This window comes from Meleagris gallopavo, chromosome 2 (genome assembly GCF_905368555.1).
Source record: "Meleagris gallopavo chromosome 2, MGAL_WU_HG_1.1, whole genome shotgun sequence".
In the NCBI taxonomy this organism is placed as follows: domain Eukaryota; kingdom Metazoa; phylum Chordata; class Aves; order Galliformes; family Phasianidae; genus Meleagris; species Meleagris gallopavo.
The window spans coordinates 76,175,973-76,248,061 of record NC_139405.1 but is presented as its reverse complement, the minus strand read 5'-3'; the positions used below and the strand labels follow the sequence as shown (position 1 = coordinate 76,248,061).

The 72,089-nt window shown below is 39.7% G+C and overlaps 1 protein-coding gene across 1 annotated transcript; it reads left to right on the top strand.

Annotated features, from left to right (window-relative positions):
- Positions 1-23,201: 23,201 nt before the first annotated feature.
- On the top strand, positions 23,202-45,430 carry LOC100544071 (hormonally up-regulated neu tumor-associated kinase-like). Its single transcript, XM_085217681.1, has 9 exons — positions 23,202-23,576; positions 24,499-24,791; positions 29,121-29,176; positions 30,818-30,956; positions 34,340-34,467; positions 36,683-36,818; positions 38,100-38,277; positions 42,937-43,057; positions 44,029-45,430. The coding sequence occupies exons 1-9, from the start codon at positions 23,325-23,327 to the stop codon at positions 44,778-44,780; spliced, it is 2,055 nt and encodes a 684-aa protein (XP_085073807.1). The 5' UTR covers positions 23,202-23,324; the 3' UTR covers positions 44,781-45,430.
- Positions 45,431-72,089: the final 26,659 nt, after the last annotated feature.

The following is a 72,089-nucleotide window of genomic DNA, read 5'->3' as shown; positions in this document are numbered from 1 at the left end:
TCTAGTTTTTCCAGTGTTTTCACCAAACGTGGGCCAAAAGAATCAATTTTTGATTCCAAATTCCAAAAACCTGTCTCAGGAGATGGTTCCATAAACTCTTCTCTTGTGTTATTTTTAACCTTGGGAAAATGGATCTGTGGCAGCAGCCAAAGCTTCGTTTCCTGGGGTAAGTCTCTTCCCTCAGCGGATCCCTTCCCTTGCATAGAACTTTTAGTTACTATCCTGCATTATGAAGATGATAGCTACCAACTTGACTGTGTCTTCCTAAGTCCAAAGCATAATTCTATCCTCACATGAATATGTATAATCATTTGCCTGATGTTGTTGCCAATATCTCTTACAAGAGCAGAAAAAAATGTCATAAAGAGTTTGCAAGAGCTGTTTGTTTGGGACTATCAACCTCATTTATCTCCCTCCCCTTCTTTTGATTATGCTAAGATTCCGTATGAAAACACAAAACCATCAAAACTAAGAACATGCATTTTCAGGCCTTAAAATTGCTATTTTGGGGTCTATGGCCTTAACTACAGTGAGGTTTCATATCTTTTCTGCTTGCAGCAAAACAGTTCATATCACTGACTTGTTAGACTTCAAGGCGAATTTTAGTAGGAAAATTCCAACAATGAGTTAACAACGTTAACTCAAATCTAACCTTGCAGCTACACAAACTTTGGATGCTAAAGAGGATTAATTCAATACAGCACAATATCATAATAAAAATTATTGCTTGCCTGTGTGACCTACTGTAAGGAACCTGCTTTAGCAGGGAGATTGGACTTGATAATCTCATGAGGTCACCTCCAACCCTTGCAATTCTGTGATTCTGTGTGGCCAGTGTATAACTGTGTGTTAATTCCCTTATTCAACAGGACAGTTTTGTGTCCTACATAATGGACCAGCCATTCCTTTCTCTATAGTGCTTATAAAAGGTCAAGGACTTGTTTTTCTAATGTAGAGATAGACATGAACTTTTTTCCCAGAAACTGTCATGTTATGAAAGAATCATACTTTCAATGTAAAACCTGTTATTGAACCAATGGATTTTCACTGAATTTTACCAACAGTCACAAATGTGTACTTGTCTATGAAATCCAGCTCTTTTCTCAGCCCTGTAGATGTGTTACCTTCTTTCAGGCTGACCAAAGCATTAAGACTTGCACAGCGCCAGATTTTGTACTCCTGCTTATGTATTTTTTCCTGTTTGGCTAAAATGTGGTGACCCAAGAGCTAGTCAGCATATAACTATTATAGGCCTTATATACACCAAGAGTCCAATATCACATTTTCAGATTTCATTGGTTTCAGTGGTAGCTAAGGAAACTCACAGCTATGCAAGAATAGGTGCTAAATCTATTTTGCCTACAGAAATAGTATTTTGCTCTGGAAAAGCCCCAGCTGAATTTTGAAGAGACTTTGCAAGTTCACAGGCTGCACCTGTAGGTCTAATGTCTTCAGTGCTCTGCAGAGAAGTCTGTTTCTTGTGAATTCCCTGCAAATGCAATCTCATCTCCTGTCGTGCCGCTTAAGCACTGGCTATTAGCTATTACAAGCAAAGTAGTAGCTACAGCTGCACCTCATCCCCACTGTACTTCATGTTGGCTCACCACACCTAGGGGAACCCTCCAAAGCTTTTACACAAAACACTTGGGTAAACAAACATTGATTACTTATAAATGTTCTCATGTTGTTATGCCAGAGCCAAAATGAAGAACAGACATTAGCTGGTCTGCTGACCAGAGCTTTGTTTGGCTGGCTTAATGCAAATAAATCTGCAGTGCTACTGCTGATATGTTGCACCTTTGATTACAGCTCTGACTACCTCTTCGGTATGCAAGGTGTTCATAAATGCACCTGAGGGTGTCATCTTCAAAGAGCTGTGCAGATGTTAACGATCCTTTTCAACATCCTTTCCATCTGGGGAAAGCCATTCCAGTATAACCAGTGACATTTCAGAGGTGGCAGAAGACACTCAGTCAGGGATATTCAAACATTTATTTCAAATGCATCTGTCTGAACCTGAAGAGCAAACACACCATCAGAATGTTAAACAGCCTCATATAGGAATGGCCAAATATTCGGGTGTCTGTATCTTCCCCAGTTTCAGCAAACAGATGAATCATGTCAAAGAGATGAAGGAAAAGTCTCTGCACCTTCAATTTGCTGTAAGTAATAAAAATACATGCGTGGGAGTATTAAAAATGATCAGAAATGGTTCACTCCTCTTTCTAAATAAATAATAATAAAAATAAGTATATATTTTAAAAGAAACACAAATGTTTCAATTAAAAAAAAAAATCCAGAAAATTGTTTAATCTCTGGGATAAAAATTCTAGGTGGGAAATCTAGCTTTGTATAGCTAAGATCCTCATCTCACCTAGTGCATGGGGCATGCCAGGTTAAGTTCCTCATCCGAACCATTGCCCTAACCTACTAGACTAGAAGGCTTTCTTTAATCTGCCTGTTTTCTACTTTTTCCTCCATCCCTTCAAAAGGAAAAAAAAAGGAAGAAAGAGCTCATATTCTTTCTGCACTGGAATGAAAACAAATTTTGAAACCACAACATTCTTTATAAAACAGAATTCTTGTTCTTCATCCAGCTCTATTACTTATTATTATCAACCTTTCAGAGACTCCAATTTGAAATTTTTAGCTAAGTTTCAGCAGGATTGAGAGCCAAAGTTGCTGTCAGTTCTCCAAAATCCCCGACTACCCGTTCTACTAGCTCTTTCACACCAAAGATGCCTCTCCTACCCTGAAACAGCCCTGAATGAAAAACCACAAATGATCTTCATCTTTGCAGAAAAAGCCGTCTTTGTGTTTGTGCAACAACAACTTCTGTCCCTTCCCGTCACAACCTGCTCAGATATTTTTTAAACAGCTGTTAACCGATGTCGTCCTCAATAAAGTACATGGAAGAGAGGAAAAACATGCACTGCACCAGATTCAACAGTCAGACACCTAAAAGAGACACGGTTCATGCCCCAAGGGATGCAGCGTCAGCACTTTACTGCTTGAAACTCCTCTTTTCAACCATGGTTGGAAAGTGTCATGTTTTTGACACCTTTCCCGCAGAAATGCTTCCCTGCAGCAGATACTGCTGTGAATAACATACTGCAGTGAATAACATTAGGGAGCTCAGGGTGACTGTGACATCACCATGATGTCACTCCTTCTGCCCCCAGTGTACCTGGGAATCAAAACTTCCAACACAGCACAGCACCCATGACCACCTTCCTAGGCATGTTTTAGGGCAGCAAAGCATTTAAAACCTGTCTTCTGCCTCTCACATCACTGAGCTTGGCGTGCACACCTCGTCCAGATTTACACTCCTTGTTTTACTAGCACATCAGGCCTGGGACATACCCTCTGGCAGAGACATATGGAATGTAAGTAAGTGACTGTGTTACTTGGCAAAAGACAGCTTCTCTGAGAAGCTAAAGATCTGAGAGCTTTTACATAAAGCACTTTTTTTTTTTTTTTTTTTTTCCCCCTATGGAAAGGTCAAAACTGAAATTTTGGAATTGTCTGACATGTTTCCCAGACCAGTCTCACATGCAATCTTGTTCCCATCTTGCTAACCACCAGTCCTCCTCAACCTTTTCCTTTGCTGGAAGTGTAAGAACATCTTGTGTGTGTGTATATATATAGCTAGATAGATGCTGAAGCCTTCAAAATGCTCTGTTGGCTTGGAAGAGGATAGGGGAGCCAGAGTTTTTTTCTTGCATCCTCTCAGTAATGAGCATTTGATTAAAATGTTCTTGGCACCTCCCTTTTATTCCATCCGGCAAATAAAGTCTCTTTGAAAATGTCTAGCTTTCCTGTATCAAGACTCAGCATCTTTGAAAAAAACCCTTATTTATTCCACCAAAATGAGTTGGGATGGTGAAGAAGCACACTAAAGATTTAATAACCATTTCTGGATGGGTCTCCTCCTGTACTGTTTATTACAGAAATTAGGGGTTAGGCCCAGTCATGCTGCAATGCAGTTGCCTGTAACAACAGCCAAGGGCTGAATTTAACCTCTTTCAAACACACAGGAGTAGAGCACTCCAGCAGAGAGGCACAGTAAACTTCTAGCCTGTCAGTTCAAAGCAGAAATTGAGTATGAGCTTGTACTTTCTACATATATTTAAGCATCTGTTGAAATTATCTGTACTGGCCATTGGACTATGCAAGGAGTATGGATCCTTATGGTTTTTATACACCAGTAGTGAAAGAAGTATTTTGCAAACAAGAAAACCACTGAGACAACCTTCCTGCAGGCACTTTCAAGGGAACTGTATCCTGGACATCCAGAACCAAATTCAGATCGTGTGTATCTGCTCAAAGCTCCACTGTCACCAGTCATTTACATTTGCACCGACCATGGCTCTCCAGGCTAATTGCACCTACGTGTGGGGCAGAAAGATCTGGGTGGCTTTACAGAAGATATATGCTACTTTCGTACACTAGACATGATCAGAAAGAGAGATTTCTTCTTTTTAACACAGTGGGGGACATGTCAAATATCTACCTTTATTGTGCCACATGTTTTAGCCAACTCAGAGAAGACACTACTCTTGTCTGTTTTATATTTGGTATGTACTCATGGAAGAAAGGCAATTCCCTGTGATTCACTGTAGCTATTAAGAAAAGTCAGACCACTTCAGTGAGTAATGGCCTATGAAAAAGAGTGATCTGCTGGAGAGTAACTCCTCCACAAAGAGGAGATAGCCACTGGAGAGAAGTGGGAGGAGAGGTGCTGAACTTTGTCGTAGGTTGAAAGTAAGCAGCGGGCCATAAATCATGGCCATGTCCTTGGCTGTGCTTAAAACAACTCCCAGGAAGGGGTTCTAGATGCCTGTTTTTCCAGAGTCCTTATCTTGATGAATGGATGATGCCACTCCAGTGGATATTGTATTAACAGTTCTGCACTTTTACTGCTTAATTGGCTGCAGGGTGAAGACAAATTGTCTCCTTTCCCCTCTGAACAGTGTCAAGATTAAACAGTGAAAGGACATGGAAAGAATAATTGCTCAAGGCTCTGGCGTGATGTTTTCTCCTGTACAAACATACAATTAGGCTGTCTTAACCTCCCAGTGTAGCAATAAACACCACTTCACAAACTAATTTACAGGCAAATGTCAGAGACAGGGCTGGAGCTCCGCTCCAGAAGGCGAGGGCCCTGTCATTCAGCCAAAGGGGCAGATCCACTAATTTAAGCCAGCAAAAATCCTTGTATGCTTTCCTCCAACTCAAAAGAGATTGAAATAAAGTCTATACATTTGAATCATTGAGCAAACTAGCTCATAAAAACTGCATTTGTGACTGGTCATAAAAAAAGAATGTAATTGGTCATACTCAAGAAACTACTCCAAACAGGGAAGCGAGGGGAACAAGGTCTTAATAATATTGACTTTTCTAACACTTTGACAGTTTTCTGCCTCCAAAACTGTCTGTCAGTCAGTAACACCTACGGGCTAGGATTGCCAGCGGACATGTCCTCAGTGGAGCTGACGGCAGGGCCAGATTTGCACTGGAGATCGCTTCAGACACTGGAGATCGTTCATGCTCTGCCCCTACATTGCCCTTCTCCCACTGCGGAGTTCCACAGACAGAATTTAGTGCTAGCTTTATAAAGACAGCACAAGCTTTTATTTTCTAAATCCAGACATACAATCCATAGCACAAACCACAAGGCATTACCAGTTTTATGGACCATATCAGCGGAGGTCATGGGGGAAAGCAACCTTGGGCTATGGGGATCCTCCTTCTACCACTGTGTCCCATTTAGCATCTCCTGTGGCCCTGGCACCACCCACACTGACTGGCCATATAATGTGCATCTCCAAGGAGAAGGACCCCATGAAGATCCTGAGAGCTTTCTGGACTTTAATGTTGGTTGTTCCTGTTTACCTGCATGAGGTGAAAGCAGACCAAAAAATGGGGCATCCCATGGGACCTGCTCCAAGCTTCAGCATAATCTTGAAGATGAAGCACAGCCACAGCCTTAAACCCAACTCATCTTATTCTCACCAAGAATTCAGATCAAAAGAGCAAAACTTTGATTATGTAACAGGAGTTAGGAATGTACATTTTTGGCAGTGTCTAGCTGAGCTGGACCAAGAAATCCACAGCACAAACTTCCAGAATTGTGGTGACGTAAATAATCCCACGTCATTACTGTCACCCCTGTTACACAGATGCTGAATGAACCTGACTGGAATCAAGATTGGTAACATCAAGAGGCAACCAGTTAACCCAGTCCTTTGGACTCAGGTGGCTTCTAGCTCCAATTTTCGGTCTCTGTCCCAGAAAGTGGATAGATTCCCAGTCCCTCTGAAATAATTGCTAACATTGAAAAGCCCCAGAAAAAAAGCAGAGTAATTCCTCCCAACTTTGATACATGCTTCCCCTTGAGTGCACCTCCCTTAGGCTCCTGCAGAGACCTACAGTTATGTTGGTTTGGATTTTGGATCTCTGTTGCGATCAAAGCCATGTTTGAATTCAGCAACTTGCCCTGTCCCACATGGAGCTTGTGCTCTTCTCCAACTGCCTCTGTAGTTGTCCCAGAACAACTACATCTGGCCTCTGAAATTCATTGTCCAAGGATCCCTTGGGCTAGGGAGAAAAGCACATAGCTGCCTGTGAAGATAGGTAAGTGGCTGGACTGCACTTTGGGTCTTAGGTTCCGGCATCTCAGCTTAGGAGAAGTAAATCTCACAATATATAAAGAGGCAACATAAAAATATTCCCTCCCCCATGTGAATCCCCTTCGTGGCTTAGATGATGTGCACCATGAGTTATAGTCTACATTCATCACTGGCTATTCACTGCAGTAAGTATAACCAATTTTTTTTCCGTATCTTTGGCATATACAAGAGGTGTTTGTACTTTCTGTGACAAGCCAGGACAATCAATATTTTCACCGTTTGCAAAGCTGTAACGTACTGACCTTTGTCAGCTGTCTTCATGTCAGCTTCACAAAAGTGTAGTAGATTTTATTTCTTTCATTTGCTCCCATAATCTGTCAGCATGGCTCATTGTCCATTGTTTTCCCTAATGTGTCCCTTAAGGGTAAACACAGCTCTGCATGACAATAACAGTTTGTTGAAGTTCCTAACTAGCCCTTACTGTAAGGCTGGGCCTGGTTTTGTCAAAAGCAGTAGAACTTTCTTCAATAAAATATCTCTGAGCAGCAACAGCACCTCTGTTTTTAGGAGGGTGAGCCAGCTCTCACTGCGCTCCTGAGACATTGCAATCTTTCCACTCCTCCACAGCCTCCAACAGGATAGCAAATAAGGTTACCAGAGGGTATGCAGCTTAGTGTGTAAAAAAAAAAACCTAATCAGATATCTTTATTTCCCATAAACACTTACAGCTGCAGCTTCTCTGCCAAAAAAAAAAAAAAAAAAAAAAAAAAAGAGTTGTTTTTCCAATGGGGCTGCTAAATTCAGAATCTCACTTAGAAACATCAGTGAAGGGAAGGGCAAGAGAGCTTCTATGTCCTTTCAACTAATGAAGGCAAATTCTTGGAGGAGTGAAATGCGTACCTTAAAGTAAAAGCTACCTGTGCTCCTCCAGGTTGGGGTTTTAGAGCACGATATCCACCATGAAATAAGCAAACACAATGCCAGTAGTACCATAACAATAAAGATGCTTCCAAGAATTTTAAAACTGATTAGGATATATTTCCCTTTGAAATTTGAGTAAAGACTGATATGATATAGATGACGACTGTGGATGATGTCAGACTTTGAGAGTGGATCAGACTAATCCTACAGAGAAAATGTTAAAAATCTTTTTGAGAGGATCTGTGTGGGCAAACTGGGTATTTTCCAGCAGAAGAGAAGGTGCTCCTGTTTGGGACTCACCCACATCTTACACATTGAGACAGGGTGCTGGCACCTCCCCAAAGTCCCATTTTTGTGAATCCCTTCTCTAGAAATACATCTCAAACCTACCTCTCTGAATTAACCCTGAAAAATGCAATGCATGATAACTAGGATGAGCTCCACCTATATGCACTCAGCCATGAGGTTCCCTTCATCATCAAAGGTTGTAGGAAAAATGTGAACTGCCCCATGCATCCCAGACAGTCCTGGGAACAGGGGTACTGCCAAGGACAAGATCCCAAAAGCAAATCACAGAAGGTTTGTCTGGGTCATTACAGGCCTTACGAGACCATGAGACATCTCTTTTTTAAAAGCAGCTGACCTTCAGTTATTGCTCTTCACCACCAGGTTTTGGGGTCTGTGTGGTTCACATAATGGTGCTTATCAGAAGTTTCAAGCTTTCATCTCTACCTGCAATAATCAGATGTGTACTTTCTGCTTGTCCTGACAGCAAAAGCCTCCTGATGAAGTCATGATGAAAGGCCACTATTACAGCCTGCGAGTGAGTTCTGCTAGGGTGCAGGCAGTCAGAGAGAGCTGAGAGCTGGAGTTATCCAGTCTCCCAGTTATCTTTGGTGCAAGCTCTGGACACAGAACCCTTTGCATGAACAGAGCAAATCCCAAAGAGAAAACTACAAAAGAATCAACCCCTCCTTGGATGCCTCTCACATGCTCACATCCAACCCAGACATCAGCAGTCTAAGTGAAGGCAGTTGCTCCTATAAGATCCATGGCTTGGAGAGCCAACTTTCTATTCAAGGTTGTATGCTGAGCTGGCAAGTGAGGTCCAGTTCCTCATCTCCCCCCTGCCTTCCCGGCTTTGGGTTTTGGGGGGATTATGTACATAGCAGGTTTCCAGGAACCACATCCGACTATGGGAACCAGCTTTGCCTGGAAGCATGTGCCTTCAATCTCAGCAGGGCTAGCAGGCTGCTCACAACACACATTTCAAACAGCACATGGGCCAAAAGTCAATAAGACTTTTTTTTTCCTGAGCAACAAGGCTGGGTTATCCAACATCAACACGCAGCTATTTCTGCAAATGTGTGACAACATGCCACAAACCTACAGAACAGTCTTCCCAAGAAATGCCACCAATGCATTAGGCTTTCTGCCATGATATTCTGGGCGTACGAACAGCAGCAAGGCAGCCTGGGATCGACTCAGGAGCTGAAGCAACAGCTCAGATTCGCCTGTGACCAGCATTCTTCTCTAAATTAAAACCCAGATATTTTATACAGTGGAAGTCAGTCTTGGAAAAAAGGGGGGATTCGTCAAGGTAAGGAACAATTTAGTAGTTTAATTATGAGCCCTTTAATGTCTTTTCATAATCAGTTAATAAATACCTTAACAATAAAATTGAATTTAAGCTTTTAATAGGCTGTGTTGGATTGAACCTAAACAAAAGAATTAGCAGCTCCAGGCATTGTGCAATAACTTCTCACTGCTTGGTGCCAGGAGAAACAAAGCATTTCAAGTACATTTTTTGTACCTCACTATAATAAACGCTTGTAATATTCCCCAATTTCTGGAGTGTAAGATGCAGATCTTATTTATCACAGTATGTGACACATCTGGCACATGGATCAGGAAACAACTGTTTTACTTCATTTCTGTCATCACCTTCCAACAGATTTCTTTCACATTCCAATTTGGACGAGAGAACTCGGACTTTCTCTCCATAAGTTCTCCATTAACAGTTTCACAGCAACGAGCACTATTGGTTCTTTCTCCTTCCACAGCAATTAGTTACACCAAGCTGCATATTTTGACTTTTATTGCAAGAGAACATGCAGCATTGTTGGTGTTCACTGCTATCTGCTCCCCACACTCCATTGCGGGCAGAATGCAGGGATGCTCGGCGGCTGTCATTGCCCCACTCAGAGCCACCTCTAGGCAGCGTTGCTGGATGCACACCACTGGCTCCAGCTGCCTCCCGCCACTGTTGTTAGCACATGTTTTATTTGCAGGAGGGCTTTGGTTGTGTCGCAGCATTTGTTTCACTGCCAAAGAGAGCACCCTGCCTTCTGCTGCAGCGTATCGGGCTGGCGGGATGGGAGCTCTGCAAGCTGCCTGAGCTGCTACGCACTAATAAAGCTTGAAAAGCTTGAATTACACTGTAGCCCACAAAAATTTTCAAATTAAAAAGCCATATTTAGAGGCCCACTGTGGACCGTGATTTTATTTAGTTTAATCCCCCCTCAAGGCCAATTACGTAGACACCCTTCTGCACATGCACACACCAGGACAAATATATATATATATACACAAGAATAGTTAAAAATGAGGGGTTGCGTATCACTCATCCATTCACAGACCGAAATTATTTTCCCTTCTGTTGTCCCTGAAAATACCACGGCTGTCAGAGATCAATAAAAGTAGGCGCAAATATCACTTATTTTTCTGGGCTGCACTTTCACTTTCCCCTGTTTCTTTCCACAACATCCAGTAAATTTTCACTGTCATGTACAATTTTGCTGAGCTCCTGATAGGCACGGAAGCCGTGGTGCTGCTGGCAGGGGTGGGCCGGATGCCTCCTTTCTCAGCCTGCCAAGTAAAGAGGTGCTGTGACAATAAATCCCTCATTTGATCAGTAGAGATTTGCCACGTCTGTGTAAGATGCGTGCAGGCCTGAGATAAAGCTGCATCCCACTCCTCAAGCTGAATCCCACTAAATGCAATAGGCACATCCCAGCTGTGCACTCAGAGAGTCAGCTCTGTGTGCACAGATTTAATGCACCCCTGCCCGGAACAGGGCTTTTGCATAAACTGCTGGCAAGGGGCCATGTTCCTCACTGCTGTTCTTCGCATCAAAAGTGCGAACTTGGCCTCCTTTCTACCAAGTGGCAGACACCACATGTCCCGTATGAAAAAGGAGTTAATAAAACACACGCTGGAAATATAAAAGGAGGTCAGAGGTGATGCTTTGGTAATGAGGGCTTCTCCGAGTGGGGAAAACAAAAGATCAAAGTCTTTGTAACTCTGACAGCTGTCTAAGGCAACGGGCAAATAACAAATAGACCGTGCTGCACACCTCTTGCTTCCACTGCCAGGATGGGTTGGGGTCCAAAATCATATGTTCTTAAAGCGTTTTCAGGTATTTAGAGGCAAAAGCAGCTTTCTCTAAGGCCACAACAGCACTTGTGTTTAGGGCAAGCACAAAATATCAGTAGGAGCTCGGGATTGTATGCGCACAGCAAGCCCACAGGCTGCAGACAGAAAAGTGAGTGGTAAAATTCTGCACCTCTGCTGGATTTTCAGAGCAAGCATCTTGCTTATCTGAGGCATGGCACTGCACTCAGATCCACCAGCTTACATCTCAGAGAACCGTGTAATGAAAACAAGGGCTGGGGTAATGTGCCTGAAATAAATTTGTAATTTTATGGCACTTTGAAACAGATTAGGGCAAAAAGTCTATTTCATTTTAGATGGGCTCCTGTGCTGCGCTAAGTGCAGTGGTGTTTGTGCTGTTCGTTCTCTCCTCTGCCACACAGGGGCAATGGCTCTGCAGGCACTGCTGGGAGGCTGCTCCAGAACGGCGGCTGCGCATTGAAGCATGGCGGGGCACTGTGCTGGGGTTTGTGCTTGAGAAGTTAGGGAAAGTTTAGTCAGAAACAATCCCACTAAAAGAATTCAGCAGCTGCAATGCAAAAAACTCCAGCAGAGTGAAAGCACCTGCCTGTGTATCCCTGCCGGTTGCTCTCCCCTCCTGCCAGAGCTTCTTGTTCATTCCTGATGGCAACTCCTTCAGGTTCCCCCTGCCATGAAGCTGCAAGCAGCGGAACTAAAATCCAACAGGTTTGCAAAACCAAAGTGGCATGGGAGATCCTTTGTTTGGGTCATAGATCAGGTAAAAAGTCACTTGACACAATGAGAATAACCCTCTCAAATAACCAATGTTGTCAGAGATTTGTAGATACTAAAAAACATACTTGCATATAGACAGTTTATAGGCTCGTCTCTGGTTCAAGATCTGGGAAAAGACTTTCTTTAGACTCAAACTGAGATTTGGCAATCAAAGGAAGAAATTTTGCTCCAAAAAGTGAACTCAGTCATCGCAATGTACTCTAAATTTATTTTAGTCTGCTTTGCAAATCACAGGATCACAGAATCATTAAGGTTGGAAAAGACCTCTAAGATTACCTAGTCCAACCATCAGCCCACCCCCACAGTGCTCACTAACTGTGTTCTTCAGTGCCACATGGACGTAGTTCTTGAATACCTACAAAGGTGGTCACTCCATCACCTCCCTGGGCAGCCTGTGCCACTGCCTCATCACTCCGTCTAAGAAAAAACTTTTCCTAATACCAACCTGGACCTCCCCCGGTGCAACTTAAGGCCCTTACCTCTTGTCCTATCACTAGCAACCTGGTGAAATGCAAGAGGAAGGAGAAGTGGAAAAGATCTGGACTCCCGACCAGCCAGGAGGGAAAACAATGGACCTGCTTGTTAAAGCTGGGGGCCAGAATTCATCCTCCATCTGATGGCTTCATATGCATGGATCGGGGTTGGAGGTGACCCCAGTTCTGTTCCTGGGCTTGTGCAGTTTGCTGCTGTGGTGGTGATGGCTCTCTGCCCTATGTGCTTCTGCTCTTCAGCTGCTTCAGACAAGTGGGTTTCTTAAAAAGCTTAACAGAAATTGTGCACTCTTCTCTTTGTATATTTATGTGTATACACAAAATGTGTAACAGAGGGAGCTGTACAACCATCCTGCAGAATTTCATAGCAGAGGAACCCACTGATGAGTGGTATGTAAAGAAAGCTGCAAAAACGGTATCTACAGAACAGTTAAGATGTTCCTGACTCTTTGGGTATCCCAGCATCTGTAAATTAGAGAGGTGGCTATCTTATTATTTTTTGTCCTATTGAGAAATTAAGCCCCAAATCCTTCCCCATCCCCCTGCCATGCAGAAATGAGCAGGAAACAGCACGCTGAAATTCACTGAGTTTCCTTTACCCTACATGTGTTATTCCTCTGCAGGGGAGAATGGGGCCTTTTATACCTCCATAGCTCTGGGCTCTTTGAGTAATGAAGGGAATGCATTTATTGGTACAAGGCTTGGTGTTTATTGATGCTACCCATTTTTCACCAGGTTTAGCACTCTGTGGGGAAGGCACGCGGACTTTCCAAAACACATTTTATAATCAAGCCATTTCAAGGTTTATGCAGCATAATATGTTTAACTGCGGAACGATAAATAAAAGTCACTGCCCAATGCTGAGCCTCCTTCAAGATGTTATAGCCAGCTACATCTCTAATTATCTGATTTACAAGCAGCTCACCAGTATTGCTGTCTAGCTGGCGGGCTCCAGGCAGATGTGGCATGGAAAGTCACCCTACTGGAAGAGGCTGTGGGCTTAACCCATCCTGCCTCATCCCTGGCTTGGTAAAAAGGGGAAGGACTTCTTTCTCCCTGTAAAACAAACCATCCTCCTGCTTCATGCTCTTCCCATACAGAGCTCTGCTTTCTAACACAAGCACAGAGCACCTTGCCTAGAACCCTAGGCCGAGAAAAAGGTATTTCCCATCCTGTTCTGTTGTGTAAATCATCATGGAATCATGGTGCTGAGGATGAGAAATGCCATGTTTGGGTTAACAGAACAAGGCTGCTCTTTCTGCAGGCCATACGCAGGGCCCCATTTGATGAGACGCAAGGAGCGTCAGCTATTTCCACAATCCTACATCCGGCTCTGGTTTAACAGTGTCTGGCCCCAGCAAACAACGCCGTGCAGAGCAGGCTTCCAGGGGAGCGCTGTGCCCTCATGTGCCTTTGGACTATTGTGTAGCAGCTGCTCAAAAGGCAGTCCCTAAAGACTCCACAACTATTTCCTTCTCAGACTGTTATTCTTCCCCTAAAAGCCAACACTTTAACAAAGCAGTAGATGTATAAAAGCACCTCAGGATCTCTGGAACAGGTATCCCAACAGTTTTGGTCAGTAAATCAAAAGCCTCAAGGATGATGAAGTGGGTCTTATCTTTTATGACAGCACACCTAGATCAAACACTTCTCGTGCCAAGAGAGAAACCCAAAGTGGAGAGCAGAGATTGGTTTGCTCTCTGGTATTGATGTGTTACTTAATTTATTGGGCCATAGGGGAATGAGAATCCAAAGGTAACACAAACTGCATTCTGCATAGCTTCATAGAGGGAAAAAAATGTATTTCTCTCTTCTTCCCTTTTGTAACTGCTTATTATTGAAATTGGCCACCTCTGTGGTGGTCTTGGTGAATTGTCATGGTACATCAAACTCCAGGTTGTTTAAATCTGGCAGCTTGAGGCCTGTACTCCAGCTCCTTTCTGTTGCTTGGTTTGTAGGTACAAATTATACAGCTGTCATTTTAAATAAAGGAAAAAAAATAACTTGCATGGAAACATGCTTTTTAATTCTAATTCTTCTTTTCAAATTCAAAAATTACCATTTTAATGGAAAGTTGGCAAGGACACAGCCAAAATAAGACACTTAGAGAACATGTTAATATTTTCCCATTTCTTTTTTGCCATTTTTAATGCTGTTCTGCAATTTCAAATCCAATCATATGAAAGTTCCAGTACGTTACAAGGGATCGTGTAAAGAAGATGTACCAGAACAGGCTGAAGTATAGAGGCCTCCACTAAGGCTGTCTTCTACCAGTTAGGATGGAAGGAAGGGCAGCACAGCGTGACTTAGCCATAATGCAACTGGTACCCTTTCCCTTGCCTCTAACCGTGTGTCCCTTCCAATTCCACTGCATTTCTTAGGTGTTTGCAGAATTGCTTTTCTGGAAGGCACATCATCATAGGATGGCCTGCTCTTCTCTGAATCCTAGGGAGTTAGAAAATAGTAAAAAAATGTCATTTTTCCACTGAGCAGCAGATTCCTAAGAAATCACCTTCTCCAGGTGGAGTCAATGGGAATCTTATGTCTGACTTCGGAGGAGTAAGACCCGGCCAGTATTGGGCTCAAACTTGTCAGAACTGAGTTAAGAAATGCTTTTCTCACGTTATAAGACTTTCAGGACAGAAAATTAAACAAAATAAGAATATTACATTTGGCATTAGAATGACACCAAATCACTGCATTTCTATCCACAAAGAGAACAGAGTGCAAAGAGACCACCACAGTAACCACCAGCTGTTCTAGGACAAGAGAAACTGAGGTGCAAATCCTTCTGTTTCCAGCTGCTTTTGTAACTAAGACAATGCTTTAGCCCATGAGCCAGTAATCCAGTCTTGCCTCTTCTGGCTTAATAAACCTTCCTTCACTCACAGAACTGAGGCAATCCCTTATAATTCCTGTTAAAGCATTTCTCTGTGCCAGAAAACTTAAGAGCAGGGATTCAGAGGCATGTGTCTCCCACAGTCCATACAAAAGCTTTAGCATTAATAAACTATTATTTACTTGGTCCTGCAGTATTTATCATACTTGGATCAAATTCCACCCTGGAGCTGAGAAATCATTTTCATCAGAATTGTTTTGTTCCCATAAAAAACGGTTTTATATATGCCTAACAAAAGTTTCCTTCACTGACGAAACCCCAGCCTGTTCCAGTCTCACAAAGAGCAGTAAATGGTGGCTGCTCAAGTTGGTATCTTTAGTGCTAACTGCAGCTAGTCTGGTGAAATCTCACATAATAGTAAAAATCTTTGATGGAATTTCACAGCCTTGGGCATGTTCCTCCTGATGCATTAAGCCTGACTATATTTGTGTTCTTCTCAATGACCAAATCAGTTCTTGGCGCAGAAGGACCAGGTTTAGAGTTTTATTTGGGAGGCACACAGTGCTCTCAGCCCATGATCTGCCATGCAGGGTTGCTTCGTGCTGAAGATCTCTTTGCTCTGTGACTCCTATTTCACCCTCCTTAATTTCACCAACTGTGCCTATAGAAATATGTGCTGTAAGACAGTGGGATGCCATCAGCACTATCCTGCAAGAAACTTCTTTCCTCAGTTCAAAGTCTTCTAACTGGGGCTCCATTTACTATTTGATCATAGATTTACAGCTTTCACATTGTGTAGATATCCTGTGTATATCCTTGACTTAGCAGCTGCTGATAAATTATGTAGGCTGAATAAGTTATGCAAAACATTTGCTCTTCTGACAGGTCTAGAACTTCTAAACACACTACTGATCAAAAACTTGAACACTTCATTAATAAATACACTGGTTAACTTGTTAAAAAGTGGAAATACTTCTTAAGTGCTGCTATTCAAAAAAAGAGATTCATTTTTTTTGTTTGTCTTATTTCCTCACAAAGAATTTTTTCTCTCAGATTCATCACAACAAATTTTTGATTGCCCAAAGAAGCTACACAAGCAAAAATACAAAATCGCCCAAATGAGGAAGCAATAGGATGTGTTTCATAAATATGTCTTCTAGAGCTTTGTCTCAACTCTTCAGCTTATTATTATTAGTGTAACAGTTTACTTGCTTGCATAATATTTTGCCAAACAGAAGATGCAAACTGATACAGAACTATGTTATTTCAGCTGGTAGATAGACAATCAAGAACCTGGATACTGTATTATAAAGTAATGATTTGGATTTTCAACATCACAAAAACACAATTGGCCTTGTAAAATTTGTGATCTCTCATGTCCAGTATGTCAGTGATCTTGGGCAGTGCCTCTCCTACATGGTACTGCATACTCAGAAACAGTGGGTGATTGAGGACTGAAACAGAGAGAAGGAAAGTAGTGAGAAGTCTTACAGTCGTACATACTAAAGGCGTCTATTTGGTTCTTTGCTGCCAGCTGTATAGTGTATATGTAAGTCTTTGGATATGAGTAAAACATTCGAGAAACTGTTTTTTGTAATTATCCAACCTTCTTTTGGTTGATTATTGTTAATTCAAGATCCAATTTATGCTTACATTAAAGTTCATTAGGAAATTGTATGGTCTCCACCTACCTCCAGTGGGATTTCAAGTCTATTTATGGGCATGATAATGCTCCCATATCAGCAAGAGGTAGTTTTTCATCGACTTGAGGAAGGATGGAGTTAGGTCTATATTGAGAGTTTTAAGAGAGAATGAAACTGCCTCTTTACAATTGGCTCCAGACAGTAACACTATCACTTTCTTATGTTTAAAGCAGTAAAGCAAATATAAAACAAAGAAAAATGATAAAAAGTAAGTTCATTCTAAGTTCAATCTAATAAAAATTACAGTTTGATATTGTTGTTTTCCCCTGAGTTTGATAAAGAGAAACAGACAAAAAAAATGAATGTCTCTCCCTTTTCGAAAGGTATTAATGAAGAAAGGTAATAATGAGATCTGACCTTATCTCATTAATGAATTGCCCCAGCAATACAACTTTGTCTTCTGAAGTCATCAGGCTGCTGAGAATTACAGCATTATGTGTAATATTTTATGATGCCGCAGTGATAAAAGTAATTTTTAAACTAACATGTTATCAATGGCACAGTCTTATCTTCACACATGTGCTCTGCATACTGAGGATTGGATTCTGCCTGAGATCAAAACTCCCATATGGCAGTTTCTACACTCTGGTGTCTGTGGGCAAGACAAGAGTCAAAGCTCCCACTGTTCTTCGTGGAGATCCTAGTGTAACTGGGGAAGCTTTGGCAATGATTCATCTCATCATTAGGTTGTCACTGAGAGCTTTGTTCAGTTAACTATGTGGAGATATCTAATGTCATTTTTAATGCCCTGTTGCTTCCAAGGTAGACTTAGGGGATGGAAAATCTGACATGGATCCCCAGGGATCCATGCCCACATTTAGCAGAAGCTGAGAGCTGGCAGGATATTTGCAAGCAATTCATGCAGCACTTGGTACCCAAATTTAGGCAAGTGAACCCCTTTGCTAGACCTCGTAGTGTTGTATTCTTGAATTTAATTCAATCAATGACAATTGAAGATACCCAAGCTCAAAAAGTGAATATTTACCCCTAGCGATGTCTCTTTTTATGAACATAACAATTTGGCTTTTCATCAGGTTATACGTAAACAAGTAAAACAATCCAGACTGAAGAGTTTGCAGTCACTTTGGTGAATACATTCTCCCAGTCATATAAATAAATGAATAAACAAACAAACAAACAAATAAATGCAGATGGATAGGTACATTAGAGAGAGAGAGAGAGAGAGAGAGAGAGAGAGAGAGGGAGAGAGAGAGAGAGTGGGCAAAGTAGTTAATTCTAAGATCTAAGCACATTACTACCTAGGAGGGCATTAGCAGCCTGCTTCCCTTCTTTCTCTTTGGGCACCCCAAATCAATCTGGGGCTGAATACCTTTAATCTGAACACATTTTCCCTGTGTGACTTTTGGTGTAGTATGTTGTTTATTTGTGGCTATCTGTTCTTTAAAACTTTCAGTATGCCACTAGCCAGCTCATTAATTTCCTTGCTATTTTGAGCAATGATGTTACATGCAGCTACTCTATTTTGTTATATCCTGAAATAACTTTTTCTGTCTCCTGCATATTTGTAATTTCTCCTGATTGTTGTTGCTTTCCTTCAAACATGTGGCAACAAATCAGTCTTGTTGTGACAATGCACACTAAGATAATTACAGATTTGCTTCCTGGTCTTTGTTTTCTTAAAGTGCAAAATATTTTGAGAAATGTTTAAATGAAAAAGAATATACTGATACAACAGCAAAAACAATGATGACAACAACAATAAAAGAACTCCATTTTCAGCAAAATGCTTTGAAACTTCACTTTTATCAGTTTTTAAACTCCATCTTATGCCTCTGACCATAAATCCTGAATGCCTTCGTGAAGTGAAAAGAAAGTTTCAGTACAGTTTCCAAAAGATAGCTGTAGGTGTCGTCTATGGGCATGTTTGGTGATAGATGTGGTTTGAACTGGGAAATGGCTGTTGCTTCTCCTATCACTATTTCTTTCAAGCCAAATCGAAACTAGGTTATTGAGATACTTCTGCCACTCCTCTACCTGGTCCAGATATGTGGAAGATGATTTCTTCTAATTATAGCAAAGCATTTCAGAATGTGTTGGCTTTAAAGACAAAATCTATGGGCACCCATAGGGTTTGAAAGACATTACTGTAAATACTGTACATTTATTGAATCCACAGAATTCACCTTTGTCTTATGAAGCCATTGAGAGACAAGTGGTTGGAGGTAGCTGTATTACCAGAACTTATCATAGAGGCTTCTCCTAACTTGCTTGACTCTAGGTATCTGGTTTTGGCCACTGAAAGACTGGACGCTAACTAGGCAGACTTTCAGTCTGACCCAGCATACATGCTTTTCAGTATTGATGGTCTTGTATACATTCAAGAACCAGACATGACACTGCGATGTTAAAGAAACTACACAGTCTACCTCAAAGAGCAGAGTAAGTGGTAACAGACCAAAGACGCCAATACGTATGCGGAATAAAGACCCTCATTTAAATGAAATACATCTAAATCAATACTCACAGATGGTTAATACAAGATGCAAGATTTTTTTTTCAAGAAATGGAAACCGATCTGAAAATGAATATCCATACACAAGAAAAACTTCTGCAAATCTTGTAAGTACCTATTGCTTGGCAGAAAGACAAAGTTTCTCTGGAAAGTAAACTTATTCTTTTAATTTACAGCTAGCCTAAGGAATCAGTACAAAATCAGACAGACCCACGCAGATATGGATTGTGTAATGGATTCTGTGAGTAAAATGTTCAATGAGTGACATCTTGGAAACACGCTTACATGAAATAATATTTAATATGTTATGGACAACAAAGTATTCAGCACTTTTACAGCCTGATCCAACTTCTTATGAAGACAAAAGAAATATTCCCATTTACTTGTGTGAGTGCTGGACCAGATCAATGCTGAGAAAATAACCCGTATGTTTCCAATTCCATGGACCTCATGATGGCAAAGAGCAGCCACAATTTGCCTAAGGAAGTACTAAGGCTCTCACAAGACAGCGATTGCATTGCCTGCTCTGATAAGCCCTGATTTGCACCATTCTGGAAGCAGAGTCTGGCCCACCCTTGAGTCCATGCCTTCTTAACCCCTTAGCACATGGCAGTATGTAAATCCTGCAGGAAAGCTGCTGACCTTGCACATGCAGTAACTTCTAAAGTAAACTCTACAGCTGCCAAAAACCATATGAGAAGTCAGAAATAACTTACAATATGGCAGGTGTTACAGTGCAATAAGGGCACATCTTAGATATGTTATAAAACATAGGCTGAAGTGTTCCAGGATCCATTGAATTATTACAATACAGGCCGTGAGGTTGCTATTTAGTTGAAATTCCTCCTTTTATTTCTACAAAAAAAATTTCCCTCTTATTCACTCCATTTAAATGCCATTATCTTGGATTTCTTTCTCTGAAAAGGAAATCCCCACTCCTAAGTGTGAAACTTGAAAAGCTTTCAGTCTTAAAAGGAGTTACTGAGCCTATGTCCTACACCTAGGTAGCTTAAGCCATGTAGAAACATGAGCTATTCACAACATTAAGCCCTCCAAAGCAGGCCAAGCCCAGTAACAGCCAGCACCTTCAGCACCTCCAGCAGCAGTGGTTAGTGGGAAAGATACAGCAAGTCAAGGGACTGGGGAGATTTATCAGTGCCCAAGAATATATATACACTGAAGTACATGCTTGGAGAAGAGATTTTTGCATTGGTCAATACATTGTCGTGACAATGACCATCAAGGAGGAGATGCTGACTTTTGTCTCAAGGGTTGGACACTGCATCCCAACTAACGAGCCTTGTGTCTCAGAGCAGCTCCCACACAGGGATGATGCTTGCAGCCTCCACCGCATTGGCATGCATTTTTTGCCCTTCAAAAGCATGCCCTCAGGTATAGCACATCTTTTAGTACACATTCTGCAGTCACGAAAGGTCAGACTCAGGAAAGTCCAGAAAAATCAGTGGGACTTTGCAGCTCTAGGAATCTGACTTTTTGGCCTTTTTGAAAAATCTCACACTAGATCGTTCATAAGTAGCAATATTCACAAGGGTATAAATTAGGACTTTAAAAAAAACTACTCTAACAAGTAAAAATCAACCTTTCATTAAACCAAGGTCTCATTCTGCAAAAACGACTGGTAAAAAGCAGAAATCATGCTGCCTCATCTCTAACCTGAGACAAGAAAAGATTTGGGTACACCTAGATGCAGTGTTTTGCTTTGCAACAGGAAATCCAGGATGGTGGCTACAAAGGTACAGATTCCTCATCATATTGTATTATCTCTGCTGAACATAATTAGGTTATTAAACTATCTTGGCCTTTGCATAACGTAACCGACGCATAAACAACTTCAAATTTTCAAGATCAGTAGTATGGATATGACAAGGAACACTTTTCATTTTAGTTTGTCTAGGTTACTGTGAGTATAGAGTGATAAAGTAAATTTTCTATTCTCAAATCTGGAATTAGTCTCAAATCTATAAAAAGACATTTTTGTACTTGCTGATAGGAAAACTGTATGCCTCCTTCACATCTGGGTTTGGTTTTTAATTTCTCAAGGCAGTATTACTGCCCACCAAATGAATCCAAGATGGTAAAAATATGATATGGTTTGGCCTCATGCTTATTTGGGAAAGAGTGCTGATTGGGTTTTGAAGTCATTAAGTGGTCGCTCCTTCTGCTTTGCTAAACCTGTCTCTATGCTGGAGATGAAGTCTTACTGGCATCTATCTTCACTCAGTGATCTGCTTTATTTTGTCTTTTCTCACACTCTTCTCACTGCAGTGCAGAATGCCATGTATAAACTACATCACAGAAAAGAGGCACTACTAGCACTGGTTGATGGCTCCCTTCTTCATACAGGATTACATCTTCATGAGACTTGAGATCAGCATAGTGGACTCTTTAACAGCAATGGACTCTTTTTTGTTCCATCTTTCCTGTCTCCCTTTTTTAATCCTCCAGTGTGCCAAAAAGTCACTCTAGAAGGTATTTGGAAGTTTTTTGACTTCAACATTTTTGAAGGTGTCAGATTGGGCCTCTCCCCAACAATAGCAATAGTTAACTTAGCTAGCTATCATGTTTTAAGGTTTGTTATACTTTTAAAGAGGTTTTTTCCTTTCTGCATATACGTGCCAGAAATATGGGGTTTCTGTCCCAAGTAGTGGTTCTCCTCGCTTGTTTTTTTTCCTTGTTTCTAGTGGGAAAGTGGATGAACAGTGGTCTAGGAAGACAGGAAGGAGGCAAAACAAACAACAAGCACAGATTAAGAATTTCCTCCTTCTTTACTTGGAAAACCATCTCTCTTTGCTTCTGGATTTCTGTGCAGAACAGAAAGAAAGGCATTAATTTAGCAAGCAAAGACCCATTCCAGCAAAGCTACAGATTGAGCTCAAAGCATGACAACTGTGTTATGAGCAGACAACCTGCACAGCTTCATTTTTTCCTTAGGCACAAAAAGGCAAGGAGTGCTTGTGTCTGCCAGCAGCTGCATGCAGATGGTGATGCACTGAATTTGTCCACAACAGTTGAAACTGTAAATCATACATTAAATCCATTTAGATTTTAAACACTTTTTTTTTTTTAATTCCTTCTCACTTTCACTCATCCTGGAAAATTTTTGCTCCTCTTGAGCTCGTGAGTCAAATCAAGCGAGCAGATCATTGCTTATTGTTCGTCTCCAAGTGATGAAGGGTGGAGAAAGGATTCGTCATCATGCTAAGTTATGGGAAGAGTTTTGGTTCCCTGAGATTTCGTTGCAGTCAGTGCAGAGAGATGGCAACTCCCGGCTCAAATTGCAGGTATGTGAAAGCTCTCTCTGGAAAGGCTCTTTTCTCTCCATGCCTTTGGAAAGGACAGAGGTAATGAAGCCAGATGTAGATGGACAACAGCTGAAGAAAAAATAAAAAAACTACAAAACTATTTTTTCTTGTTTTTGTGAGTCATTTCTCTGAGGAGAAAAGTGCTATCACATATTGCTGCATTTTACAGAACAGGAATCAAGTCCTAGGAAGTGAAAGATACCTATGAGACCTGTGCTCAGCTCAGGACTCTAGGAGTTACATGTTCTACAGCTGTGTGCTTATGTGCTCAAATGCACCAGTGCTCGTACAGCATCAGGTACATAGCTCAGCTTTGCACTGATGTTCACTACCGCAGTGTTTTGAGAATAACCGTGGGCCCTCACACACTAACAAGGAGGTTTATGGCTCAGTTTGGTGCAGCTTGCACTGAGTATGTGTTCAGAGAGCTGCTACAGGTGGAAGAGAGCAGCTACAGGTGGAAGAGAGCAGTGTTGAAGGCTGGTGCTGGGATTATGTGTCACCTGGTTTAGCTGCTCTGGGACACTCACTGACACCGTGTATCAGGTTTGGTTAATCATCTCCCACTTGGTTCCGCTTGAGCAGAGCTGTGTGCCCAGGGTGGAGATCAGTGACAGAACAAAGTCACAGAGGGAAAGCATTACTTGCTCTGTGCTCAGCGGGTGGCACCTGCACCATAGGACATGCAGACTTAGTGCCTGGAGCTGCCAGGAATCAGAAGCTACATCTAGAAAGCAGCAATACCTCTCCAGGGATGTCCACAGCAACCAGTGCAGGATTGGAGGACAAAATGACAGAAACTGACAACGTGGACAGGGTATTACCAGAATGGGAGAAAAACATAAAGGCTATAAAAATACCTGCTTGTTTTAGCAAGATGCCTCAGGAGAGTAAGAAGTTCTTCCCTCACACCAAACAAGTGGGGACTTATCTGGTAGGCAGAATGATCAACAAGGGCTCCTTCGCCAAGGTGATGGAGGGGCTGCACATCCCCACAGGGGAGAAGGTAAGCGCCCGGTGGGAGGGCACCGCACACCAGGCACTGTGAGTAGCCTTGCAGTAGCTTATGTCAGAGAACTGCAGACCATTTAATCTGCAAACCACAATCTACTCAGCGAATTATCCTCTGAACCTTATCCTCATAAATTAACCTCATAAATTGAGTTTATTGCTCATGTATAATCAGTCACATGTGCGAATATGTACTGAGTACAACTGTTTTCACAATTATAAGACAATATAGGCAACAAAGATATACTCCCTGTGAAAGAGAGTTGGGTATGGCATGAGGACAATTTCAAATCTGCTTTCCTGGTAATCTTTGCTGAGTAATTAGGGATAAGTATTTGACCCTTAAGGTTTCAGACAACACATTTGGAAAGTTATCCACTCCAAATGCATTCACTTTTATGGCAGGACACTGTTGTCTCCAGAAGGGCTGAACTAATGCACCACAAACCCTAACTGTGGAAAGGTGGATTACCATCGTAATCATTTTTTTTTTTATTTTTGCTTTCCTTACAGCTTCAGTAGCATCACTTTTTGACTGACTTCCCAAACTGCAAAGGCTTTGATCCCAGCTTGCTGTATCATGGATGGCTTTTAGGCCAAACCAGGGGGGAACATACTGGAAAAAAAGATATGGTACAACTGCAGATGAAGTTAGTATGTAGGTTTTCTGTAACTTAGAGTGTTATATATGTACTGATTATTGCAGTCTGACTGGTGTCTATGGCAGAGCTCAGCCTTCCTGCTTTGGCCTTAAAGAGAAGTATTTTATTCCACTGGGGATGACTCACTTAGTGATAGCAGTTCTTAACACCATGACTACATCAGGTTTTCCCACATGCCAGCTTACCAGCCACACTTTTGAAAAGTAATCTGTGTTGCAAAGCTTGTTGCCTGTTTACATATACCTTATAATTTAGGTAGCCATAAAAGTCATTGACAAGAGAAAAGCCAAGCAGGATTCCTACATGGTAAAAAACATGAAGCGGGAGCCCCGGATACACCAGATGATCAAGCACCCTAATGTTGTCCAGCTATATGAGACCCTGGAGACTGGCAACTCCTATTACATGGTGATGGAGCTGTGTCTCGGCGGGGACCTCCTGGACAGAATCTGTGACAAACAGAGGTTGGCAGAAAGGGAAGTAAGGAGATACACCAGGCAAATTCTGTCTGCAGTTGGGTACCTGCATTGCCACGGGATTGTTCACAGGTAAGATATTTTTTTCTCCCAAAGAACAGTAAAGCAAGAAAGTGTGCAAGAAAAAGAGAACTCTTATTCATAAAGAGAATTTCTTTAATTTTTTTTAATTTAACTACCAAAAATATTGTTTCAAAAGACAACATTCTGTCACCCTATGTTAATAAAGCATTTTATTTCCATAGCTATAGAGATTAAGCTGCTATGCAGTGCTGGGGGGCCGAGTGGGGGCGTAAAGTGACAAAGCCCAGGGATAAAGGCTGATGAGCACAACAAATTAACACCTTGCCACAAATATCTCAGTATTAGCTGATGACAAACTTGTATCAAGTTCAAATATTTCAGAGTGGCTATGTAAATAAATACTGATCTTACTTGGTTAGCCACAACATAGTGAAACAGCTACCCATCACCCAGGACAGACTAGCAATTGAGCGAGTTGCTACTGGAGAATCACAGCTCACCAGCTCCAAAGAGAAAATCATACAGTGGGTCATAATGAGTGACCTGCCACATTGGCCTTTGCATTACTGGAACAGATCATGACTTCTACTGCTGGAGGGCCCTGAGCAGAGAGAGCTAATCTTCTTCCCCCTGCTATGAATCCCAGAGCGCATGCCAAGAGCAGCAGAATAAGGACTTCCATTTTAAGCAGAAGAAAAAGCAAGAAGCAATTTTTCCCACCATCTTTTTCTGTTTTTCTGCAATAATTCCCAGTCAATCAGATCCTTCATTTTAAATGATAAATGCACTCATTGGGAAAGCCCCCAAGACCTAACAAGTAATCCCGCTGACTGCATCATTACAGCAACCATGAAACAAATAGGTTCTGAATGTGATGGCTCAGCATTTGCAAATGCTTTGTGTGCTAAACATGAAATGTTTGCAGTCTAGCATGTAATTACTGATTTTTTTTTTTAATTAATAAGGAACAGAAAAGAAAGAGTCATTATCTACCTAGAGAATTTAAGTGTCGAAACAAACAGAAAACACCAGAAAACAAACACAAGGGGCTTCATGCATTCAGTCCAGTCTGATATCTCTGACGTGCTGGCTCCCTGGATAGTCTATTTTACATTTCTTCAGTGCCCACAAACATAATGTTTAAGTTCTTCCCATTACAACATTCCTTATGAATTTCATAAGCCCTCTCCCTTCTCTTTGCTTGGAAACACTTCTTTCAAGTGAGCAGGGGAGTAGCCTGATTTCTTCCCCTCCTTCTCTCTTGAACTGTTGTTATAGTTTTGCTGGGAAAGCATTGCAAGAGAAGACATTTACTGCATACTGTAAGAGCAGTCAGGAGCAAAATAGTGAAAAGTGCTCCTAGGGAGACTTGTTTGTGGTGATATGTTCCTCAGCTTACGATCCGCTGGTAGCTTGGAGGATCATAGCAATGGCCATGAACTTGCAACCATAAGCTGACTGGAATGAAGCAGAAATTTGTCCTGCCAAGGTGATGGCCTGCCATCTTCAGCACATCCCGTGGATCTGGAAGGGCTCCCGCGCTCAGCTCCAATTGCTGTGATTTACAGCCACTCACTGCAGAGGTTAAACCAATGAGGATAATTGTGGGTGTATCCTCTTCTGAAAAGAAGGCATCAATGTTTCCAGCAAGATGAGCGCAGAAATCGGAAAGTTACCTCACAAAGTCAATCTGATTTTCTCATCTAAGTAGTCAGTAGAGCTCAACTCTTCACATTACTTCCCCCAAAGGAAGGGAGGGATCCCCAGCTGCTGTTGGGAATGAGTTTGCTCTGTAGGTGTGAGGGCACAGCTGAGGAGTTGCTGGTAAAACCAGACACCATGGTAACACTGCCATGAGGTGGATAACTGTGTGCTAGAGCTATGCTTGGGACAGACCTCTACTAGAATGCAGATGCTTGGTGACTACAGGGTCTCATTCCTAGGTGATGAGCTTAGGGATTGGCTAATTTAATTCACTTTTGATCACATGTGCATTTCTGATTTTTTACCCTGGAATATATCTTTGAATAAATGCATTTCCCTTTGTTTTAATAAGATATTTGATGAAAAAACTGGCCATTTCCTTAGCTATTTTTAGTCCAAGTTAATATGATCCATCAGAAATCTTGTGCCCTATTTGACAGCTATTTTGTTCCCCTGAGATTCACTTTTTCTGTTCAGCACAAAAATCAGCACCGATCCAACAAATGCTTATGGCTTAGATTAAGGCAGAGCCTACTTTTCTTATCCATGAAAAAGCACAGTAGATTTTGACGCCTAAGTAACAAAATAACCAACAAGACAGAGCGTGCCCTCATTTGCCTCTTCATCCATCACACAACTTTTCGCTGTCCAAGAGGGCTCAGGCACAAGACCAGGTAGAGCAGCATCATAAGCTTGCACTCATCAGCTGAGCTCTGCTAACCATCCCTGTGTCTGCTCTAGACATGCTTAAGCAGTGAGGTAATACATCTTAGCTTTAAAGCCTCTAAAAATATATATATAAGCTAAATCACATTACCTCGAAACTAGTTGGGGTAGTGCACACACAGCCAGCTACCATCTCCTACAGCTGGTGTTTGCTTAGTGTCAGTAATCTGCCTGTGTGTACAATTTCTAATTTTTCCTGGATATTTTTCCTGGATATTTTCCCCTATCCCATAAAAAAAGCTCATATATATCCTTTTGAATCACTACTGAACAAAGACCTGGACAAACATCACAAGCTGCCCTCTAGGCACTCTTTCCGAAGTCCCCACGGGAATGAAAAAAATTGCATGAAGTTACTTAAAGTTACACCATTTCTGGGAAAGTTTCCTTCAGAAAGGAAAGAACAAAATGTATTTTTGATGCAGGATAACTTCAGACACTTTGTAAATGTTAATAGCTATCATTATCAGTTTATCGGGCAAGAGAACAAATGTTCTATTAACTGAGCACTCATCTCTGTTGTGGGGATCAGACCAGCAGTCATGGGAATCCAAAGTAATATCATTAAATTGGAGAGTAGTAGAAGTCATCAGAGTGCTCCATGGGGTTTTAAAGATGATAGAAATGTCAGATTTGCAGTGGCCTGAAGCCCAACTGATTTTAAACCACACAGCTCAGTGTACAGAGTTGAGCCACAGTGGTACAAAGTTATCTTTCATCTACCTCCAAGCTTCTGGGCACTGACTGATTTGCCACACCAGAACACACTCTATTCAAATGAAAATTTATTAAAAAGTTATCATTAAAACCATTCCCATCCCATTCTCAGCCTGGGGTGGCAGTTTTTCGAGTGTGTCATCCGGAGCCACTGAGAAGAACAAGATGCTCCCAGAAAAACAGACATTGGGAGCACCATTACACTGCCAGACCCCATCTCTGCAGAAGCACAGTGATGGCTGCATAGTGCTGGTCCTTCCAACCCATGTTCTGTGCTCCTGTTCTTCCTTCCATCCTTTCTCCTGTCTTGTTTTCATCTACACTTGCAGGTCTTTGGGCTAGTGAAAGCACTTCCACGTACTCGCAGCTGTTTCTCAAATTTACTGTCTCCTCTCCGTATCCCTATAGAACCAAGGGAAAACTCTTCATCACTGCCAGTCACACCAGTTTCAGTTTCACAAGGGGCCACAGTGGGGTCCAGCAAACCATTGTAGGCAGCAAGATTGGCTGCCAACAGCCAGCCTGCACCAGCAGAGGATTCCCCTGTGCTGCAAAACATTTCAGCTGCCACTTGGGCACTCCCCACTGTGGAGCAATATTTTATCTTTTGGTTTTAATTTGTAAGGATATAAATGTTCCCACAATAAGCAAGTAAGCCACTGAGCCAGGCAGGAGTATTACTCCTGCAGTTCTGAGTTACATCCTCCAGTGGGACAGCTGTTCCTGGCTGTTCCTGGTTGTACAGACATAAGTCTGGAGGTGACTACACCTTCAAGTATCTGCCCCAACCTAGCTCAGGAACTTCACTGGGGAAGAGACATGGCTCTCTTCTCATCATCCAAATCCCACAAACACAATGTACTCCACAGGAAAGTTGAAATATTCAACAACACTCAGTGCTTCAAGCAATGACAATAACACTGTAGGTCCAAGCATGCGGCAACTTCCTTTTTCACTCAAACAAAGAAATAAATACTATTTCTTTTCCAAAATAATGCATCAGCAGAATGGATGATTTCTAAAATGAAGAATCTATTTAAAAATTCTCATAAAATCCTCCATTAAATACAGAAAGTTTCCACAACATGAAAACTTTAGGATCTTGTTACAATTGTAAGGCATTGCTGTGCAGCACTATTGTTATTTCAACTAAGTTTTGCTAAAATATATCTACAAATGGCTAACTGGGACAACAGAAATCTTAAAGTTTGCTTTCTGTCTTCATTTCAGGGACCTGAAAATTGAAAATTTTCTTCTCGATGAGAACAACAACATCAAAATCGTTGGTATGTATGTGTTAAGTTTTCAGCTTTTTTACCTCAGCTTTCAGTGACAAGTTAGCTACTATTTAAACAACATGTTGATATGACTGAATTTGCAATTATTCAGTGACTATATTGTAGCTTTTAGTATAAAGAAAATTATAAAGTCTAACTTCACAACTTGTTTATGAGCTTTAATTAAAACATACTTTCAGGAAAACAAGGCAAATAATTTTGTTTGGCATTTTCCCTACTGTATTGCTGAGAAGCAAGAAAAAAATTACAGCTTTTATATGTAGAAAGCTGTTCCTAGTAGAAGTGATTTGTAAAGAAATAAATCTTTTGGGAGCAAAACGTGGGTATGGGTGCACTAGCTTCTGTTGAGTCATTGTTTGAACTAGAAACCTCATCGTTTGGTCATTAACAGAAACTTTGCTAGGGTTCTGAGGCAAACATATATAAAAATAGGGGAATTTTCACTAAGCAGTTAACACAGCTCAGAGAAACATTAATTTTATGCTATAGAAACCGCATGGAAAAATCCCCGCAAGGGAAGCTCACTTTTAGAGACACCACATGTTTAACCCAGTGTTTCCCAAACTTTTGAAAGCTTAACACCTCTGAGAAAAAAAAGGAACCAGTTCTTCAACCCAAGTTGACTGACAGCCAATCCTGTACAATCGCGCTTCTCCCCCCTGCACTTGCACACATGCACACATACACAAAAAAAAGGCTTAATCCAGCACATTTTACCCCACATTTACAACAGGCTTAAAGCACGGCCTGCTGAGCTAGATGCTGTAACTCATTCAGCCATGCTCACTCAGCTGTAAGGCTGAGCTCCTGTATGAGTATGCAATCAACTGAGGTAAGCCAGAATAGTAAACCAAACCCAACCAAAGCCAGAGTACAGCCTCATGGATGGGTAGCTTTGCTGTTACTGCTCCAGTCATCCATGGCACATTTGTTTGTATCCAAGCAGCTAAGATGTCACCAGATGCTAATGCTAACTGAGCAGTTTTTGTCAGCAAATATAGCCAAGAGAAGATGATGCCTGAGGAGATGGTTACTTACTTTGTCTCCTCTTTGTAAATGGTTATAGAAACTCTCCTTCTCCTCCTCCTCCTTCTCCTCCTCTGGGCAAATCCCAGGGATTTGTTTAGGCCACCAACAGTGACTGCCAGGCCCCATTCTCTTGATGAAAACCCCAGGCTATCTCCTGAGGCAGTCACATAGCAGGAGACCCTCCATTTGTCCCCAGTCCCTCAACCCACTGCTTCGGGTGTGCCAGGGTACCCATGCTATCAACCACCACATTAAACCCACCAGTGAAGTAGTGTGGACTAAGCAATGGCTCCATCAACTGCTTCAGCACATCTAAGTTATTTATCTCCACTGCTCTGCATATATTTTGCTGTTGCAAGTAATGGTCCCTCAAGAAATCAAACCTCCTGTAGTCCTCATGTTTCAGATACAGATTGCTCTATTATGTGCAACTCTGCCCTAAAGGCATCTGCAATACTACAAATGCTGTGCAAGGAGATAAAGCACAGCTTGCTGCACTCATAATGTGTATTGGTTCTGTATCTTTCTCCTATCTTTGGCCAATTGGTAAAGTATTTTGAGAAAAGATTGCTCTACTTTTGTCTTTTTTATGACTATCAGATTTCGGACTGAGCAATACTGCAAAGTTTGAGGGTCTCTCTCAGGAGCTGTTACATACCCAGTGTGGGAGCCCAGCTTATGCTGCCCCTGAACTCCTTGCTCATAGAAAGTATGGCCCAAAGGTGGATGTCTGGTCCATGTAAGTAGATCTAAAAATACACTTATTGAAGCACTTAATGGTTTGGATATGATCTTGATAAAAATGGGTTGGGGGCAATCTGCCTTAGGGTATCAGAGAGACATCAGAGAAGGATTGCTAGGAAAAAAGAAGGGAATGAAAAATGAGTTTTGAAATGTACATTCATTGTAAAACACCATAGAGGAAGAATGACTGAGCAATATGCATGCTGCTCCAGAGTAACCCTATATCAAGGGAAGCTGACAGGAGATAGGGCATCAGGCTTTAGGAACGTATTCTGAAGTGACAAAGAACTTGCATATAATGGCCCCTCAGATTAATCTCTCACCCTCCTGTCACTCTGGCACACAAGTTCAGCTCTTTGGAAGTTCTATGCTGAAAAATGGGCATTTTCTGTCTAAGGTACATTTTGCCAGAATGAATGAATGAATGAATGAATGAATGAATAAATAAATAAATAAATAAATAAATAAATAAATAATCAATCAATCAATCAATCAATCAAAACTTCAGTATCTCAACTAACAAGTGGGTAAAGTTCAGGGTGCTACCGAACCCATGATAAATGCCAGTGGATTTCAATCAGCTCACAAGGTATGTAAGAGTAATTGCACTTTTTAACTTTGAAGTGCCTCATCCCATCCTACTCCACATCTGCACTATCTTAATGTTCTACTGCTGCTCAGCACGCAATATTGCACTTGATCCAAACCCAAACCACCTCATTTTGGACATCTGTCAGAAGGAAAGTGAGGCCTGGTTGTACAGAACTGGTATGCCCACCTCCTTGCCTATCTACAAATATACTGAATCTCTTTCCAGAGTTCTTGGCAGTCCTTACTAAACTGTGTATCTGGAGAGGACAGAAGGTTTTAGCTTGAAATACAGTAATGCTGGTAGCTACAGTTACGCATCTAACTCAAATATCTAAAGTAAAAGCTTTGTGTTACTGTATGCTCAAAAGAGAGAGGGATTATATCACCCAGAGAGTGATTCAGAGCATCTACGTTAAGAAACTGCCTCTCTCAATCAGCTTTACAATTCTGTGTATACATGCACAGACACACATGCACCCATGCACATAAGTAAATAATGTACATTATTCTTTTCATGACCTGTTTCTGACAGACGCACAGTATATTAGGGTTTTGACCTAGCCATGATTCTTATACCTCAGCTTCCTCTAAATTTATGGGATATTAATGATACACAAAGTTAGGGATGAAGGACAAATTCAACTACTTCAGTATGTCTGGATTTCAAGAGCACTACTCTGAATTTATTTAGAAATTACCCAGATGAATCAAGTCTAAAGGACGCTGTCAGCACTTAAATAGGATTATACTTATTTCACATTTCAGATGGCTGAATGAAGGCAAAGCAGTAACCTTAGAACCACCTATTGAGCTTACTCTGTTAATAAACATCACGAAACATATCAAGGACTATATAAAATTCATACAAGGCCCTTGGTATTTAACACAGATATATTCTGAGCCTTAAACATAAAGCATATTTACTGTAATTGTTCTTACTCTCATTGTGGGAAAGGGAATTCTGATGGATTAACATTAATCAGACAGATAATTTAGTCCTATTGTCACAAAATAAATAGAGGATTACAAATCAACTGGACTCTGGAACTGAAGAATTCCACTGCTTAACTTTACACAGTAGACTGACAAGGAGTAGTTACAGATGAAGGAGGCAGCTAAATTCCTTCAGAAACACATTCAGAAAACTAACCAATACGGAGGTGCAATACAGTTGAGGCTCCTAGGAGGCAACATGGAACAGCCCATTTTGCCTACTGATGATTTTTCTTTATAAGATTTTAAAGATTTTTTTGAGAACTGGATTGCTGTTGAGAACTGATTAGCTGTTGTGCACAAGATGAATTAAGCAAGAAGCTGCTGTATCCAAACTAATCCAGAGAGTTTGGTGGGGTAGAGAAGTAGTCTGTTACAGCTAATGTTTGAGTCCCACTACAATTCCAGCTTCAATTACCTACTTTGTGCTACATTTTGTAGACCAGATTTTGAAGGAGATTTTAGGACAGCAGCTCTATCCATTCCCCAGATTCCCCTTCCTCGGGTATTTCTCCACTCAATAGGATGATGAAAAGAACTATTGCCAATTTAACGCACCAATTGTGCATACCGTCACCAGAAAGTTTCACTGTGAGGTACTGTTTGCAGTGTTGAAAACAAAAATGTATTTAATGTTGTAATGATATTAGAGATCCACTTCCACTGCATGCTGCTCCTATTCACCAGAGAAAATAAAGTAAAAATAAAGAGGCTCTCCTCTTACTTTGAATCCATCTGAATTTAACCCACAGAAAGTTATGGATTATAGAACTACAATCCTTGCTATTGCAGTCAACAAGCATTTCCATGCTGTTTCACTGCAGTATATTTCTTTTGTATCTCTGTATGCCTTTCCTCAAAGAATTCATCAGGGAAGTTGTACAACAAAAATTGCTTTCAAGGACTAGATTTATCAGATGATTTGATAAAGTGAGAAGAGATTGATCTCACTTAGCTCTGGTCATCTAACAACCAGGCATCTGTTATTCCAGGCAGGTAGTGTCCTACTATTGTCAGCACAGAGAGATAGCTCATCTCCTGAAACACTTAACTGTGGACCACATAGCAGTACTGTGCCACTTCCATGTGTTATGTCATCAGTTATAGGGAGCAGAGCCTAGCCCCTCCCTCTACATTCCTTGAGAATTTGTAGAGAGCAATGTCACTTCTCATCCTCCTCCAGAATGGACAACCCAAGTGCCCTCAGCCTCCCTAAGGCTTGATCATCATACTAGCAAACTGCTACTATTTTGCAAGAGTTAAAGCTTTAGGTCTCTAGTCAACAGCAAGTTGTTATCAAATGAATGCCTTCTAGGCATAAGTCACACCTAATTTAGCAATCTGAGCAAAGCAAGAAGAATTGAATTACTGTCTGGAACAGGATCTACCAGATCAGTTGCAGTTCTGTGTTGTCACAGAACTCGAAACAGGAATACTTTATTCTGATGGGCAGGGTACATTGCACTAACACTTCAATGAGTTTATTTTAAAAATAAACAGCAGCTTTCCACTTTCAACACTGCAGGCTTTCCAGTCACTCACTGTACAGACTCTTTTATGCACACTTCCCACAGTATTCTTTGATCAGTAAGACAGCATTTACTCAACAGAAAAAGTGTAAGATGTCTCCTCAGTGCAAATTTCTGTTTGGAATTGATAATTTGTAAACTTGTTCTTGACACTGAAGGCAAATGTCTGAAACCCAACTCAGCATTGTCATTTTTCTTTTTTTTTTTTTAGGGTACTTATTAGCATTATCTAGAGCTCTAATGTTTGTGTTTTTTTCTTTTACAGAGGTGTTAGCATGTTTGCTATGCTAACTGGCACATTACCCTTCACAGTGGAGCCTTTTAATATCAAGCAACTACATCAAAAGATGGTAATTGGAGAAATCAGCCCAATTCCATCAGATATCTCCCCTGGTAATGCACTCAATTTTTTATAAAGAATACCAATGTGTATATGTATATATATGTATATACAGATATATGTGTATATATATGTATAGTATATATGTGTATATGTGTATATATATATGTATATGTGTGTGTGTGTATATATATATAAAGGTCTAATTCATGAAATAAAGTCAATTTATCAATACTGTAAACTTTTCTCTGGCAGACAGTATGAACCTTTTCTAGTTTGCTTGTTTTCTCTTAGAAATAGCTGGTGTCTTAGACAAGATCTGTGTCTGACAGCCCAGTAGGAAGATGACGCTGCTGTCTTTTTTCAAAAGACCACTCTGCTTGGTTCTTATATACAGGTGGAATAAAATGTACATTACTTTTACACAAAAAGAGCAGTTGTGCAGTAAATAAGAACATCATCATGTTCAGTGCATCATATGCAGGTTATAGCCAGGCACTCTTTCTTGTCTTTCCCCCAAAAAACTCTTTTAAATTATTAAAATGGTACACTTTTTTTTTTCCTGAATAATTTACATTTGACTACAACAAAATCCACAGCATCTAAGTAATTAAAGAAATGATTAATCCTGATGGTTTTCATGAGAAAAAATACCACTGAAATACAACCTTTTTCACCTAAGTTTACTGACAATGTTTAACAACCTACAACCTACGGAGTCTTCTACTGGCAAATGTAGTTTGTAGCCTGGATTAGAGCCTGCAGCTCTAAAGCACAGACGCAGTACTAGTATATGCACATTCTGGATCTGTGTTCAGAAATTTACTTCCACAAAGCTCAGAATTCCTACACAGCTCTGGCTTTAGTCCCTATTTTCTCTACACCTGGGCTGGCATCGTCTCTGTTGACTATCACAGAATTTGGCAGCTTCTCACAGCCCCTTTAAATCCTGCAGTTTCAGTGATGAAGGCAGAAGGCAAAGAATAATCCGGGTCTTGCCCAGCAGTCTGCCAGTCCAAGTCCAGACCCCCTCCATCGCTTTGAGTGGCTTTGCTCCAACATTAGGCAAAAATGAGCAGGGGAACCAAGATGAGCTGCAGTGGCTGCCTACAGCCAAGCACTGGGAAGCAGCAGACAGTTCCAGGATGAGCTAGCTGGATCTAGTCTGCAGTCACAATATTAAGATAAAGTGATAATATAATTTCTTTTTCTCCCACAGAAAATGGTATGAGGATATCTATTCTAGCTCTCCAGAATATTTGCACATTAAACTCTTATTTATTTATCTTTGGAGATTGACTACCAGATAGAAGATCCATTTTTCTACAAGCTCTCCATTGATGCAATTATACTATTTCTGATTTTTCTTATTTATGCTATTGTTATAGCTGCTACTAATAAATACATTATCTCTGTTTTTCTACAAAGCCCACACAGTCAGTGGAAGATTGTGGATAACTCCATTGTTTCCTTGTCCACTGGGAATTTAGTGAGACATCAGTAGCACAGCATTGCATACTTCAGATCTAAGTTCTTCTGAAGGAGATTACAAAGTAGAAGGAGCATTATGTCCCCAGTTTAATGCTCACTTGCCACTTTGCTCATTTTAAAGAATCCCCAAGGAATATGGAAGACTTTGTCAGAGTTTTCTTAAATTAAAAAAGAAAAAAAAAAAGGGACTTTATGCAGTATTGAAACTAGGTGGCCAACATACAGGAATATTTAAGCTTGCTCTGACCCAACACTAGGAAGTCAAAGCACATTATGTTATCTGGGCACAGGGGTGCATTTCCCTCCTTCCATACAGAGTTTTATCAGTGTGATGAGTTTCTTTGTTGGACAAAATAACTTTAGGTGCCCCTTTTGCAGAGCCTTAATCAAATGCTGAGTGGGCACAATGCTGCAGTTATTTGTTGATTCCATACACCACATTCACTGAGATAAATCAAGCAGATTAGGAAGCAAGGTCCTGTGACACATTCATAGCAGCATCCACAGGTCCATATCTTGCTTCCTGGCAGGGACTACACTGTCCAACTTGCTCAGATGTCCTTGGGGACACAGGAGCACCGTGCGGGACTGCAGCAGCCTCGGGAGAACTGGAGCTGTCTTACGGAGCAAGTAGCCCTGGAGAGTGGATTTTAGTTTAGGTTCTTATAATATAGAGAAGCAGTGTACGTGCAACATTTCCAAAGAAGGAAAATGTTGACATGCCTGAATAATCAGGGCTTACTGGAAATTGTACCATTTCATCCAAATCCTGTGCAGGAGCTGTACACTTTATGCAATCCTTACTTGAGCCTGATCCTGCTAAGAGGCCTGGAGTCAAAGAAGCAATGAAAGACAAATGGTTGAACGAAGGTTTCACCAAGAAAATCCTGAACACTACTACCAGTGAGAACAGGTAATTAATCTCACATCTCCCTCTTAGCCTGGGTTTTCAGGATTTGGTTTTTTTAGGTTCTTGTTTAGAAATTTTTGTTACTGGCTGCAGGGTGCTCCAAAACGCCATTTCTGAAATTTTATTTCAGAAAATATGTCAACTTTTCTAACCACAGACAAATTTTATATGAGAGAAAACATTCTTATGAAACTGCTCATATTCATGGCATAAGTAATTTTGCTCCTGACATGCCTCACCGGTGCCACTAATTTCGGGAGTTTGCTTTTAATCTTTTCCTGCATAACAAGGTCTCAGATTTCCACCTGAGGGAATGAAATTTTTATTTGACACTGAAGGTCCTGTCATTCTAAAGATTTTGATACTCATCCATCTTCATAACTGGACATAATTAATCTTCACTCTTCCTTACTGAGCCATTGTATTGTTTAAGACTATTATAAAAGCTTGAACTCCTCAGTGGTGTCTACAGGAAGCACAGAAGGCTTTCCTACTACAATCTGTGTCTTCTGCCACCAATCGCAAACAGTGCTATCGGAAACTTACCAGCAATTTGCTCGTCTCTCTGAGAACTGCCCACTACTTCTATCTCTGACCCTCCTTCCACTAAAATACGGCTGTTCCCTGTTTAACATCAAAGTTGGACCTCCAGAGGTCCATTCCAATCTTTACAATTCTGTGATTCTGTGGGCAAATTTGAAAATACATCTTCACTGCCCTAGAGCCCACAGCTGCTGTATTTCTAAAATGCCTCACACAGCACCCTGTGAGTAAAATATTTCTCATTATAACATAACTAATTTAATTTTGCTATTTCAAGTCTCTAAAAACAAAAATCATCCCACACTTTCCTTAGGATTTTATCTTTTTGTCCTTTAAGGTTTTCCTGCCTTTGAGGCTCTTCCTGCCCTCTTATGTCCCTGCTATCTCCCTCTGTTAATCCATTTCAGATTACTGTACTGAGAACCCAAATACACACACTGGAATGAGAAAATGCTGTTTTCTACCTTCTAATTTTTCAAGCCTAATCCTGGTAGATGTCCTTCTAGAGTAATCAGTTATATCAACAATAAGACATTTAATACTACAGTCACAGAACAGCCCAGCAGTGAGATTAGCAAAGCCAGGCACAGTATTTCTGAACAACGATGTATCGCACTGTGCCTATTCAACCTGCTCAGCCACCTCTAGATACAGCATGGGAAATTCATTGCCTGCTTGTAGTAAATCCTGATACTGTGCCTGGATGTACTGCTTGTGTTTAAGTACTTTTTCCTGTTTCAGACTTTGCTTCAGTGAACTGAATCCTGTTGTTTTAAACTATATGACAGAAATGATGGAATTCAGTCTTTCGGAAGTTACCAAAATTCTACTAAATAACAGACCTTCTTCTGCCATGGCTTCTTACTGCTTATTGCTGAAGAAACTGCTCAGGTGCCAGAAAGCACACAAAAGAATCCAGGTAAGACATGATGATTATGATATACACAGTGTTCTCTCTGCATTACTCTTACAAGGAACATTGCTACAGCCATGCAGCATCTAGGAAAACATAGCAGGTTGTGGAATAGAGATAAAACTTACCCAAAATGGTAAAGAAATTGCATATCTAAGTGCAGCCTTTGGGAGCCTGCATTCTGGTATTCTCAGCAGTGATTATTTTAAAAGATTTTTCACAGAGATAAATATTCTTCTTTTTTTTAAGTAACAATTTTTTATTTTTTTTTTTAAATGAGCTGCTGGTTGTAATGGGATTGAGAATTAATATGCTTTACATAAAAGATTACTTTCCTTTGGGAAAAGGAGCATTAGCATCCCAACGACCTTACCATCCCTTCTGTTTCAGACTGCTCCATGCAGGTATGGTCCAAAGTCTGGGGAGGTGAGTGGAGAACTATAAAAGTTGTAAAATCCTTTGCCAGTATCTTTTTGGCACTTTTGCCATTGTATCTTACCCCTGGACTCCAGCTTTGACTCATTCAGGGACACGGAGTGAGATCAGAGGGAATAAAAATTTTTAAAAATAAATCGAAAATATTATGGTAATCACTAGTAAGGCCACAACTAGTTAAAAAGGCTGTAAGCTTTTCTTTTACAACCGTCTCCACTCAGGGGTTCACAGCTCAGTCATAAAAATTTTGCTTCAGGCAGAAACTGGACAGACAGGAAGCCAAGTTCCAGCTTCTAACACACAAGTGCAGTGGGAAAAGTTTCAACTACAAAACAACACACATCAGCGATTAGCCTCCCATTCAAAACCTTCACCCTGGAGAAGCTGTATTTTGAGAAGGTCCAGTTGACTCCTCCAGAAATTATTTAGATGAGCTTGAGCAGATCCAGATCTCCATCCCAATGCACAGCCCCAAGGTAGCAGCAGTCTGAGCAGTGTTTGCAGGCAGAGCTGTAATTCAAAGCTATGAGTAGGGGAGTATGTATGTACATAGGGGGAGGAGGCAACCTTCACATATCTGGCTTTTTTCCTATCATAAGTTTAAATTCAGTCCACTAAATCACAACTCAAACAGAAGGAGCTGCGTTGTCAAGGCTGTGGACCAGTTTTCTTGAAACTCTGGATATCAAGCTGATTTACAGCCCTCCAAGATGGAACCTTCTGGGTAAGTGGCAGCATTTCAAATCCTCTGCCACTTCTTCCAGTAGGGCAGGGGAGCAAGCAAGTGCACAAAGTAAGGCACAAACCAAGAAGCTGTCTGTGCTGCTTCATGCCATCCGGAACCAAAGGGTCATCCCAAGGCAGATGGCCAAGTGGAATTCAAACACAGGCTGAAAAGTAGTTCTGGCTGCTGGCTAATAGTGGTATGGATAATTGTTTTGAACTCTCAGTATATATATGTTGCCCAAGCAGGCTGAAGATTTTGGTAGAGCAAGAAGGAGAAGAGGACAAACTAAGAAAGTCATGACTACTTTTTTTTTTTTTTTTCCTGTGATGAATAATTGTGTCAGATTGGACTCTAACATAAACAATGCTTTGTAATATCCGTTACTAAGAGAATAATGGAAATCTTTCCTTGTCATTAAAGGCTTGTTTCCTATTGTTTATAATCACAGAGTTTGTAAATGATATCATTAAACTAAAAAACTCACAACCTGCTACCATTTAGAGCACCATTTGCAGTACTATTTAGAGATTATTGTTACCTAAGAGTTTTCATAAAACTCGTGTATGTCTTTTCCCCAAATATTCACTCTACATTGTTTGTTACTTAATTGTATCTCTCTAATCCCACTTACGTTCTTTTGTATTATGAAAATGAGTATTTCTCCTTTGTTGGCAGTTAGGCTCTGCAAACACTTGTAGTTAACAATGATCACCTCTCAGAAGCTTTTCATTCAAGCCTTAGTCACTCTTCCCAAAGAGCTCTTTCAAACAATGAAGACCAGTGCTGTTGTTTCCTTGCCAGTTTCTCCAATAGTATTCCTACTGCCTAGAAAGGCTGAGGTTCAGGCAACAAAAAGGGTGGGATTGGGGAAGGCTAGCTAAGATATCAAGCGGAGCTTTCTTGCTGGATGCTTTTATTTTTCCAGTATTCTCTGGCCTGTTCTTCAGCAAAAGTTCTTTCACACATATATTGACACAAAGAGAAAACTTAGCCCAAAGCATAAATGGAGTAAATAGGAAAAAGAAAGAAAGGCTCTGGTGGGGCAACAGCCCTGGGGAGGATTCTACACTTTGGTCCAAAAGAGGCCAAGCACATGCTTCCTGGCAAGCTGCATTGCCTGGCTGTGGCTGCAAAACAGGAGTGTGAGGATGTCAACAGAGGGTGAGAGGGGAAGCCTGCCACTTTTTCTTCACCTTCTAGTTCAGCCCCTGTTAATGGTACTGGAGCTTAATTACAACAGCATGGGTATTTGATACTTGTACTGCAAATTATGCCAAGGATATTTCAAAATGCATAGATAGATGTTCTTTCTGTTCTCCATAATGCCAACTATTTGCTATTTATTACTAGCAGTGTGTGAGCCGTCAATAAACCACACAACATTTTTTCAGCTTTCCAGAACTTGCAAATGTATGCATCTGCTTTAACTTTATGGAGCTCAGCAAGAACCCATGGGCATAAAATTAATGCATAAACATTCACTTTTGCATCTAAATAAGTGCCAGTTTAAATCTGAGTGAAGCAAATAATAACAACTAACAAAGTCAAAGGTAAAACCAAATGGCAGAAAATAATCCACCATTCACTGAAATGATTTCTGTTTAGGACCGTAAAGGATATTGTACATTCTTGTCTGCCTATGAAAAGAGATGTTAGTGGAGACCTAACATTTGTAAAGGAATACAAGCAAGCTAAAAGCCTCCTTCTCCTCAGCGAATTGTTGAGAAAGTTGGCATCCAGCTCCTTCAAAAGTTCTGCCCATAAAGAACCAAACATATCAAATATCAACACAAACAGAAAAGTATTTGTGTTCATGACAGTGCTCATGAATAACACACAATAAAAGCTCAACCAGTACAATCAGAGCAAAACATGTTTAGTATTCAAACACATATTCATAAACCACCATGCTCAACACATTCCAGGCAGCAGACTGGGCTGTGATTTTTAGCACAATACCAAAGAAACGTACAATTTCCTGGGACAAATCTTTAGCAACACTTCTACCACTGGAAAAAAAAGCCCATGGAAATTATTTTTCATGTACAAAAAAACCTGTGTTTGGGAAAACAGTGTGAGTCATTGTGTTTGCAGCTCCTCCTTGTATACACAAGCTAACATTTGTATATACAAATAATAGTTTTGTTGGATGCAAACAGATGGGATTCTCATTTTCCTGGGTGCAATTAGAGAAGTCTGCTGAAAGCTCGACCCTGAAAAAAGCATAAGATCCTTTCCATGTTCAAATTTGAGCCATAAGTCATTGGATAAACTTAAAACACAGCCTGTCCTTTTATGCGTCGTAATTTCTCCAAGCAATGTATTTACATTTTATGTGTTCTGTTGTAGAAGTGGGAGCCTTAATGATTACAATTTGCCATCCAGAATTTTATAGCTAGTCCTTGCAGAAAATAGCATTTTTGCCAAAAAGCTTCCTGCCCAGGTGCTTAACCAATTAGCTCTTAAGAGGTCTGGCAGTAAAAGCAGTCATGGCAAGTTTTCTGATATACTGTATATAAGGTGACAGCTTGCAAAATGTAAGATGAAAATTTGTTTTCTTAACTAGCAGTGTGTAAAATCCTGGGGGACTATTTGATTGCAGAGCCTAAAATGCTTATGACATCTCCAATTCCCAGCTGATCTAATGCGGTTTTAGCAATATGTTGTCAATTTTACCATATTGTGTTTCTTCTTATTAATACTTAAAAAATAATTTCCTTGATTGTGATTGGGTGCTGCAAATATGTAAGAAGGATGGAGTAACCCCACAAGCATGAGGTTTGAGGCCCTTTAGATTTTTCCAAATATTTTTCTATCTCACAAAATACAGGCAAACTTTCGAAACTATCTCTTCTCCAAAATTAGTCCCACTTTTCTTCTGATGGCTTGTTGTATTAAAAACATATCATTCACAAGGGGAATATTTTTCTATGAAAAGAATGAAAGAAAACTTCTTTTTCTGAAACAAGAAGATTGTATGAGGTGGGGATGCCAGTGAAAAGATCAAAACTCACTATAGATAATCCTTGAAATGCAGCTGTATGTCAGCAAAGTGGGTCTGTCAGAGATGATACAGAAAATGTGCAAAAAAAAAAAAAAAAAAGCTTGGTACTGAACTGGAACATCCATGCAGACAATTAATACATTGCAGAAACATGTTTTTCAAGAAGGCCAGCCCTGAGGGAATAGGGTCTTAGGAGAAACAGCACATGGTACAGATAGCTCATCACGGGGTTTCAAGCTGTAGCAGGATATTTATGTGGGTTTTCACCAGAATTCTCTGTGTCCTGTATGGAAGGAGGAAGGCTCTGTCAGTCCATGTGCAGCATAGTTTCAAGAAGAACCTCTGGCATGGGGTCTGCTCAGAGGAACCGTGGGTTTGTAAAAATAAGGTCTGTGTATAAGCAAGATTTCCCATTACACATGTTATACTGTGATTTCCTTCGAAGTTCAAAGTGGTCTTTTGTTCCATACTAATCAAACGCTGTTTGATAATTTTGCAGAGGGAAAGCACCGTAGAAAAACACAATATTAATCCCAATAAACACGTGAATGGGGAGTCAGAAATTCCAATTTCCCAGCAGGCTGAAACGGACACTCTGGAAAATCTCAGAAATCATGACAGTAAGACTTTCCCTTCTCTAGTAACCCTGGCAATGCCAGATGCTATTCAACAAGATGAGATTGCAATTATATCTGAAAACCAGGAAAAATTGACAAAAGGTACTGCCTTGGCATCTTGGCCTGAAAGAGTTTTAGGATGTATATCTGGGAAAAATAAAAGAGAACACAGTTCCTGAAAATGCCATAGAAATATCCTTTCACTTTGCTTTGAAATGACAAATATTTTGAGAAATTGTTTTTCACCCTCAAGTTTGGTTATTGATTTAATGCTAATCCGGTGGAAAAAAAAGCTAGCAAGTCAATACCTGATCTAATTTATATTCTGCAGGTTTCCTTTACAAATAATTGTATGTCATTATGCAGGTTAGTTACTACAGTGCCTCGAAAAATAGACACTTATCAGTTAAAAAAAAAAAAGAAAAAAGAAAAGAAATTATTTGAATTCCCAAGCTGAATGTGGGTATGGTGCAAGAGTCGTACCCTTGCTACACTCAAGGAGGTGTTGCACTCACTTCCATGGCATCATTTTCAGTAGTCTTCAAAAATACGTGTACTTGTAGGTGTATAATTGTGCACGATCAAACTCCAGTTCTGAACATAGGCCTATTTCTGCTCTGGTTACTGCATGCCCACATCTATTCACATATGAGATACAGTTAAATTTATTGGATAAATAGCCCCAGAAACATAAAGGAATAATGGACACCAAAATTAAGGCAGGCAGCTTTAGGCAAGATGCTCACCTGATCAGAACGCCAGGTAAGCTGGTTGCTTACCTCCCGATCATTATTTTTTTTTAAATCTTAAATGCAAAATTGCCTCCTATGTCAAGACCTGTTCCTATTTATGCCTTTACAAGTGTTCTGTGAACAATCATTTTTTTTATATGTGACAAAGCTGTTTTGATATTAACATGCCATTTTTCTTCATTACAGCAAAAACCAATCTGACTTATTCTATATTCTATTTAGTTTCCAAGTTTGCAGACAGAGAGTTGGTTCACCTTGGACTTCCTACATCATCAAGCGAAAATACACTATGTGAACCTATATATCAGCCACTTTTGGACTTTCAGGAGAATCTGAAGGATTTTGAGGACTTGACTGAAGCCAGAAAATCATGTCTTCAGGAGAAATCACAGGCCACAGTAGAAAACAACCAACCTCCTTCTTCAAACATCCAAGCAATGACAAACACAAGCAAAGTGCCTCCTCGATCACTAATGGAAAACAGAACTATTACCAGGAGTCCTTTGCCTCAGCAGGACATGAGGTTTAAAGATCTTCTGAAGGCAGTAGATGACAATATTTCCATGCCAATAAAATGGCACCCTGGTAAAGAAGGCACCAACCTCCTAATGACTGTCTCTCCCCAAATCTCCCCTCTTCCCAGGCTGCAACAAACTGCCCTGAGAGAAACCAAGGCTAGAAAGATTTCCAGGCTAGGCAGATCACAGCAACATACAAATATCTGCCCGCTGCTTTTAGTCAGTGGTTCAAAACCACCAGCCTTCCCCATGTCCCATGAGCAAATACTTACTGTAAGAAGTTTGAAGCAGTCTAAAGAAAAACTGACTTACTGTTGCAACAAGAAAGCTAAGAAAAACTTGAACCAACTCAGATGTACATCTAAAACTACAGACCTAAATCTTCCAGCTTTATCTCCACCATACCAAGCCAGGCTCGGGGAAAAAGCAGAGATTTTAAGGTTAAATTTTACATAAATAAAGCACACACAGAGCATTAGAAGAAAAAAAAAAAAAAGAAAAAAAAAAAGTGGAAAGAGTGGGAAAGAAATAAGGATGGTCAGAAACCAAGGGAGAAGTGGACGGAAGATTTATTAAATTTGTACAGATGACACCTCTAAACACAAAAAGATTATATGTGTATCCTCTGACTTCTATCACAAATTGGGTTACAGATTTTTTTGGAGCACACCAAAGATGCAGAAGAATAAACACCACTGTAACAGAACAGTATCCAGTACATTTAAGTGAAAAAGTGAAGACAGAAGATATGTTTTTAAGTTTTGAATTAAATTTTGAATCAATACATGCATTGTTCCAAACGTGTGTTACTTGTGCTTATGCACACAATTCAGGAAATAAATCTGGTCAGGCAGTTTTCATTAAGCTGTGAATGTAATACAAAAGGTAAATAAGAAGTAGCAATGTAAGAATAGATTTTTTTAAATTGTCCTAATAAACAGAGTAGTCATGGCCCTGGTCTTTAACTTACTTATTATTTTTAATTGTGTGTATTCTAATTAATGGAGACTGCAACGTATCTCCCCTGAAAAGAACAAATCCACACTTCCTTGTAAATTTAACAACCTAATTCCAACTGCATATTTGCAATTGTGCCCTTGCCACATTTGTCCCTTACTACTGAAAACATGCATTTGCTTTCAGTTTCAAATACTTATGCTTCTTAGTTATGTTTTCATTGCACTAAACTTGGAACCCAAGTCTGTCCTCAAATCAATTTTATATCAATTTGTATCTCTCAACTTAACAGATTTGAGATCAGTTCACTAAAACAGAGATGAAGATGCACTAGGACTCCTCATATTTGCAAGCTTACAAGAAGAAGCTTTCCAAAGATTTCTAAGTAATGCTAGATGATACTTGGGAATCATGTGGGTAGTCATCCCTACAGCTAAATTCATTACATTGCTTTCACTAAACAACCACAAATTTTGATGAGTTCTATGCATACTGTTTTTCTTCATAAATTTATGAATCCAAGCTCTTTGCCTCTTCATATTTTAAGCACTGCTAAGTCCATTACAGTTCAATGGCTTAGATTTTGCTCAGTTATCCATTTTCAACTAGGGAAGGAGGCAGTTGTGGATTGTAGGAGTATGTACCTTCTAATCATTGGGTTATAGAAAAAACCCAGAGGGGAAGGAAGGGCCCCTGGTTTCTGGACAGGGGCAAATGATGAGTGAGCACAAACCTGGCAATTGCTTTATGAGCTCCCAAGCTAACAAGCAGCGCAGAGACTGTGGTACTACAACAGTCAGAACCTGGAGGTAGCCGAGTGATTCTCAGACAAAGTTTTTCTTGGAAAACCTGGTTCCCGCAGAATTTATGCAATGTTTGTGTCTCAGCATTTTCAGCTTTGCATTTGCCTTAGAAAATGCTTTTTGTTTGAACGTACAGTTTGACACAAATGGTTTCAGCTGTAAGTTGACATTTCAATTTACTATTTCCTTTCACAATACTGAAGCACTTCAATCTGACCATAAATGTCCAAAAGCTTTTTCCTCCACATCATTTTTTTCCATGAAAAATTTCTTTCCTTGACACTTTCTAATATTTTGTCTTTATCCCTGAATTCCAGATGACAATAGCATCAAAATACCCTAACTTTTCCACTGAGTTGAAACTTCATCTTCCAAACAGTTCTACCATCATCTTCCATCCCCTGTGAAAGCTCTTAGAGGACAGCAAGAGAAGCTTCTCCCTTACCAACTCACTCCACATGTGTCTATGTGAGTGCCAAAGAGAAGACAGCCACAAGAGAACATCCAGTCCCCATTACAGATCCTGACTAAAACAAAGCCCATGTTAAGTGAGTGAAAGTCTTTGTGGGGTCCCTGCCACCTCTCTCTAGTTTTTCCATCCTCAAGGCAACACCATTTCTTATTTCTAGGATTGTTTTACTAAAATAAAGGAATATTAACAATATGCCACCTTCTGCCTTCCTTGGCCCTCTAAAGGTCACAACGCAGGAATAAAAGCTACCTCAATGTTCCGCAGCTAAGTATTGTTTTATAGACATCATGTGAAGATGTCCTTCCTTTACTTACCATACAGGTATTGAAGGACTAGCTTCAACCTAGCCTCCCGAGCTGCTCCAACACCACTGAAAAATGTACTTGCAGCTAGCACAGAGTGGCCATATCTGAACAGGAACCCTCATCTTCCACATATACCAATGCTTCAAAATAAAACCCACCTCACTCTGAATGAGTGTGGTTAATGGGTCAATGCCATATGTGCTGGTCCCGGATCCTGTGCTGAGCTTGGAAGGGGCAGGAAGCACTGCGCCTTATAGCCAATAACGGAGCGCATGCCGATGGAAACACCTCCAGGCAGCCAGGCTGCATGGGTGGCCCAGGCAGGGAGGTGTTGCCAGTATTTTAACAAGTGGCTCCCACAGAATTGTTTCCCTTCAGCAGGTGATAAATTTATGCTTCAGAGATGTGATGTTTGCAGAAAAAACTAGGGATTCTGGAATCCATCGTTTTATTTAAAATAATGTAAAGAAAAAATATGCTTCTAGCTAAGGAAGAGGACATTGCTGCTTGGCGAGAAAACATACATTAAGATGCAGTTGACCAGAAATGCACTGAGTCATGCCGAGCAGTGTTTGACCAGTGTAATTTATGGGGGTGGAGAATGCAAGAGGGGAGTTGAATGCATTGCCCACGAGTCCCACAGCATCCTACTTCAGGAAAGCTTACTGAAAATAGCTAATGCTGAGTAGAATATTATTACAACTCTGATAAACAGCCAACACTAATAGGATGCAGGGCAAGGTGACAGTGGAAAGTGAGGCTTTCACACCTTCTCTCTGTAGTCTGGTAGAGGAAACAGAACTACAGGCTCCCAAACATAAAGCTTCTGAAGGAGCATTTAGCAACTTTGTTACAGTTCCTTGTACAAACAAATGCCACACTGAGACTCTGTGGGGGTAAACACTGGAGCTCTAGGTCCTTCAAATGGGTCTCTATATATGGATCCTGCTTTTTGCACAGTCTGTCAATGCAATCACAAGAGATTCCCAGCCTTCCATTTCATAGGTTTTCCATTTACACATAGGAAATGGCACCTTTTACTACTATCCTGCTTCTGAGCCATATTAATAAGTTCAACTGCTTTATGAATTACCATTTTCAACACCGTTCTGCTTTTCAAATCACAACTGTTTTCATGTCAGCAAAAGAATTTCAAACCACAGGAAATTCTGGGGATGGAGTGCAAATATATGCATAGAAAGACCTACGAGGAAGCAAAATCAGTTGAAAAAATATGAAAAAATCCTGTTACTGCATTCATACTGCACTTTTAATGTCATCGTTCTTTAAATATGAAAGAGAAGATTAATAATTTAGCAAGTGAAGGAATTTCTGTTCAGCTTCTGAAAATCCCTGAATAATTCATCTGTTCTGACATCAGATAGCCTTTGCAATGCTGACACATCCACACTGCCTAAAATGCTAAAGAGAGACTGAAATGACTGACTCATTCTCTCACAGCCCTCTCACATTACAGCTTATGAACAACAAAACCCTGTAAATCAGCAGCTCACAAAAAGAGAGGAGGCAGCTCATGATCACCTGTTGCCTATGCCAGAAAGACGATAAGGAAAGGGAAACAGGAGCACTTTTTTCATTCCTTAAAAACAGTGTTAAAACTATTACACCTTGTCTGGAAATGGATCAACTCCTTCCCTGGGTTTTAACCATAGGGTATATGAAAAGTTTAAGAAATTCAGAAGATATGCAACACGCGAAAGCCATTTTAAAAGCAGAATATTGGTGCTTACAAAATTAGAACTGAGCCTGAAAAATACATAAACATATTTTCTTCTATAAAGCAACACTTACTTATATATACATATAGAGACAATTTTTACGTTCTATAGTACATAACATGCATTGGCCTCACCCACACATCTGAAATTAAAATTTGTCAGCGTTATAATGACATTAAACTATTCCCTTCACCTCTTTCACCACTTTTGCAGTTCTGGATGTTGATTTGGGTTACAGATTATACAGAGGAATACTGCAGAAAAATGTGTAGTAAACTAAATAAGCACAATCTCCTTAAGAATAAATATTTGAGATTTCTACTAGGACTCTTGGCATAAAACATCCCAGTATCAAAATGAGCAGGACTGCTACTTCACTGGCTGCAGTATTTGGGCTCTAGCCCCTTACACATGCACATTTTGTGGCTAGTCCTTTACAGATAAAGTACTTTCAGGAAAGATCTATTTCCAGCAAGCAAGGAAGGAAGTCTCATCCATGTTAAGACTTCTACCACCACAGCAACACTCAAAAGAGCATGCAGAGACACAGGAACAAACAGCAGGAACATCAGTAGGCATCAGTCAGTCTGAGATTTTACCAAGCAGTAGGATCCTGCAGTGAGATGTCCCTTATCCATCTTTAGGCATCTACAGGATAGATATCTCTGACTAAACTGGTTGTCTAACATCTCTTTTTAATCAGCAGAAACTCTGAATTTCTGGAAAAGAGGGAGAGCAAATCGGAGTTCCCTGAACAGGCTCCTCAAGGTCTGCCTACCTGCACTGCCAGAATTTTGGGCTTTGAGTTTCCATGGACTTAGGAACAAGAACAGAGCATTCATTCATATCACAAACATTTTAGCCATTAGAATTTGCTGTCCTCCCTGTGAGCACAATGGAAAGATCTTTAAGTCCTTAGCTGGAGGATGTACCAGTGTCTTAGAAGGACCAAAGCAGCTCTTAAACATCATCAGCTCTTCATTCACGGTATTTAAACTTAGTAATTGTAATAGACTTCTGAGGGCAGCAAGAAGATTGACAGTCACTTTTAATAAATTCTTTCTTATAATGTATGTCCTGTAAAATAGAAAGTGAGAGTGAGGATTCCAGTATTTAGACCAAAGAGGATTTAAATGTCAATCCTATCCATTGCTACAGCTAGAGCAGGCAACAAAAAACTTTTGGGAGTATGTTGCATATGTCTTTTCAGTGCTGACAGATATACCATTAGCTTCTACAGCACAGTTCAGTAGGATTAATAAGGAAAGCAATTATCTCTCCAGCAGAGGAGGAGACCTTTGGTTCAGGTCTTAAAGGTTCCTTTCCAGTTTAGTTCTGCATACAAGCCTCTGTGAGCATGACAATATTTCAAACTACCAAGAGGTCCCTTTTGCAGAACGCAGCCCACGCATATGCCAGCCAACCACTGTTGGCTAACTTACACCCTCTCCTTGCATGACCACAAATTCCTATGTCACAGAGACTAGAAACAGGCATTGCTACTTGCTGCTTTCCCACAAGTTTCAACAACCCAGCAACTCTCCTGCAATTAAACAAAAAGAATAATTCCCCAAGACTACTGACACGTAAGCCATATACACTGACAGGTATTTAGACGTGGCTAGCATGGAGAAGTGTGAAGACTATGCTCTACATGATGGATAAGAAAAGTCAAATGACACATTCTGTGTTTGTCTAAAATGTTGCTACATCATCCACCTCCTTAAGTATCAAGCAAGACAGACAAATCGTTGAGATGATGATATAGTACCACTTCAGACCTTTTTGTTATGACAGCCTTCTAGAAGAAGAAAACTGTGTTCCAGTCATTTCATTGCTGTCCCAGGGAGTAAACTGGCAAATGACCCACCTCTACAGCTGTGGAGAAAATTCACATTTCAGAAAACCTGCCTCAAATTGTATGTGAAATGCTTGGAATACCCTGCTCTAATGAGCTTGATTTTCTTCCATAGAGCTAATTATCCACCAAAAACTCAATCGAGAACCTCTTGAGTTACCAAGGATAATTCTTAGAGAACGATGGATATTTGAGTAGTGTACTTTATACCTGAATACCATGTGGGCTCTATAGTCTTCTTTATCTTAATTCTTTTGGCAAAAAATGAATGCCTTTCCACTGCATCCTTTGGTTTGTTTCCCTGTATCCATCACTGATCCAGATTCTGCATGTTGGAAAACTCCTGTTCAGTGTCTTAAATGAAAATCAAATCTCACTTCAAATGGCACAAAGTTACTTTAAAATGTTAATCTGCCTTATTTTTATGGTGTGTTTAAAATTAAATGTTCTCATATGGGTACAACGGGGCAAATAATGTCCTCTCATTTAAATAGTTTAGTTTAGTTTAAAATTTGCTTATTTAAAATAGCTTAGTTTAAAATTTGAAACTAGCTACAAATTTAAACCATTTTTAGTTTTTGTCCATCTGGAAAAAATTAAGAAATTCTTAAGTGTGTATCGTAATAGGAGCAAACACTGAAGAGTGTGAATTCTAAGGTTTCAAAATCTATTTTTAAATTGTTTTTCATGTAAGCTTTTAATTTAGATTTAATAAGATTCTAATTGCACTTTTTAAAAAAATATCCTTTGATTATTGAAGACATATTTCTATAGGATTAGCTTACATAGCTTTTACTTTTAAAATATTGTTTTAAATAATTCCTCTTTTTATAATTTATGCTACCAAATCTAGATGGCAGGACATAAACTTATTGAGGATTATCAATTTTATAAGAGCACACATCTCCAACATAATTATTCCATGTCAGGAAGTGTCTTCAAAAGTGCACGATGAGTGATTAGTTATATTTTGTGTAATTAAAGCCAATTGAACATTTTGCCATTTGCTCAGAAACAGGAAAAAATATATCAGCATGCAAAATGTAGTGAGCTGAACAGTGTGATTCTCAGGTCTGCTCCAGTTGCCTTTGCCACTTCTGCAATACAAAAGAGCCAGAAAGACAGCAACCTTGCTCTCATGGTGGAATACAGGGTAATTCAAAGCAGCAATAGCAGCTGTATGCCACTTTCCCTTCTCCATCTAGAGGGTACACTTTCAATACTGCTTCCTCCCTTGCTACCAGATGTACCTTGAACTCACAGGTGACTAAGATTCACATATAACAGTTTTACAGCAGCCTGAAGATCTATAAAGTCATTTTTGCCTTGCTAATCTGGCACTGTTTGCTATAGCGGTTCTGGGCATTTAAGCACAGGAAGGTTTTATTTAACCGTAGTCTTATGCTAACTGCAAGCTTTAGGTCTGGATTGAGAAGGCATTACAGTCACCTGGAATCCAACCCTTGCTCTTGCTGATAGACACTCAGACCTTTGACATGTTGCACACTTTTTGGAAACACCTCTCTCCCGGTAGGCAGAAATCACCTAGAAATATAGTATTACATCATACATTATAGGAAGGCCTGCACTAGCAGAGATGTTAATGAAATGAACTGATTTTTTTTTAAATTAATTTATTTTTACACTCTCATAAGTATCCGTTGTGACTCCAAGTACTGTGTGATGAAAATTCACAGTACATTATATAGAGTACTCTCTTTAGGAGTTTTAAGATAGAAAGTGCTTTCCCACCTTGCTTCAGTCTACTCAGTTTAAGTCATCTTTTTTGATTCTTACTGCAACCTTGATGTATAAAACCAGAAAAAAATCAACCAACCAACAACGCAGTCTAACATTCAAGAGACGTGGAACATTGAAACAACCCATAGAGGCAACACGCGCCTTGAGAGTGTGTCTCCAGTGAGTAAAACTACCCTTAAAATCAAAGCATTGCAGACCAACAGCAGTACTGAGCTGAGTTTGTTTAGCACGGAGAAGAGAAAGCTCTGGAGAGACCTCATTGTGTCCTTTTAATACTTGAGGGCGGTTACAAGAATACATTGATACATTGGCTACACACTGTCCTGTGAACAGTGAAAATATGCAGCCGTGCTTTCTGTTCTGATAAAGGAATTTAAGAATAGGTTTCAAGATTGAAAAAAAAAAAAAAAAAAAAAAAAATTGTCAATTTTTTGCTTATTTGTGACTCCATTATCAGTCAACATAAATACATTATTTGTGAATTTTCATATAGAGTATGTAGAGTTGCAATCAAAAATTTGATCATGCCTCTTTACCAGATGTCTGTCAGTCCTCTCTTATCAGAAAAATACACTCCTCAATTTGCCTTATTCATATCATCACTTTCAGGTGGTACATATATTTGTGGACAACTGTTTTTAAGGATGAAGCACAGGAGGAATAACATTTCATCAAAAGTCACAAATGAGCACCCTGAGAGATCATTAATAACTGAAACCACTTCCATCGAACCGGAGTGATGCATTAGTTTCACAACACTGAGGTCACATATCTCACTTGTTTAATGCCTTTGTTGCTCTCTTTTTTACATGATTTAATAAAATAAAATAAGTTTTGTTACTTACATACACTAACTACATTGTATATTTTATGAGGGCTGCCACAAAAGTAGTATCTTCTATTTTATTATGCTGGCCCATGATATCAGAGGCAGATGTTGATGGTATGGCAGTAGAGGTTGAACCTTTCCCACCAATAACCCATTACATCCTGTTTCTGTGTGATGGATGGCAGCAGAGGGGTAGTCTGACAAAATGGCATGTGACATAGAAGTGCAGATGAAGCAAAGATGTGGAATTGAATTCTTCCATGCAGAAAAAATTGTACCCATTAACATTCATTGACATTTGCTTAACGTCTGTGAAGTCAAACTGTGGATGTGAGCATACTGAGGTGGTGGGTGGTACATTTCAGCAGTGGTAAGAATGACAGTGGGTCACCTCCGTAGATGCAGATTGTTAAGAGAACAGCATGCAGGCTCATGTTCATCGCTAGTAAAACTGCACAGCTAATGGTGGTGACTGTGTTGAAAAATACTGCTTTGTAGCTAAGAATTTGCTCTATTAAATAGTGTTGTTGTGCTATTTGTGTTTCCATTGAAATAATTTGGAGGTATTGCTTTCAGAGCAACTACTGTAGATGCAGCCCTAGACAATTCCTCTTCACTCAGTGCAGCCTAAGCAAGCCAAAAGGTTGGACACCGATTGGTTAGATGTTAGGAGGAAGTTCTTTACTAGTTCTTTATTCAGAGGATGGTAAGGCACAGGCACAAGCTGCCCAGACAATTCAGTTGCATCAATAGCTCTTATCACATAAAAGGAAAAAACTTTTTACCATGAAAGCAATCCAACACTGGAACAAGGTTCCCAAAAGATTTACAAGACCAGACTGGGTAGGTCCATGAGCATTCTGACCCAGCTGGCCTGTCTTCGAGCTGCAAACTCTATAAGAGGTACTCCAGAGCTCACTTCCAGTTTGCACAAGTCTGTGATCCTGCTTTAGGAAAAGATAGATAAGATGCATTTGATCCCTGGGAGATTCATTTCTTTCAGTTGAAAGCTTACAGATATAAAGCTGACTAGCTTAGAAATTGACTACTGATTTTTAAAGCTTAATTTACTGAAGAGCAATCTCTCTTTTAGAACATAATTTTTAAGAAAAATAGAGGAAGAGCACAAGATAGTACACTAAATACTAGTTGAGTGATAGTGTTTAGTGAGATGCATACAACCAGATACTGCTATCCTTAAGAAATCTCCTAGTTTATTAGAAGTAGATGCTTTAACTTTTAGTTTCTTTGCCATCTCCAACAATGAATATCAGTACAAATAGAAGAATTCTGTGATGGCATGGCCTTACCAAAACAGAAATATTTTTGAAAAATATAATATATAATTATATATTCACATGTATGTACAAATTTACAATATATAGAAATACACTTTCTTAATTGTGTGTAAAAAACACACAGTAAAATTGATTTTACTGATTTTGAGGTGGCTAGTAAATCACTGTCTGTTTCCACAAAGATCCACACAGTGAAGCTGACTGACTGGAAGAGGGTTGTGGAAAGAGCCTGTGTGGTATAAGCAGGCTATTAAGGTTTGTAATTTTAATTTAGATGGTAAATAGCATGGTTTTTTTTTTCTAGTTAATGTTCAGGTTCGATTTGGGAAAGAAAAGAGAATTATTTTCTACTAACACTAGGGTTTAGACTTTAAGATCTGTATTGCCTTCTAGGCAACACTGGGGAGGATGTTGATGCACCCTCCTGACATATCTGATGTCTTTCTTCACGTTTGATAGATGCATATCCAAAGAACTACTCTAACTCCTGGTACCCTTGTCTGAGATATCAGAAAGTTCTTATATGTTTTCTCAGTACTTAACTTGGGGAAACATTATCTTGTTACCAGACTTATCCACACAGAGGATACTACAATTAGTTCATTTATGAGCAGCAAATGGCAGAAAGTATGACACACAATAATCTGAATGCCTAATTTCTTCACTAACAATAGTTCAAAATTAAGAAATGGCTTACTTTAAAAAGTCACCTTCTCCCTCCCAGGCAGTCATTCTCAAGAGCTCTGATGGTGGCTGCTCAGATATTCTGTGATTATCATTAATAAAAACAGGCCATGCAGTCACCATATTTATTTCACCGTTATGTTTTCTTTTTGTTTCAAGGAACAGGTGCAGCCAAGTCCCAATCCCATATTTCATCAATGTTGTCATTTAAAGTAGGAAAAGAGGCAACTCTTAATTCTCCTGAGAATCCTGAAAATCAAATTTATGCAGGTTATGAAACAGGAAAATTCTTCTAGTAGAATTGCTTGTAAATAGTGAAATAGACTTCCTGTAGAAACTACAGAACTTCCCTCATGGGCATCCTTAATAACAGGAAAGACGCCAATCAGGAGCAACAAAGATGCAATGGACCTTTGGTCAGGATAATAAACCAGGAGAATCCTGGCTTATTCTTCTGATCTAGGAATATTACCAATTATCTGCCAGTGTATACAAATACAACATCTCATTTCTACACAGTCGTAATATTTGTTCCTAACACATCTCTTCCTTACATTGCAGTAACACATCCAGTCCTTATTCACAGTTAGTTGTAATACAAATCTATGATCATTGATTTACATCGTCTTTCCCAAAATTTCTAAAAACCATAAATCTATTAATTCAAACTTTCAAGCAGTCCAAAATGTTATTCTGAATTAGCCAGAATTAAGGAAGTATTAGCACCAAACAATCAGATGTGAAACAGCAGTTCAAAGCAGAATTGATAGCTAGATGTGTATGAGGTCACAGATATTGTAGCAGAGACTAAATGAGTTGGCCTCTGAGGAGACTGTATGTAAGAGTCCCTGCACAGTTCTGGATACTTCAACATCAAAAGGAGAAAAATGTACCAATGGCTGCATTAAAAAAAAAGAAAAAAGAGAGAGACTGAACAGTTGGAGGAGCTGGTTTGTCTGTAAAATGTCCAGCAGCCATATGTTAATGACTTCAAGTGTCTGAAGAGTGTAAACACCAATGAAAGGAACAAATAACCAGGCTGGAACAAGAAGATGTAACTTCAAATAAATACAGTGAAAATGCTTGCGGAAATGCCTAACAGTAAGCTTTCTCACCTGAAGAGAAGCTTCCAGATTGGATGGTGCCCTGGGCGGCCAGATCTGGTGGGTGGCAGATTTGCCCATGGCATTGGGTAGGAAATGGATGAGCTTTAAGGTCCTCCCAACCCTAGGCATTCTGTGATCTGAAGGAAAGCATCAAGAGCCTTATTGTTCCTAATACCTTGGAGAGCAAACAGGATAAATCACCAAAGAAAAATCCACAAACATTATGGATCTATCTGGGGCTGTCTGGCAAGAGAGTTTTCCAGTTACTATTTTTTGATAATTTCCTCCTTTATAATATTTATAAAACAAAAAGCAAAATCCAAGTGGTGATTCATTCAACTGAATTAGTAATCTATGTCACTTAACATGCATATTAAAACAAAACAAAACAAAACATTGTTTAGGAAGTGTACAGTTTTGGAATTACTAACAGAAAACCACTGTCTTCCGCTATTTTATTCTCATGTCTCTACCTAATGAATGTATAAATCACTGCGGTTCTTATCCAGAGGTCAGGGATACACATTTTCCTTCAATAAATGTTATTTTGTACCTTTCCTTTGCTGCTCAGCTTTCTCGTTATAACAAGAAAAAATTGTTCCCTGGTAAAAAGCTGGAATTCCCATTTATTTTCAAAAGAGAAACTCGATATTCCCACTGCTCTTGCACAAAGCCATATCATTATTTACTAATTCCCTTTTAGTCTTACTTCTGTGTTTTAGAGATGGATTAGAAGGTGAAATAGATAAAAATGTACTCAAGACAGACTCCAGGGAAAGTTCCGCACCAAAGCCTCATCCCTCATATGTGTCTGTTTTGGAAATAATTAGACTCAAGCTCACCCATGTAAAGGGGCGTTGACTTTAATGTACGTCAATTAGGTGCTCAGCAGTGTAGGAAAGAAGCTTATACTAAGAGCTGGCTCATTTGAGAGGAAAATCTCGGAAGTAAACCAGAGCCTCTGCTGTGTGAACAGTGGGAAAGCCATGGCCTGCAGCTGAAAGATGGTACCAGCCACATGAACTTTGCTAATGTTCCAATATGGCCTTGAGCACGTGCTCAGAGTTTCATCTAAGGAGCACAGAGATCAAACCATACAATTTGTATGAATATCTAACATATATCAGGAAATATTTTTTTCCCTAAAGACATTTTTAATACACATGGGGAACTATTGCCTCAGTAACATTATCAAGGTTAGAGCTCCCAACATTTTCTACCCAAAGCATTTCTAAAGATGAGTGGCTTCTTTTCCAAATTAAAAGATCTGTGGTTTTCACAGTTTTCCTTTTTTCAGCCTTTTGCTTGCTTTCCTGTTGTCTTTCTTTTCCATGCTATCTTGGAAGAGAGAAATCTAGAAAATGAAAGAATGGAAGGTAGAGAGAAAGAAAAAGGGATAGAAAGTAAGATTTGACAGTGAAAAAATCCACACAGAAAAAGAAAAAAAAAAAGAAAAAAAAAGGATGATTGAAAATACATTTCAAAATCTCAGGGAAAGCAAAAAAAAAAAAAAAAAAACAAAACAAAACAAAACAAAACAAACAAAAAAAAAACTCAGACAGCTCTCATCAGGATCCAGCAGGGTTCTTTCCGTTGACAGTGAATGGACATAACCCATTCCCTAGTGAAAATGCTTACAACAAGCCATTAAAACTCCTGCAGCAATTAGTCAGATAATGAGCAATCAGGTGGAAATACAGGATGGAATTAGCATCCTTCCTGCCAACCTGGCATGAGCAACTGGATCTGGCTGCCTGCACAGTATAAGCTCACAACCTTAAAAGTAATAAGTGTTATTCATATGAGTCAGTGGAAATGAGGCACCTGCATGGAAAGGCTGTGGGGAGACCTCATTGCAGCCTTCCAGTATTTAGAGGGAGATTATAAACATGAGGGAAATCAACTTTTTACACAAGTAGATAGTGATAGGACAAGGGGAAATGTTTTTAAACCAAAGGAGGGAAGATCTAGATTAGATGTCACGGGGAAGTTTCTCACTGAGAGAGTGGTGAGGTGCTGGCACAGGTTGCCCAGAGAGGTTGTGGATGCCCCATCCCTGGAAGTGTTCAAGATCAGGTTGGATAGAGCCCTAGGCAGCCTGGTCTAGTACTTGATCTAGGGGTTGGCAACCCTGTCTGTGGTAGGGAGCTGGAACTTGATCCTCGAGATCTCTTCCAACCCAAGCCATTCTATGATGCTATAACAGTTAATCATGTAAATACCTTTGCAGATTGGGGTCTTATTTCAGTGAAGGGCACTATGGGGCATTTTTTTGTCACGGAAATTGGTATTTGCCACAATACAAGAGACAGAAATTCCCACAGAAGTTCTCCAGCCGGACAACTTTATTTGGAAATGACCACGTCTGCAGCAGGAGTCACTTTTCTGATCAAATGTGCAAATTTCCTCTTGGTTCAAACGGAAACATTTACAAGAACTCAGAAATATGGAAAGATTTTTGCCGTATCATGTGTTTTCGTATTAGGAATTCTGTCCACAAATGCGGTCTTAAAAAAAAAGAGAAAAAAAAGAAGTGTGATTCAAGGAAAATGGTATCCAAGTCAGAACACGAAGCAAGCTGACAGCACTGTGAACCCAAAACAGTCCCAAGAAGATCTGTCTGCCAGCAGAGCCAGTAGTGGCGTCAGCCAGAGAAGTCAGCCACAAAACCAGACACGGCTGCTGGAAAAACACATTCCAGGTCCTATATAATGCTGCCAAGTTCACCCCATGATTATAGTCATGGACTTTGAAGAACCCAGAGGAAGAAGGTGAAAAGGAATAGATTCGACATTGCCTAGATCAGGAAGAGGCAGAGCCAAGGCAACACTAATATTACTGGTAAGTCCCATTTTGCTTTGTTCCTGCACTATTTTAAAGCGGATTCTAGCTATAGACTTTCAAAGCTTAAAGGAGATTTTGTCATTTTTGGCATCAAACTCAGCTTTCTTAGCAAACATGATAATGGCCTTACACTGCATGGCCTTTGCCCCAAAGGATTCCAAAGTGTTTTACAAACTTAAACTGATGTGTGGCCAATGTACACAGGGAACTCTTCATCTACCGCTGAAATGTGCTCAGACTCAAGACAACCTGTCATAAATGCTTACCAAAGCACAGAAGCTCTCTACAGTATTTTAGACTAGGATGTGATGAATACTTTATGCTACTGAATCTGAATGGGAAGGTGGAACATAATTATACCAGCAGACATTCAATCACACATAGCACTTCAGCTGCTACTTCTACTCTACACTTAAAGTCCAGCTCCTACCACAGTGCCTTTCAGTGGTACAGTTTGATTATAACTTCTGTTTTTCAAACCTCCCTCAGTAAAGTCCCCAACTACATGACTGAATTCCCTTTCCTTTCTGACTGATGCATCTACTGAACCACACCACCAGTTCTTCCTTCACATAGGTGTTCCACCACAATTTTCCACACAGATTTCACTTCTTCTAGGACACCAATATATCAAGGCCAGGTGAAGCCTTGCAAATCTATTCCAGTACAGTTATTTACTTCACAGTGGTAAACTGCTATATACTGTGCTTTATTTCATTTGCTTCTTTTAAATGGATAACCACTGTTGGTTTTGCTTCTTTCCTCCTCAAGTAAAAGCATTTTAATATTAGCATCAATTTTTGAGGCTCAGTAGCTACCTGTCCACAGTGGGAGAAATATTCTCAGCCACATTTTGCTCCCCTTTCCTGACCTTACAATAAAATTATTATTCTGACCCTAAAATCCTTATAAAGCCACTCAATTCTCATGGCCATTCTAAGGTCAGGGGAATACCAGATTACTTCATCGTTAAAAAAAAATATATATATATATAGAGAGAGCAAAACAGATTTGTGCCAAGTGCACATGGAGATCGTGGGGTTTAAAATAAAAAATTTCAGATGTAAAGCTATCACCAGTTCATGCAATACTGTCTGTGGCTGCCACTATAAACGCATTAGCAGGATCCCAGATATTCTGAACATCATAGGTCTAAATATTGCTATCAGTCTCAGCAGAAGAGATGACATTTCCAAGCTCTAAGCACTAGCACTAAGACATCTCTTTTGAGCAATGAAGTGGCAGAATAGGCAAATTGTCCCAATAAATAAAACTGAACAAATTTTTAAATTTCACCTCCGCGGAAGGGATATGGCCACAGGTTTCTCTTCAAGGGATGTTATAGGAAAAACTACTTTCTAATTCTGACTGTTTTTACTACATGCACGTCTGTTTTTTATGATTACCTTCCTAATTATTTTCTCCAGTAACAGGGCTGACTCTTGCAGCTGTCTCTCATAGTACATTTAATTCTGGCTCGTTCAGAGTCCTTGGACTTGTCTCAGTCTAATCACCATGAGAAGGGCAAACTGAGATCATCAGATTTCAAGCTTTTGAAAGCAAACAATATCTTCCACATGTAAAGTGTTTCAGATAATATGTAAGCAACAAATATTCACTGCTGGTCTGACTCTGAAATTCTCAATATAATTAATATTCAGGGCCAAATCCCATCCATTTTGGTATACTTGAATATTTTACCTGGCACTGCACAGTACACCTAAGCACAGTGGCTTTGTTCAGCTGATAGACCATCACTTCACTAGGAACAGGTAGCAAATCTGTTATACTCTAGCACAAGCAATAAAAATTATGACAAAATTGACTACATTTGCTTTAGGAAACGTCTATAAATCAGGTAAATGCTAGCCTTGAGAAACTGCATTCAAAAGCTCACGTACCTCAGCAGGCTGTAAATAGAACTATTTACTGCACCTTTTAACTACAGCATTACACATCTTGTAAAATCAAATATGTAATAGAGGTAAGCCTGTTGATCTCAACCTGGGCTGAAATTCAGCACTCTTACTTTTCTTGTGAAGTACCTTACGTTCAGAAGGATAGGGGGTTGCACTGGAACTGGTTCACATAGTGAGCCAGCCCTTCCAAAGCTCTAAATCGCATCCAGTTACTCCTGTGTTGGGATCAGGAGGTTATGCTGGGCTCAGAAACTTGCACCCAGCTTTTCTTAGGCCAGCAGTGCCAGACAGCGCACAACTTCAGCGTAAATGAGGCTCTGCTTTGACTTGAAGATATCCAGAGATGGAGACACTAACATTCCCTGCAACAATGTTTTCCAACAGCTAATCTTTTCCCTGTTAAAGATTCATGTCTTATTTCCAACATGACTTTATCTGGCTTCAGTTTCAGGCCATTGGTTTTCATTATTCCTTGGACAAATAAACCTGTTCATAATCATACCTACAGATATCCAGCCCTGACATACCTATCCTGTCTTCCCTCAGCTCCCAGAGATCTGAATGAAGGACATAATGATCTGAAAAGGGGAAAGTCCAGCTAGAAAAGATGCTGCAACACTTTTTTTTTTTTTTTAAAAGACAACTGATTTCAGAAAGGCATGCAGTGTTTTGAGGCTGCAGTCTTTCCTTGAACTTCCCACCACTAGCTCCTTCCAGCAGTACCCCCTCTGCAGAATCCCCACACACAGCATCTGGTGGTAAAAATACTTTTCTGGTTTGGAGATCCCACTTCATTTCTTGGTTTGCCATATTTCAGGAAGAGACATATAATGCCAGTCTCCTCCAGCGCTTTGTTGGACTGCTATGCTCTGCTGAGGTAGAAAACACACTAGCAGTTTAATGAGGAAGTCAGGAAAATTAAAAGACCTTTCCATTTGTGTTCAAATCTCACATAAACAGCAGGCTGCAGCTGTAGTCTTTGCTGCCTATGGATAAATGTATTATTTTAGAACATAGCCAGGACCTCCTACAAGGAGGTCCTAAAGGAGTGGAGCCAACGAGTTATTATGAAAGGCGGCCTAAAGAACATTTGACACTGTTTTCTGCCTACGCTTAACAAGCACCTCGTAGTTTGGGCTGCAGTTTGCACGATTTTGGCTTTTAGAAAATATGAAACACCTTAGTAGATGGATTTTACGTCTAGAAGATTCCATCTGAGGCACTGAACCCACCCAATTTTATTACTTATGCTTCCAAAAAGTTGGGAAAAGCTTCAAAGTCACATCTGAAGAATTCATGAACTTATCCTAAAAAAATATCTGGAACTCTGGCATCCATGCAATTTTTTTAAAATATCAACACAGACAAAAATCTTCAATCTTACCAGGCTTATTTTCCTAAGCAAAAATCAATGGACTTTATTAATTGTCTTGTATTTCATTTTCTTGAATAAAGAAGCTTATTTGCTACTTGTTGAGACACCATTCAGTAAGTCACATGCAGTCCTAGCCTGCCTGGTAATTAAGGCTGGAAGAACCACCTGGTGACTGAGAGAGTTAGGATTAAAAAAAACAAAGAGCAAAAGCTGCTGATGGGGAAGAGCTGCAACGGTGAAGAGAAGGACATCTTCCATGTGTGAAGAGAAGATATTAGGAACACTGTTAGGAACACGCTTCTTTCTGAGAACTGGAGACTTCTTGCTTCCCTCTGTACCTTTGTTCTCATGGCTTTACTAAGACACTTGCAAAATGACTCAGGCAAGTGCTAACAAGCACCGCAATAGCTAATTTATATGTTGCACATCTGTAGTCTCCAATCCTGCAGCAGAGTACAGTCCACCTATGCTCTCTATGCCATGCACAAGACTGTCAGGCAGGGATGCCAGCAGAAAATCTTACAGAGAAGTGTCTTATAGCCTGTCCATTTGAGATTCTAATTTGGGATAAAATAGTGTAAATAATCCTAAAAGAACAGATTAGAGCTCTGGGTTCTATTGCATTGGCCTAACGGGACTACAGGTGCATCTGAGTGTTGAACTTCTCCCAAGGTGAGACCAAAAGATGTCAACCTGAACCTATTTAAGACAATAGATCCTCTTTATAAGGAGCAGAATTTCATTAAATTGTTTGTTTTTATTTTTTCCTGAACCCTTTCTGAGGAAGGAGGCTAACCAGAGCTTGTAATGAGAGCATCTGCACAAACTTACTGCCAACTCCAACCTTATCTCATGCAATTCCATTGGCTTCACGGAAGTGAATGTGCCACCCAAAATATCCCTCAGATTTCCATAAATAACAGTTTCAAAATGAAAACATTTACGTGAATAAGTTATTTGAGCTTTCAGCCTTCTGCTCCACTTTCCTTGGATGTGTTACTGAAACTTATTACAGTTGAAAATAAACTGAAATGACTGTTAGGTTGTGGTAGTGAAATTAAAAGCAAATGAGCATATCTTGTAAAGTAAGGTCAATAATTTATGGAGCAATTTAGGTCAAATATGCTTGACAATTCTCTATTGGGGTGCTAAGAATGTTACTTATTACACTCTTCACAACTAGTTGCCAGCTTACTTTGTTCTCACTTCTTTATTTACTTTTCCACTTGATGTGTCCCAGGAAACACAATGTTTTCAGGTTTGGAGAGGGGACGGAAAGCTTTTTTGTCCATGTACATAATATCTAAAGCAGAGCTGTAATGGAAACTGCAGTTAAAATATTTTCTAGAGGAAAAGGTCAACTTAAGTAAAAAAGAAGGATGATCTCATATCTGACAGTTCAGATACATGCAAATCTTAGCACCAATAAGTTATGTCATCTGTTAAATTCACATAAGCAGAATGCCTCTGTACATTTTACACTGTTATGACAAGACTGTACAGAGCAGGGGTAAATATCCCATATGAAACTCTTATCAGTGCAGAATTGCTCACATCTATTCTTATCTTCAGATAAATCAACTGAGAATTAAACACAGCATGGTTCTCTCTTCTGTCTTCAGAGACCTAAACTGTGCCACATTAAACAACATAGCAAGCATGAATTTATACTTGGACAGAATGACACTGAAAGTTATATCCTAGCATCTTACTCGGGGAGATACCATCCATCTTGACCTTGGCTAGAGCTTCATATTTTACACACCATTACTGTCATAGTAACAGACAGAGCCAACAATAATTTGCTCATACAATTTACAATATATTGTCTTCCAGCCACACTGAGGCTTCCTTAACCATCAGCAGATGTGTTGTTTGTATTAGCTACATTTGAACAAAGCTGAATTTATTCAGTCCAAAAGTCCCTATGGCTGCTTGGCTGTGTCTTCAGCTCAATGCATAGCTAATTCCGTGTTCATACCATTGTAAATAATTACAGCATGGCTGAAGACTTTCAGAACTGTTAGCCCCCAACATGCTGCCTAAATTTCATGCATTTTCCCCTTTCCTGGCATCTGAATTTTAGAAGTCAGCCCTTGAAGAAGTTAATCAGCAGTTATTTCTATTGCTGCTTTTTGATGTGCAACTGTCTAGATTGTTTACATGTGAATACCATACAAAGCTTCTTTCACCATAGCCTTTCAAAGATTGAAGTCCACTCATTTTAATCGCCAATACTTGTGCTTTATTATTGAGTCACCAAATCTTTTATGAATCTGTATACTTATCTCTTAATATTCCATAAAATAAACTAATATAAAGGACATAAAGCACCATAGCAGCTTTTCCACATGAATGAAAGGACTGTGGAATTCAGTAAGCTGTAAGTATGGACCTACCTCTGCTGACAAAGACATTGAGAAAGAGGAAACTTGAAGGAAAAAAAGATGCAACTCCTTAGTTTCAGGTTTAACTTACTGAAATAGCAGTACAAATGTATCCAGCACAGTGTAATAACATAGCCATCATTAATTTTGTTTTTCCAGGTATAGAGCCATGCTGACCCAGCAAAAACTCTCGGCTAGGATAAACAAATAACTTAAATCTCTTGTCCATGAGCTCAGATTCATTTGGGCAGAAAATCTGCCTGGCTTTAGAGAGATTAGTAGACTGAGAGCTACAACTACTATTTTTAACAGTAAATTAGGCAAAGAATTGACTTCCCAGAGAGCTTCCTTAACAGCTTTCATTTTACAGTAAAAGAATATGAAGGATAAACAGCTCGGAATGTTGCAATAGTCTTTACTTTAGTTACTGATTTTTGCTCCCTTGTTTTTCAGAATAAGAACTAAGGTGAGAGGAAGAATGCAGCTCTAAATTATCTAGGGTAGATTTATCCAGCCCATATTTTCCTCTGCCCATTTCTCCTTTTCCTATCAGTAGCTCCTTTCACATCTTGCCCAATAGAAACTGTCATTCTTTAATATCTTCATCCTGTCAGTTATTTCCCTTCCTACTACTCAAAATACCACCTCTTAACTTCTGGTTATTAAACCTATTCTGTTAGCACAGAGAAGAACATGGTGCTCTTTCCTGCCCATTTTCTCAGTGTGGCTTCGTGACCCAAAAACATTGCTCTTAAGCCCAGCACAGTCATCTTGCAAGGAAATAGTACAGCTTGAAAGGAGTCCCCTAGTACTCACTAGAGAACGAAAATTTAGGTTCAGAATTTCCCTTTCTTTTTACTGCTTCCACAGAAGATAGCATTTCTCTAAGCTGATTCCCAGCCACTCAGTTGGGCCCTTGAGTTCACTGCCAGATAATGCATAACTTCAATGAGCCTGAAGGCTTCTGGAAGTTCCTCCACAGGTCTGGATACAGAAACACTGCCTCCTAGAAAAAATAGCTTTGCACATCCTCCACTGGATGACCTTTTTGTTCCCTGAACACAGCAGAGTATTTCTGTTTTTCACAATTCATTTCTTTCCGCTTCCTCCTTCAGCAGTCCTCAGGTATCTCAGCACCCTGCCTCAGCAAAGTCCAGGTGAATTTGCTTTAACATTAGAAGTTGGTCTAATTACTGTAGCTCAGATGTTAAATCCTTCCACTGCTTCTGTTTCGACTGTCAAATGTTGGCAATGTCAAGTGGGGAGATTGGGGGAGGATTGTGAAATGAAGAATCTTACCCCTTTTCCTAAGCTGGTTTTGCTTAGCTCTAATGTGCCTCCAAATTTTCTAAACTTCAGGGTAGTAATTGTCATTAAAACAGATAATTTTATTCTTACACAGCTCTTCACTGTTCTTCCTGACTGTCTGTTAAATATATGTATATATTGCTGAGCTTGATAATTCTGAAAACTGAAAACTACGTATCTTAGCTGGAGCTGAGGCTTTGTGCTCCTGCCCTGTAAGATCTTTATAAAACACAATCAAAATGCAAGGATTGTGTGAGTGATGGACCAACATTTCCACATTTTTGTTATTTTCTGCATTTCTAGAAATGCCATAAATCCTGTCATTGCTTCTCCTTTGAGCATTTTCTAAATCACCGCATTTTACTCTTCGGAGCCTGTTCTGCTTTACCAGGAAAAATGAAATGTGTGTTCCCTAAAAAAGGTTAATCAATAAAATCTTTACAATCTCCTCTCATCTGGCCAGGCTTGCTTTAATTTCAGTAACAATGCAAGTCAACTCACTAAGAGATACAGCTTAACCTTTCTGAAGCCTTTCTGCTTCATTTTGATGTTCTTTAATTCATTATTGCTAAATCTTTTGAATGTATTATCAAAGTTTCTGATGTCCAGGAGTTTCCAAAAAGCCTAAGTTCTTCAAGTTGTGTTACTTCATGAAAATATAAGTTTTTAAAGCAGTGCCTGCTTTTCTAAAGGATGTGGAAGAAAACTGTAAGTACATCCATAACATACAGTAAAGATTCAAAGAACAGGATACAAATAGCTCTGAATATTCACTATTTCCTTTTCTTCCTAATCTTGCATTTTCAGGGGCCTGATTCACAGTTTTGGAATGTTTTAGATTGGCAGGACTATTTGCTACCAAAAGTGTAACACATTTTCTTTTTGGCCAGCTGACTATCTCAGGAGAGTTCTGGACTAGAGTCTTCATACATTGCATTGTTTGAGCCAATCACCTTTCCTTGCCATACTTAATACCATACCTTCTTCCTCTCCCTTCCTTTGTGATGTAAGACTCTTACGGTGTTCCCAGTAAGACATCTACTTTTAAGGCATTCAAGTGTTCAAATGGATAAAGTGAAGAAGGCAGCATTTTAAAAAATATGCTCTGCAACATCAAGCTCCCATTTACACACACATCTCTGCACTGGCAGTACCCCTACCACTCATTCCCTTCTGCAAGCCCCATCCTGTAACAACTTCACTGTATGTGTCTACTTACAGAGAAATATATTAGTAAACTGGGTGCTCAGGGTAGTTAGGGGATAATCCTGCCATTTTCTTTGGCACTCTGATATGTGATGAAGCTGAACATCTTAGAGATCACTGAGGGAAGCTGCCAATACTACCCTTAAAGTTAAAACAATTGTTTATATATTATTTCTCATTTTCTGATACTGGGAAAAATAAGTCATATACACAGGAAAAGCTTTATGACTGCAACAGATATTTTTTATTGGAACTTCCTCTCTAATTTTTCTAATCTGCCACAATATCAGGGAACATAAATTGATATGGTGCACAGAACCACACCAATGTATTTGGTTTGTTTTTATTTGGAATATTAATGTAGTACAAACACCTACACTTTTTTCTGTCCTGACACTGTAGTATCTGAGGATTCAAGATTTTATTGCATACTAGCCTTGAATTAAAGAGATTAAAAACAAGACTAAATTATGGACACTGAAAGAGTGAAAAATCAGTAAATTAAATATAATTCAAAGGGAATGTTCTTTCTGCCATGGTCTAGATATTACTGTGTAGGCAGCAAACTCAAATGCATTGTAAATTTTCCAAATTAAAATTATTCTAGACAGGCCTGAACAATAGAAAGCTTGAAACAGTGCAAGCTAAAAAGCATGACGTTATCTCTGGGATAAGTCTATAAATACCATTTTAAAATATACATTGAGGCAAACTGAGCATCATTACAGAGATTTGTAGGATGGGTTAGGAGTGCTTATCTCAAAAAACTGTGGTGAACCAACATCTCTTTGTAACATGAAGAAACGTTCAGCTATGCCTGGTCTCTTCCATCATGAAGAGCCAGGAGCTGGAGCTGCAAGAGAACACAGGGGTTGGGGCTGTTCCACCTCATTCCAAGCTTACAATTATCATTGGAGGCAAAGGAGAATAAAAAGAACCTTTATTCTGAACTGTTGATGCCATTTGAATGCTTTTATGGTTTGAATACAGAAATTACACATTTGTATCAACTCACTGGGCTGAGAGTTGATACAAACAGTATTTTGTCAAAAAAGATGTAATGGGAATAAGTATGAAACATTTTAGATTTTGCAACATCACATGCCTACATTTTTATTACAAGACTGGAACTGCTATTATTCCCATAGACATATTACATCTTAAAATATAAACAATTTTTTTTTTTTAAACTCACAAGATGTTCTTCACAGAGAACTATTTTTAATCACAAAAATACCTCAAAGTGAAACATCTTTCTGTAAGTAAATAAAAAATTTAAGAGGAGTATCGTGTTCTTAAAATTCCCAGCTCTGTTTGTCAAATAAAAAATACATGAGAGTTGATTTTTTTTCTATCCCTGGTTGAGTGGAAAAAATGTAAAAATATTTTTGTGCAGCTGCATTAGAATACTGCATATTAGTAATTACGCTGTTAGCAGATGCAAGCTTAGCTTTCCCATTTGATTAGAGATATATATTACAAAATCATGCTTTGTTTACTTTTCTATCTAATATCTTTAATTGGCACTCTGAATAGAAGTGCTTCAAGTTCCAACTCAAATAACTGCGTTTCTTGAAGCTGTAGCCATAACCACTTTAATCATATGCTATATGGAACCAGTTCTAAGTATTAAGGAGAATAAGAGCTCTAACAGCTAAGTAGAAAGCTGGAATCCAGGCAATATTTCTTTGCAAACACAAACTAAATCTCACTCTCTGTTTGACCTTGAGCAAGCTACTTGATCTTTTTGTGCCTTGTCAAGACAATTATTAAAAATTGGACTTCTCTAACCAACAGATGTTACTGTACATCAACACAGAAAATACTAGAGTAAGTGCATTACTGAAAACATTTATGATAACCAAACAATGTGGAACCAAGTTTATTTCATATCCTGTGACTTGCGTCTTCATAATTCTTACCACACTCACTGACAAAGCCATTTAAGCCATGAGATCACTTGTTTTCCAACAAATTAAGTCCCAATACTTGCCAATCATTCTTCTTCACAGGTCAAGGAAGATAAAGTCCTTCTTTTCTTTGCATAGATCCTCAAGACTATTAGAATTACATCTATTTGCAAGAAATGCTCACAAAACTAACAAGTTCCAAATGTTTCCTTTCCTTAAATGAATGTTTGTTTCAAATCACATGTTTTTAATCTGTGTAAACTGACCACATTTTATTTATCTCAAGCAAGTGCTGTCCAAGAGATAGCATAACTACTACAAGCTAAGCAAATATTTTTAAATGGCCTATCGACACATGATGTTGAGCAAAGGAAAAAAAACACTAACTTCTCATGAGCTAGCAATGGAACCAGCAGCACTAGTAAGTAAAATAAAAATTATGGAGAGTACCACTACCAAAGCATGCTATTCAAAATAGACCTGCTATAATTAAGTCCAACTAGATCACAGTACTAGCTTTCAAATATTTCAAATTACCTTCTTCCTAAACAGTATTGATTGATTCATTCTATGCCGTCTCAAGGTGATTATTCAGAAGTCAAACACTTATTCAAAGATAATCTTAAGTCATAGGTGTGGTGAAAAGGAGGAAGGAAAGTGCTTCCGAACTAGGACATCTTACCTTAGACTTGCCGCTGAAAACATGCAAGATGAATCACGGTAGTGCCCATCTCAGTGACAGATGCAGCCTGGGCTAAGCTCCTTCCTGAATTTTTATCTTGCAGTCAAGTAAGGTCAGCCCCAGCCAAAAGGAGAACAGTCCCTTCAATAGCACCAGATAATATCAAAATGAACCAAAGCCAACAAATATATCTCATATCAAAACGCTTCTCAGTCTCTCCTTTTAGGTGCATTACTTGGTCATTAATGCTTGGAAAAAAGAACTTTGGAGCATTATAAAATTCTAAGCTTTTATTTAACTTACATCAAAAAGCATAACACTTTCTGTAATTGCAACACTATAGAAGAAAATGAGTATATAAAATGCTCCAACAATGGTTCAACAGTTCCAATGTAAAGAGCAGTGTTGATAGGGACAACATGCAGACAAAACACTAGCCTTCAAACTCAGAAATGCTATTCCATAGCTGGTGTGACCTATGGTTGAAGTAAATTAACACTATTTAGGTTAATGTCAGAGAAACACTCATTAAAAGTTACAAACTTACAATGGTCCCATTAAAATTATTGTCCCAGTAGACATCATTATAGATGTTTTCCTAAGTTTCTTGCCCCCTGCTACACAGCATCAGTACTTATATCTAGCCCCAGCTGCGGCCATATTGTATGTCACCCTGCTTGTATTTTGTAAGTAAAGTCACACTGGTGCTGTCTTCCCCTGCATCCGCTCCAAGCGATGCTTGAAGCTACCTGAGCACCTTAACAGCACATTTACTTGTTGTAAAAGTTCTAGAGCAAGAAATTGGATTTCACCTTTACTCACTGCTACTCATACAAATAACAGTGTTCAAAACAGGTGTTACAATCAGAAAGATTAATGCAGTAGAAGGGCAATATAGGAATATAACAGCAAAGGGACTAGTGCGGATGGAATGGTGTCTCAAAGGAGACCTGTCTCCAAAGATCTAGGCTCACAAGAAAGGCTCCACAGGGAGGAATCTCCGACCAGAGATCCTCGTCCATTAGTAGTCAGCCCTTAAATGAAGTCTAAGAGAGGTACAGCCAGGCTCCACCCCTTCGGATCACAATTGCTTTCACCTGTGCTCCCAGGGCTGACCAGGTCCTTTCCCCAAGTTCAATCAGTGGTTCAGACCGTGACTCATCAGTTACCATCCAACAGGTAAGAGGCAGAAGGGAAAAGCAAACCTGTTCTCCGTCTCTGGGAGAGTTGGGACAGAAAGAGAGAGCTCATAAGTAACAAATGTATTAATGAAAACCCTTCCAATAGTAAAGAAAGACAGTGAAATGTTAGAAAAAATATTCCGAGGCCATTAAGATCCAGGAGGACAGACATATGAAGTACTGAGAAACCTGATGCAATTCTATGTAGAATACACCTAAGTAAAAGTGGTATTTTTTTCTGAGCTCCTAGCTACAAATCGTGTAAAATAGAAAGCCAAAAAAGCCCATCAAACCCCAAATTCATATTTTCACAGCTCTAGGACAAAGCTTATCAATACTGTTAAAAACTCTACATGCTGTTTAACAATTAGGGCTTGAAAAAACAGTTCAGGTAAAATAGGGATCAACAAGAGCCACTCCAGTGTCTTATACTGATTCCAGAAGGTCATCCGACAACAGCAATCATGTATTTACCTACATGTTAGGTAAACAGGCTTTTGTTGTATCACAGCAATAAACTATTTCAAAAGGAATTCAGATTCAAAAGGAATCCAAAGAAATTTTGGTGAGGAAACTGCAAGAGATCCTCAGGTAGCTCTAATGGCATGCATTCTTCTAGTGAATTCATTGGGACTGGAAGTAGATGCAGACCTGGGATTGAAAGATAAAGAGATAATTATGAAACATCTTTGAATATCTTTGTTGCAATTATGCTTCCAGACTGGATGTGGTGAGAAATGTAATGAATTTTCCCAGAGAAAGTAAGAAATAATTTCTTTTCCTCTTCTACTGGAGTAACTTCAGCAATTTTGCCCTTGACTCTTGCTGCAATGTCCTCAGTTTCTCTCTTATATTACTCTTAGAGGCATTAAAAAACTAACAATCCCAAGTGCTTGAAAGATGTCTTGGTAGACAGATTCTGGCACGCAGCATTGTCAAGGATGACTTCTCTCAACCATTTCTATACAGTGAATGAAACACGGGAATGTAAAGATATTAATCTGAGAAGCATTTTTCTACTTTAAGGTTAAAAGAACCTTATTCATAAACCTGCTGTACTTCAGTATCACACAGGCATCTGTCTTAACAACCAGTCCTATTCAGACTTATTACTGTGACATGAAACCTGAAGCTTTATGCC

Bases quoted from the DNA above. Each gene is read 5' to 3' on its own strand.
- LOC100544071 (XM_085217681.1), top strand. From the start codon at position 23,325: ATGTCCACAGCAACCAGTGCAGGATTGGAGGACAAAATGACAGAAACT. The intron at 38,278-42,936 runs GTAAGACATGAT...ATAATTTTGCAG, and splicing joins AAGCACACAAAAGAATCCAG to AGGGAAAGCACCGTAGAAAA. The intron at 43,058-44,028 runs GTAAGACTTTCC...TATTCTATTTAG, and splicing joins AAATCTCAGAAATCATGACA to TTTCCAAGTTTGCAGACAGA.